The sequence below is a fragment of the Ochotona curzoniae genome, unplaced genomic scaffold (genome assembly GCF_017591425.1).
Source record: "Ochotona curzoniae isolate NIBS_2020 unplaced genomic scaffold, NIBS_Ocur_1.0 contig_4516, whole genome shotgun sequence".
Lineage (NCBI taxonomy): Eukaryota > Metazoa > Chordata > Mammalia > Lagomorpha > Ochotonidae > Ochotona > Ochotona curzoniae.
Window position 1 is genome coordinate 2784940 of NW_024466313.1, and position 51585 is coordinate 2836524.

A 51585-nucleotide genomic window follows, 5' to 3' on the forward strand; every position below is an offset into this window, starting at 1 on the left:
GGCCGCTGCCCCATCAGCCAATGTTCCGGCAGCTGGAAGCTCCCTCTTCCTCCCTCTATTTTTCAGAGTAACACTAACAAGTAAATAAGCTAACCTAAAAGCAGCTGGAACGGAGTGATTGGTGAAGGCCAGAGCAGGGAAATGATAAAGTGAGGTTCGTAAAGGCTGCTGGGTACCAGGTCGGAACAGGCAGCTGAGAGTGATGGCTTTGGACAAAGCCGCAGGCATGAGGACCTACCAATGCTCCCAGCGCAGGCTGGCCCCGTGCTGCGCCTGGCACACCGTAAGTGCAGGGGAACGTTGCAGCCACAGGTTACGGCCTTCAGTTGCCGACACGCTGGCTTCCTTGGATAGTCTAAAGATTCCGGCAACTGCAGGCAGCACCTCAGTGGGTTGTCCTCTTCCCCCTCCCCCCCCATTCTAGGACGGGATGACTCGAATGTTTCCGTGGAAATACAAGACCCAGAACAGCCCGCAAAAGCTCGGAGAAAAGCATTGTTGGAGAACTCACGCAGCGTATTTGGAGACTTAGCAGCCAGCTGTCATCAAGAGGGTGTGTTACCAGTCCAGGGAGAGGAACAAATTGTTCCGAAACACACCTGCCTGTTGTACACTCACTCGGCAACCACCCTGGTGACTCGGCGGGAGATGGACAGTGTTCTGTGTGAACTTGACCGCCACCACGGACGAGGCCCACAGCCTGTGGGGACCTGAATTCAAGGGGGGTCGTGAGCATCCACGGGAAACCAAAAGCAGTGTTTGTTCTTGAATAAAATGTGAAGACATTTTCCTATCCTTGTGGGTGGCAGATTTTTAAAGACAGCTATGCTAAAAAAAAAAAAAAAAAGAAAGAAAATGAAAATCAAAAAGCCTACGAAGCATCAGATAAATTACCGATTCACTTTAGATTTCATTCAAGCGAAGAGTTCCGTCAGCAGCCAAGAACAAACGTGATGGGAGGAGTCTGGTGTGAGCACGCGGAGCTGCGGGCGCTGTGCTCCTGTTCCTGACCCACAGCCCAGTATCTCCACTGCCAGACACCCAAGATGGAGCCAACCCACACATACAAGAACGCTCCGCAAATGTCCACTGCAGGAGGATGCGCCAAGGATGCCCGTGGCAACAGGTGTGGCTCTCAGCATCCCGGGGATGCTGCTGTGTGCCAGCCAGCCCAGGACCGCGAAGGAGCGGTGCTGGCCCGTGATGCTCGGGGCCAGGGCAGCACCTGCCTGCAGGGATGTGCAAGGGCAGGACAGGGAGCGAACAGTTCTCTCCCATGGTGCCCGTGGGCTGCAAGAGAGCCAGATGTGAGGACGTGGGTGCACGGATGTGCAGATAGGTGAGCTCTATATAGACACACCGATAAGGTTAGCTCTATCCAGATGTGCAGTTAGGTAAGTCTTCTCTCAGGAAGAAAAGCCCCCCACTGCCCCCAGCTTGTGGCAGGAAGCCTGCCTGTCCTGAAGCTGACATGGGACACCGGCTTGCTGTCTAACCTTGAGGCAGTTCTATGAGCTGTGAATGCCTCACTGGTACTGGGCGTGGCTACGTGTGCAGCTTTTGGAATTGTGGTGACGATACAGGAGGGCATGCAGCTGGCAGACTGAGTCCCCGCTGTCCTCACTGCCCCTGCCATCAGGTGCCCCATCTAGGTGTTCATGGAGCTCTCTTCAGGCCACAGAAGGGGCTCTAAGTTGCCTCAGGCATTCCCTCGTGCACCCTATGAACCACCTGCAAATGCTGCCTGAGTTCTGTCTGGACTGTCACCATCTCCAGGGACAGTGCAAGGCAGAAAGGCCTCCAGAGTCACGCAGGTGACCCCAGTGTGGTCCTGGGGTGGCATGGGCATGCTTTCAGCCTAGAGCCTTTACTGTGCTCATGGTCCAGGGCAAGTTGGCCCCACAAATCTGGGAAGGAAGCCGCCATGCCCTTTAGTAACCCTGCTGGGTTCCTGTTTGCGGCGCGCCGACTGTGTTAGGTAACAGCATTGCACACACGATTGCGTCATGCCCATTTTAGAACAATTTTCCTCATGCCATGAAACAGAAACTGAATCATCCATTGTGTGTGGTTGGGGTTGTTGGGAGGGTGCATGCCCTAAGCAACACGCTGGGACAAGTGTTTGCAGAGTGCGGGCACTGCGGCGGGCACTGCTGGGGGGCAGGTGCGTTGCGTGGGTGCTGTGTAAGGAGCATGAGCGCCTGGGGGGGGGGGTCATGGATCCAAGATTCTGTCCACCCTCCCCACAGTGATACCAAGAAAAGAGGATGGGCTGACTTTTCCCAAGAGACTCAGTGGAGAAGCCTGAGCCGTTGTGGGTGACCACAGCTCACCCCTTTCCAGTCCTCAGTAGCATCCCATGGCTTCCACGGGGGCCTTCCACCGTCAAGGGCGTCTGGATTGGGCCCGGTTGCTGGCTCTCACAGACAGGCCTGCCTGCCTTTGCCTCCGTGCGGTGCACGCTCTGTTCTGGTCGCATGCCCAGAACAGCCGTGGCGTGGGCTGTATGGCAGTGGTGTCTCCAGTCCCCCGGGCACCATCCTGTCCAGTGCCCTCACCTCCAAGGCTGGCCCTCCAGTGGCACCTTCAGGCTCTCTGCCAGGTGTGTGGTGTTAGCTCGCTGAGCTTCTCAGGCCCTTCGCCCGCACCCCGCAGGTCGGAGCCTCACACGGGTGTTTGCTGTCCCTTACCTTCCCAGGCCCTTCGCCCGCACCCCGCAGGTCGGAGCCTCACACGGGTGTTTGCTGTCCCTTACCTTCCCAGGCCCTTCGCCCGCACCCCGCAGGTCGGAGCCTCACACGGGTGTTTGCTGTCCCTTACCTTCTCAGGCCCTTCGCCCGCACCCCGCAGGTCGGAGCCTCACACGGGTGTTTGCTGTCCCTTACCTTCTCAGGCCCTTCGCCCGCACCCCGCAGGTCGGAGCCTCACACGGGTGTTTGCTGTCCCTTACCTTCTCAGGCCCTTCGCCCGCACCCCGCAGGTCGGAGCCTCACACGGGTGTTTGCTGTACCTTACCTTCTCAGGCCCTTCGCCCGCACCCCGCAGGTCGGAGCCTCACATGGGTGTTTGCTGTACCTTACCTTCTCAGGCACTGCTGTCTCTTGCCCATCTTCCAATGGGATGGTTTGACACTTTTAGTTAAAAAAAATAAAAGTTGACTTCTTCGAGTTTTTCATGCTAATAGAGCCCGATCTTTTGCTGGGAATGAGGCTTTGCAAATATTTCCACCCTATCTGTAAGTTGTGTTCTCAGCATCTTTTTAAAAAGATGTTTATTTATTTGAAAGGCAGAGTTAGAGAGCGCGAGATCTTCCATCTGTCAGTTCACTCCCCATATGGCTGCAACAGTTAAAGCTGAGCCAATCTGAAGCCAGGAGCTTATTCCGGATCTCGTACATGGGTAGAGAGTCCCAAGGCTTTGGGCCATCCTCAACTGCTTTCCCAAGCCACAGGCAGTGAGCTGGATGGGAAAGTGGAGCTGCTGGTACATGAACTAGTGCCCGCATGGGACGGTGGCGCTGCAGGCTACGGCTCTAGCAGCTGCGGCCCCGCACCAGCCCCTGTATTCTCATTCTCCTAACAGGTCTCTCTCAGACTCAGTTGTTTTAGTTGGTTTTTGTTTTTTTTTTTTTTTTTTTGCTTAAGCAGAGTCCAACTTATCAACTTCCGCTTTGATGGTGTGTGTGTTTGGTGTTCAGCGTGAGAACTCAACATCTGGCCACAGAGCCTAGAGATTTTTCTCCCAATGTTTGTCCTAAAGGATCATGGCTTGGCTTTCAAGTCTGTACGTCATTTTGAGTGTACCACTTGCAGCGTGAGGCCAAGTTCAGATTGTGCAGCCTGTTTTTTCTGTCTCTTTTGGCCCTCACTCCTCCGGTCACTGCGCTGTGCAGCAAGTGTGGAGAGCAGGTAGCGAGTGGAGTGAGTCCTTGGACAGCTGCAGGCCCTGGGAAACCATCCTGAACTCCGCAGGCGTGTGTCTGCCTAGGCATGTATGCATCTACTCTGCCAGCTGTGTGTCTACGTGGACAGGCCGTGTGCATCCTGCTAGCTATGCACACAGGAGAGTTGGAAGGCAGCCAGCACCATGGCTCAACAGGCTAATCTCCCTCCTTCAGTGCTGGCATCCCACACAGGGCTGGTTTGAACCCCAGATGCTCCACTTCTGATCCAGCTCCTTGCTTTTGGCCTGGGCAAGCAGCGGAGGACTGCCTAAGTCTCTGGAAGCCTCAATCCACGTGGGAGAACCAGAAGAAGCTCCTTGTTTCGGATTGACTCAGCACCGGCTATTGTGGCAATCTGGGGAGTGAACCAGCAGATGGAAGATATTCCTCTCTGTAAATCTGCCTTTTGAATAAGATAATAAACCTTTAAAAGAGAACTGCCGCAGCCCAGGTCCAGCCGAGTTCGGAGCTCAGGAAGGGTGCGTGAATCGCGGGAAAGAAGGCAAGAAGAGCCGTGGACCACTGCGGCATGATGCTCAGACTGGACAGCAAAGAAGAGCTGCCTTCTTCATTTATGCAGGAGCCTTCACAAGCTTCACCAACGGGTTCATTTTTACTTTGTGGTTAAAAGAATGATTACAAATGCAATTCTAAAAAACATTATTACCCTTTTACTTCAAAGAAAACATTTGCAGCAAGCCATACTCACTCAGACCTGCAGTCCCTGGCTGAAGCCGGGAGCTCCACGGGCGGCACATGCGGTTATGTAGTGACAGTCATAGCTAAAATCGATTTTCACTAAACCCAAACTAACATTACTTAAAATATCAAGAATTCAAAATTAAAAAGAAAGCTTACAAATGAAAGGGACTTATAAAGGTGTATATTATAGATTTTTAAATTAAATCTTACAGGCATACACTACCCTCCCCTTCACCTACCACTGATTGAATTACGTGTTTGCTTTCTTGTTAAAGAGCAGTGACAGGATCAGCGTAGCTCAGCCTTTGTATGAACAGAGGGCCTTCACAAGAAACTTCTTGTTATCTTTTTAAACTATTTTCTTTTCCTAAATATAAGTGCCAATATAAGGGAGAGCCTGGACCGGCTGACCAGCCACCTCGGCAGGGCTCACACTGACCGTGCGCTGACCATCCCCAGGGCTCCCTCACTGCACCAGCTGGACGGGACGGAGAGGGGGGCCTTCTGTGTACACACCGCACCATGTCCTGGGCGCCCCAAGCCCACCCCTCAGGCACTGAGCCGTGACTCTAGCTGGTGATGTGTGGGCTGTCACCCTGGCCTACACGTCAGGTCACGTGTGTGGTGTGCACCTCCTTGTCTGCTGCACCCATGCTCCGGAGACAGCACCTTTGCCATTCCCAGGTTTCCTGTGGGGTTAACCTTCTGGCCCCTCCTGGGCAGGCAGCCCACCCCTCACCTCACTGGGTCAACCTTAGTGGCTTACGGGAGCAGGCCCGGAGCCACCCAGAGCACACAGCCAGGAGTGCCACTCGGGCTGAGGGCACACATTAGGTCCCTGCGTCGCTGACCTGTCTGGTGACTGGCTTCCTGCCACTGACAGCCTGGAGTCCTGGTACACAAAGGAGCAGGGTGGACACTGGCTCTGGGTCCTGCAAGGTGGAAGGTGCCTGTCACCTAGCATCTCCCACAGGGGAGAGAATTATCCCCAGGACCTGAAGGGGGATGGACAGCTCTGGCAGGGGAATTGCCACCGCCAACTGCCCTGCATGTCTCTGGGCCAGCTTCCTGAAGCTGCCCGCAGCCCCATCACTCCTGGCAGCCCAGTGTCACCTTTGTTCTGCTACTCACCCACCTGTCCGCAGCTCTACCGACCTGCACTGGGGCTGCAAGTCGGCCACTTGCACGTCTACCCCAGGTGAAGAAAGTTCCGGGCATACTGTGGGAAGTGAGGGGGGTGGACACTGGGCAGAAGAGAGATGCCCGGGGCAGGCATAGTGTCACTACCCATGTCCCACGGGGAATGTTCACACACAGGAACCCCCATGGGGTCTGTCCACCATCCCCCTGGGTCCTCTGTGCCCCTCCATGGGGTCTGTCCACCATCTCCCGGGTCCCCTGTGTCCCTCCATGGGGCCTGTCCCACCTGCTCCATCCCCCTGGGTCCCCTGTGTCCCTCCATGGGGTCTGTCCGCCATCTCCCGGGTCCCCTGTGTCCCTCCATGGGGCCTGTCCCACCTGCTCCATCCCCCTGGGTCCCCTGTGTCCCTCCATGGGGCCTGTCCACCATCTCCCGGGTCCCCTGTGTCCCTCCATGGGGTCTGTCCACCATCTTCCGGGTCCCCTGTGTCCCTCCATGGGGTCCGTCCACCATCCCCCTGGGTCCCCTGTGTCCCTCCATGGGGTCTGTCCACCATCTCCCCGGGTCCCCTGTATCCCTCCATGGGGTCTGTCCACCATCCCCCTGGGTCCTCTGTGCCCCTCCATGGGGTCTGTCCACCATCTTCCCGGGTCCCCTGTGTCCCTCCATGGGGTCTGTCCACCATCTCCCGGGTCCCCTGTGTCCCTCCATGGGGTCTGTCCACCATCTTCCCGGGTCCCCTGGGTCCCTCCATGGGGACTGTTGCACTTGCTCCCTCCCTCCGTGAACCCCCCTCCCCATGTCTCCTCTGCTCTGATGCAGGAGGTAGGCCCCAGGCCGGATGCCACAGGCATTCAGCCTTCGGATGTGTTTTGGTGGATCCGAGTCCTCATCTCAAAGCTCTGGGTTTGGGGGCCTCCTGATCCACAAATGTCAGGGGAACCCAGTCTATTGTACCAGAGAGACTCTTAAACTTTGAGCACACCTGCTTTGCCTGTTGGGACGCGCTGTCATCCACCTGCGGGTGTGGAGCCCACCTGTCACTTCTTTCCTAGAGGCCCGGCTCCCCTGAGGCTGGTGGGCAGGTGGCCCAGGTGTACAGAGTTGAGAAGAAACACATTCCAGGTCTGAGTCCGGACATGCAAACTCCAGAACAGAAGGACCAGCCTGCGGGGCTGGGCCTGAGGAATGCCTGTTGCCATGGTTATCAGGAAGCGGCATTTACTGCAATACAGGCTGGGGCAGCGGCGCAGGGGGTCACCTGATGCTCAGGTCCGGGGCGGGCCGTGCGGGTGCCCCAGAGCAGCCGCACACAATTTGGAAGACACAGCCCTGCGCCAACCCTGGAGCCATCTGCGTGCGCCCAGTGCGGCCTGGATGTGTTAGGGACCTCGGCATCCTCACCTCGCGCCTCTGCTGCCTGCGCCCTGGAGGGCGCCCTGCAGATCACAACTTCCCATACGCCTGAATGCGCGCCTGCCACGGCATAGAAGGGTAGTCCCGCTCAGAACGGGGTGGGAGTGGGGGGCTGCATCCCTCTCTGATCCATCTCGGATCTGGAACAGCAGCTTCCAGGCTGGGAGGCAGCGGTGGTCCGAACTGGGGGATCTTCCCCCGCCCCGCGAGCTTGCTCAGGACCCGGGGGAAGACCCGGGGGCTTGGTGGAGCTCTGGTCAGCCTCGGTTGGCCACTCTGGGAAAGAAGCGCGCGTGCGGGGCCGACCGCCCCCAGCGCAGCAAAACAAGAGCACGCGCACCTGCCGCGGCCCGGCCCTCGGCGGCGGCCAATCGCGGGGCGGGGCGGGGCGCGGCCGGGAGGCGAGCGCGGCCGGAGCCGGGCGCCGCGGCACAGCCCGGAGCGAGCGAGAGCGCAGCGTCCCCGCCGCCGCCCCCGGGGCATGGCCTGTCTGATGGCCGCTTTCTCGGTCGGCACCGCCATGGTGAGTGTTCGCATCCTTCGCCGCGCACACAGAGACCCACGCGCTCTCCCGGACGCCCGCTGCTGCCCGGAGCGCGTCCTCAGCGCGCCGACCCGGGGCTGCCCTCCGAGAGGCGCCCGGCGCCAAGCGTCCCGGCCCGGCTACCTGGCGCGCCTGGGGATGCCCCTGGCGCGTGAGAGGTAGAGGGTCCGGGAGTTGGGGGGCGGTGAGCAGCACCACAAAGTGGACAGATGGCCTTGACCTCGTCCGCTTGCTGGGAGGGGCGCGCTGGGCAGGGGCTGCAGCCTGGGCCCCAGGAGGGTCGTGTCCCTCCTCGAGCGGGGACTTCTGCCGGGGGAATGAGGGACACACAGCAGGAGCTGCTCCCCGAAAGCCGGAGCCTGACCTCCCGGTGTGGGGGGACGGAATTGGGGGCAGCCTCGCCGGGCTTAGCCAGGGGCGGGTGGCCGAGCCCGCGGGGATGGACAGAAGCGAGGGGACACCTGCCGGCAGCCTTGGTGCGCGCGCCGCGTTGGGGCGACCCGGGAGGAGGGGGCGATCCCGCTTCTCCGGAGCGGGCTCGGTGAGCGCCCGGTGGTCCGGCCGGGGCGGACCCCCTCCGCCTTGCTGGAGGGGACCCCCGGTGGGAACAAACCAGCACCCCATCCCCATTCGTCGCCGACCCCTCGCCCCCGCCGGCCTTCGGCGTCTGCGCTTGGCTCGCGGAGCACGCAGCTCGGAGCTTGGGGCCGAGTTTTGGATTTCGGGGCACCCAGAGGAGCAGTCCCAAGTCCTGCGTATCCCCCCTCCCCCGCACCCGCTTGTTTGCCTCTGTCCCTGGCTGCCGGGTGCTTCCCGGAGGCTGGCCCCCGCCCCCACCTCGATTTCATTTTTAGCATCCTGGGTTTGAAGTCAGCAGGGCGCTGTGCGATTTGACCGACAGTTACCTCTTGCCTTGAGCTCAAGAAAAAAAAAAAAAAGGAAGCCGGGGTTTGCGCGCATGCTCCGTTCCGACAGCCGCATCCTATGATTCCAAACAGGTTACTGTAGAAGCGCGGAGCCTCGCCAGCTCATTACATAATGGTTTGGTGTAAAGCGATAGAATGGGGCCGCACGCGGGTCCAGGCGGTGGGAGGGGAGCAGGGAGGACTCCCTCCCGGCTTGTGAGCTGGCGGCCTGGAGGACGCAAGGAACCAAGCAAAAGCCGGACCCGCCAAGGGGAAGGCTGGCCTAGGTGGATGTTTGGGGGAGTGCCTGGCCCGGCCTCCTTCCGCGCTTACCTGCTGGCCCCCCGAGTGACACCAGAAGGCTGGGATGATTGATGATGGCGAGAAAGTTGTAGCCGCTTGTAACTTGTGCAGTTCTCACTGCAAAGGTGGCTGGGCCATGTGGGACCGGAATGAGTCAGACTGTTTTGAAGAGACAGTTTTTTTTTTTTAAATGCCAGGGTGTTTTTTTTTTTTTTTTTTTTCACATTACGGTTTTGTAGATTCCCACAGTTTAAATGTTTTCTTCCCACATGGAAATGCTGGAACCTTTTTTTTTTTTTCTCCAGGGAACATTGTTGGAAAATCACTTCTTCCCTGAAAACTTTATACTTTTTACATTTTTATTATTATTATTTGAAAGAGTTCAGAGAAAAGAGGGAGGGATCTTCCATCCGCTGGTTCACTCTCCAGACAGCCACAACGGCCGGAGCTGGTTCAAAGCCAGGGGCTTCTCTGGGTCTCCCACTGGCTGCACACGACTTGGGCCACTCTCCACTGTTTTCCTATGGCGAAAACAAGGAGCCGTGAGCCCTGAGACAGGAACAGGCATGCTTGTAGCATGCTGGTGCTGCAGGCGGAGGCTTAACCTACAGTGCCACAGCACCCATCCAAAAGCCTCATGGTTTCCTAAGGAAGCATGAACTGTTTACACACCAGCAGCTGCATCTCCCTGGGTGTGTTGCTGTTATCTGAAGGTGGACAAGCAGGCACAAGGGAGGCATCTGGAATTCCACCTGCTCTAAGCTTCAAGGAAAAATGTAAAGCATTACAAGAAACATCCAGGTCCTGAGGGAACCTTTGAGGTCCCCAGGACCTGGGCTGCGCCTTTCTGTTGCCTTGCTGCCCTGAGGTCCAGCAGGTACAGGCTTGGAGGAGGAGCAGAGTACCCAGGGCAGCCGCTGGGGCCCCAGCTAGGGCGGGCAGGGTGGAGGGCTGGACAGTGGTGGGGCCTCTGCGTTGCCCTTCTTGCTTGGTTGAGGGCGCAACAGTCCCATCATTTCCTTTTGGGCAGCCGCTGTGACAAGACTCAGAAAGTCCCTTGTCAGGCAGGCACAAGGCTGGCCACGGTGTCTCCCACCTGGCTCAGCATCCCACAGTGGCCTGGGGGCTCACTGTCGGAGGCTCCTGCACACACAGCAGACCTGAGCCCCGCCCAGGTGGGAGTCCTCAGCCATCAGCCCTGGCGTGGATGTGCTGTGTGCTGTGGTGTGTGTGTTTGAGTGAGTGAGTGAGAGAGAGAGAGAGGTACCTGACAGCCAGCATAGCAATGCCAGGGCAGGGAGGGAAGGGGCGCTGGTGGCATCCTCCAGGCTGGCCCCGCTCACCTGAGGGCTCTGTTTGGGAGTGGCAGGTGTGGCCACCCCTGGGGGCAGAGGGGGTTCTTGCCTGGGTGTTTCTGGGACTGCTTTGTCTGGGGTGGCTTTTGTTGTGAGTTTTCCCATCACAGATGGTCCAGAGGCCTGCGGTGTGAGAGACTTAGGGCTCAGGATTGGGGGCGGGGGGTCCCTGTGGCCTTTCACTCCCTCTCCGGGCCGGGCAGCATGGGTCTGTATGTCAGTGAGTCTCTTCCCTCCCCTTGCCCAACCGTTTGAACTTGTTGCTCAGGTGTGTTGTCGCTCCAGGCTGGAGTTTAATAAGCCCTGTGCTAATTGCCATTGTGTGGAGTCGCTCACCTGGATGGAGGAGGCCTTGGCATTGTGGGTTACCCCATGGCCCTCTCTGTTGTCACCAAGCAGGGTCCTGCTAGCATGTTCCCTCGTCTCCCTGGAGTCAGGTGCACCTGCCAGCCACCTGCCCTCCAATGCTGGTGCCCTGATCCTGCACTTCTGGTCCCAAACCTCTCCCCCTTTCCCCAAAGGACTGGATCTAGATGAACAGAGCCCTGCCAAGCGTTGGCGAACCCTGCCCCAGCCAGACCGTAATCTTGAATTTGAGCTTGCTGAAAGACCAGAGGTCGTGTCTGTCTGTCCTACTGTCTGCTGCTCAGTTTGTCCAATGAGGGAGTGTTGAGGGGCAACTAGGGGAGCATGGAGTCCCAAGAGGAAGCTGGACCCTCACTTGGCACAAGTGGGAGGCTGACATAGCTGCCCCAGTGTGTGGGTGCCTGTGGGGGTGGCGGGCCCCATGTCAGACAAGGACAGCAGTGTCCCCTGGCTGTGGGACTCACCATGGTTGGAAGGGTGGAGGTTGAGGGGGCGACTGGGTCACTCCCCACCGCTGCCCCAGCAGGACACCATGCCGCCACTGGGGCCTGCAGGTTGTGCCAGAGGCTGCAGGCTTGTGTGCAGGGGGTGGGTAAGTGTGGACTTGGCACGGGGTACCAGTGAGTCGCCTGGTCCCCAGGTCGCTCAGCATCACTCGCCCAAGGCGGAGTCTGGCGTTTCCCAGGCTACCTGGGGCCAGCAGGGTTCAAAGCTGTGACCGCAGGTGACGCCTGGCTGCTCCTGAACCCCCAAGCACGACTAGGTCCGTGTGGTCACAGCCACGGCCCCCCACTGTGCCCCTCCTCCCTGCCCTGGGAAGGCGGCCACTCTCAGCACAAAGGGAGTTCCTGTTGCTCCCCTGTGCTGTTGACCATGTCTCCAGAGCCGCTCGGCCCATTGCCCCTCACTAGTTACCCAAAGCAAAGCATTGCCGAGACTGCACCATCCCAGCGTGCTTCCCACGAGCCATGTGCCCATATGGACATGCGTCCCTCTGGTGCGAGGCACCCATGTGGGGTCAGGTGTGCCAGGTGACGTGCGTCCCTCTGGTACAGGTCTGCTCCTGCCCGCCCCTGGACAGCGTGTCACACATCTGGTCTCCCCATCTGTCTTTGCAGAACCCCAGCAGTTACTCGGCAGCCATGGTTGAGCCCAAGTCCGTGTGCGTCTCCGTGGACGACGTGTTCTCGGGCAGCATGGACTCGGCGGAGACGGAGCTCATGAACGGGCACCTGAAGAAAGTGGACAACAACCTCATGGAGGCCCAGCGCTTCTCCTCGCTGCCGCGCAGGGCGGCTGTGAACATCGAGTTCAAGGACCTGTCCTACTCGGTCCCTGAGGGACCCTGGTGGAGGAGGAAAGGTAGGAGAGCAGCTGGGACAGGGGAGGGGACGGCCCCAGAGGGTCTCCTTGGGGCTCCGTGGTTCCTGTGGCTCTGGAGGTCAGGAAGCTGAGGTCTTCTCCCGCTGTCGCTGCCGCAGCTCCGGCCATCTTGTGTGGCTTTTCCCGTCTGCGATTAGGTGACATTGGAGTTCATTGTGGCTCTGACATCTCGGGATGCTAGTGCAGGCCGACTCTCTGACGCCACCCAAAACCTTGCAACTACCTTGATGGATTTCAGCTGACTTTCTTCCTTCCTTCCTTCCTTCCTTCCTTCCTTCCTTCCTTCCCTCCTTCCTTCCTTTCTTTCTCTCAAGATGTATTGATTTTTATTGGAAGGGCAGATTTAGAGAGAGAAAGAGACAGAGATTTCCCATCCACTTCTCAAATGGCCACAATGGCTGGAACTGAGCTGATCTGAACCCAGGAGCCAAGAGTTTCTTCCGGGTCTCTCACTTGGTGTAAGGTCCCAAGCCCTTGGGCTGTCCTGATGCGTTCTGTAAGCAGGGAGCTGGATGGCAAGTGGAGCAGCCGGGACATGAACCGGTGCCTATCTGGGATGCTGGTGTTGCCAACCAAGGCTTTATTCGCTGCCCAAGTTTTTGCACTGGGGAATGTTGACATTGTGACCGAGTCCAGCCACGAATCCTTCTGGTGTGGACCCGTGGGTTTGCGGCCTGATGGTGATTTGATGTGCTTTTGGCACACCAGTGTTTTGGCTTTGGCTTCCCCTGATGTCACGTGTGACATCATGCTGGCATTCACAAAGTTTCCCATGTTGGAGAGTTTGGGATGAAGGATGTTGGACCCCTGTGAGGCATTCCAGGAAGGCTGCCTGGTGGTGGTGTGTGTGGAGGGCAGATGCAGGTCTTTTGAGATGGAACGAGGCCGGTTTTTCACCTGTGCAGAGCTGCATTCCCAGTGTGAGGCGCTCACAGGTGGCCGGGGACCTTGAGGGGCAGCTCCGAGAACCGTGCATGCTACTTACAGTGACCTGGGGGCCACACAGTGGACACGTCCAGAGGGCAGGGCGAGGCCTCGGAAAGGTGCAGGTGTGTGGGGAGGGCCTGCCCCACCTGTGGGTGCTCAGGGGCCTAACCACCACCGTGCTGTGTTCTGCCTGTCTTGCTCCAGCTTCTATGTGGACAGCTCCACTGCCCTGGGGGGTTTCTTGTTGGTTCACGTGCCTGTCCTTGGCTTTGACCACGTCCTCGTGGGGCAGAGGGGACATCACCAAGGCACCTGTTGCATCAGACGTGGCTTGAGGATCCGGGAGGAACCCGCTGCCGCCGGGGGTCTTCTCGTTCTGCAGGACCCCCCCCCCCCACACCGAGCCAGCCCTGGTGGAGATCAGCTGAGACTTGCTGGTCTCTCCTGTCTGTTCTGGCTCCTTCCATCTCTCTCTGCACGGGCTGCTGCGCTCTTGGAGCAGAGCCTGTTAGCTGGCTGGCTCACGTGGCATGCACGTGATGGCATGTACCATTGCAAGACCCCAAGAAGTTGGTGCTGGGAGCTGGGGGCCCTGTGGGTTGTGGGGTGGCTTCGTGTCTGAGCTCACATCCCCCGAGAATGGAGCTGCACATCCTCAAGTCCCAGCATGGGGCATGGCTACTGGAGCCACCCTCAGCACCTGGCAGCCTGTTTTGTGAACAGGAGACTTTGTGCCAAGCCCAGATTTGCGCCCATGCTTCAGCGCCTGGTGGCATTCCAACCTGGGGCTACAGCCTTCACCTACCCAACCCAAAGGAAGATTTCACTGCAAGGTGCCCCAGGGGAGCTTGGTGAAGTTTTGTCCTTGTTATTGATAAAGTGTGCCAGGATTGCTCTGGGACTACCTGCCTGTCGTTGGCACCCTCAGAGGTCTGGCAGGGTCAGGATGGGCTGTGACGTGGAGGTGCATGGCCATGAGAAGGCTGCGTCCATATCTCGGGCTGCACCCAGTGCAGAAGGCAGGCCTGCATGTTGGCACACAGGGCTTACCTCAACAGGCAGATGTCCCCTGCCTGTCCTCTCCAAGTGCCCAAACCGCTCGTCTGCACTTTCAAAATCGGCCAGCCCCACAGACGCTTGCCCCATAGTACCCTCTGTGGCTTCAGGCAGGGAGGAGCAGGCAGCGGCTTCGTCAGCCTGCCCATGAGTCGGAGCTGGTGGGGCAGAGGGCAAGGCGTACTTCCTGGTTGGCTGCCTGCTCCTCAGGATGAGAGCTGAGTGGGATGCACCTGCCTGGTTCTTCCCAGCCCTCCTCTTCCTTCTCCTCTCTGCAATTCCAAATCCAGTTGGCTCCTCCCTCCAGCGTGAAGCTTATGGGAGAGAAAGAAAAGGGATATTGTACTCCTGAGCTGGTGTTGGACAGGACTGGGGGCTCGCCGCTTGTGGCCGCTGCGGTGCCAACAGGGAAGCCATGTCCCAAAGGAGGATCATGTGCCCCCAGGGGACCTGCAGGTGCTGCCGTGGTTGCTCACTAGGCTGGAAGCACAGCCGGGGGCACCTGGCTGAAGGGCGTACCTGCAGGTGCACTCTGCACCGGCTGTCCTCACGGACTGCCTTCCGTGTGACTCTGAACTTGAGTCCAGTGTTTGTCCAGCTATAGCCACCCCAGGGACAGACGGCCATGTGCACCTCAAACGCTGCCAGGCTCCAGGCCCCCACTCGCTTGTCTGGGAGACTCCTGGCTTCTGAGGAACTCTCCCCTCTGCAGAGAGTGCCCGGTGAATCAACCGTGGCATCTGCAAGAAGGAAGTGCCGTCCTGCCATCCCCTAACCCTCCTGAGCTCGGACAGGGCGGACCGTGAACAAAACACCTTACATTTTCAATTGCAGTTACTCCTCAGCATATGACTAATGAGGCCTTGGGAGAGAAAACCAGACCTCGTAATAGATTCCGGGCAGAGAACCGTAATTGTGACAGCTTCAGCTCTTGGGAGAAAAACAGTGCACCCCAGGGGTGTGCCACCGGCTTCTGGCGCGGTAATGACCCTGTCCTAAGGGAGCCCAAGAGGAGGGGTCCCGGGCGCTGGTGCCGTCACACAGACTGTCGTGTCAGGGGACGGGCGTGCCCCGCCCACTGGCTCTGCTCCTCTCCCTGAGCGCGACTCTCTGGAAAGTGACCTTGGCCTCCTACAAGGTGGGCTCCACGTGGTCAGCGCCAGGACGCCTGTGAGGGACACACCCATGTCATGGACCTCTTCCAGGGCAGAGGACACAGCTCTGGCCCCTGGAGTTCATTTCCCAGTGGGCTTGTGCGGAAGGGCTGTTGATCTGAAGGCACCCCTTGGTCCTGGCTCTGCTTGGTGACCTGGCCAGCTCCACTCTTCCCACACTGGGTCCAGTCCTTGGTTCTCAGTGCTTGGTAGCTGCGGACACTGCTCAGGGCCTGGGGTGGGAGGTGGAAGTGGCGTATTCCGGCAGTGTCAAGGTCTTCTAGAACAATTCTGCTCTTCCACCTGCAAGGCCTCGGGAGAGGATTTGGAGCAATGTGGACAGGTTGACTGTCACCCCAGCCTTCCAGGAGATGAGCTTGTGAAACCAAGGGGGCTGCTCGTTGCGGGGTCCCCTGGCTGAACTTCCCCAGCCAGCACACTCTGTCCCCGGCAGTATGAGATGCCAAGGGACCAAGTACAGCTCCACAGCCCATGGACACGGCGTCATTGGCCCTGGACTTGGGCGCTCTCCTCTCGAGCTCCCCTCTGCCCGGCAGCTGATTCAGGCCTGCAAGTGCTTTGAGAATTCCCAAGCATGTTCTCTTCCTCAGCCATCGGCTGCTACTGCAGGGAGAAAAATTTGGCAAGACACAGTAGGTGCTGGGCTTTCCGGGGACACCATCATGGCAGGTGCCCACCTGCCTGGCAACTCCACATTCCCAACTCAGGGGGCCTCCCCTGAAACCAGAACCAAATTCAGTAAGTCCGGTAAAGAAGTGGAGGTGGAGCGTTGCTGAACACGACACCGGTCCTTTTGTTTGTATACCGGCAGCCAAAAAAAGAGTCTGCAGTCACCGAACACCTGCTGCTTTCAGAGGGCAGGGCGAGAATCAACAGGTGAGCTCCTCCAGGGGGCAAAGGCTGCCACGTGGGGCAGATGAATGTCTGGAATGACAACCCGGCACCCACATGGGGGCTTGCCGTCCAACGCCACGCACGAGGGAGGTTTGCCCTCATGGAGAGAGACTCTGGTGCTGTGGGTTTTGCTTGCATGGTGAGAAAAGCAATTGGGGCTTTCAGAGTCAAGGACGGTGAAGGAATCGCTGGGACTCGGTCTGGTCGGCTGCCAGGAGTCCACTTCCCACTTGGGCAGCTGTATGCTGTCAGCCACCTCTGTCGGCTCCACGGGTGAATGGCATTATGTGACATGCTAGGGTGGCTTTGAGGCTGTGACTGCATCCCAAAGCTGAATGGCTGCTGGCTGCACCATGGAGCCAGCCCTGACTGACCACGGGTGGGTCAGCCTGCCTGAGTACTTACAGCCGCCAGGATCCCACACACTACCCGCACTCCCACCCCAGGTCGGGGGAAGCCAGATCATGTTTGCACAGTTCTCATTGTTAGACGGTGCTTCGGTCTGGAGACCCGAGGTTGCAGTTCCAGGAATGTTCAATTCTTGACCAACTTCTGCTTTCTGCAGCCCTGCCGAGTAAGGCATCTGGGTTTAAAGATGAGCTCAGCCAGGCCTGGGGTGGGAGGGGCGGGAGCTGAACAAAGCTGGAGGCTGCCTGGGAAAGGGGAAGTGGCGGGGACAAAGCAGGAGACCAGGGGTCCTGCTGTGTGCGTGTGTAGCTGGGAGGTGGGGGCGTTCTGGGAGTGGACGGTGAGCAGGGGCACCGGGCTGTGCGGGAAGCCCAGCCTCTGTTTGTTAGCTGATAAGGGTGGCACAGGGTGGAGGATCAGGATGTGGGTCACATGCTCACGGTCACTGCCCTTTGCTCCAGAAAGTCCCTTGTTCTGACCCAGCCTTCCGCTTCCCACTCGCCTGTCCTAAAAACCAACATGCATTTGTTTTTTTTTTTTTTTTGGTGTGAAAATTTTTTTTTTAATTTCTCAGTTGCTTTTCTCCCCTCCCACTTTTTTGGGGGAATAAGTGTGTGTGTGTGTGTTTTCTACCCCACTTTCTTTTTTTAAAGAATTTATATAAAGTGAGTAGATTTCACATTTCACCATACAGATTTAGAAGCCCAGGGACTCCTCCCTCCCGCTCTCCCTGAAGTGTTTTATTTATTTTTTCCCCCTTAAACTCAGCGATGAGCTGTGTTCACGTTCTGTTGCCCAGAGCTATAAACCTCGGGCCTGGAGACAGGTGGGGTGCCCTGAAGAACTCCCCCCATCCGATTCAGAACAATTCCACCAGCCCAGGGTCTGTGCTGAGCGTTCCTGCCTGCTGCCCCTCGGCCACACACCCCAACTTTTATCCTAAAGGGACCAGTTCATTCTGGCCCACCATCACCTGTCACCTGCCCGCCCCCGGAAGGTGAGGCTCGGCCTGGCGCGGTGGCAGCCTTTGACTCTGCTCTCCTTTGCTCAGAGGTGGATTCTGCTGCAGGATTTCCGTGATTTGGGGGCTCTCTCAATTCCGAATGACTGGAGGTGGGGGGCATGCACGCAGGAGGCCCCGGCGCACGCGCGCAGGTGCGGGCGGGGCAGGTGCAGGTGCGGCGCGTGCGCAGTCCGCCTGTGCCGCCCGCGCCGGGGTTACTCGCGGTCAACGCTCCGGGGTAACCCTGGCGGGCGGCGCGGAGCGCGCGCCATTGGCTGGCTGCGCCGGGCGCTGTTGCTAAGCGCACGGAGCGCAGGGTTTGTGGCGGCTGCACGGAGGCAGCTTCCCCGGCCGGATGCTGTGGCCTCTGGGGTGCCGGTGGGGGTGGGGTGCACAAGGAGCGGGGGCGCGCTCTCGTGCCGACCCGTGGACGTCCGGAGTTGGTCAGCAGGAGACTGGGTGGATGGAGGCGCTCGGCAGCAGTCACAAGACCGTGTTGCTAATGAGGCTTAAACGGGAGGTTTCCCGGGAGGGGAAGTAGCCCAAGTCCTCCCAGCCCCCATGCAGGTGGGGACACGGCGGGTCTCCCGGGCCCCTTCAGGCCGCTTGTGACTCCGATGACACCTGGTGGTCCACGCAGCGGGGCAGGGGGCTGGCAGCCGCAGGCCCTCCGGTTGCCACCGGACTGGGACCGGTGGAATTTCCCCCGTTGGAGTCTGGAGCCGGACTTACCCTGGCATCCGGAGTGGGCCACCAGGTGACCCTGCCCTGCCGCCCGGACCTGAGTCACTTCCCCCGCCCAGGGATGGGTGGCAGACAGCCCAGCAGCTGGAACGAGGCTGGCTGTGAACCCAAAGGTGTGGCCTCAGGATGCTCTGTCCAGCTCCGTGTGAGCCTCCGGGAGACCCCAGCCCAGACCTCCCTGACCCCAGCGGCTTTGTTCCACCTCCTGGGGTCCTGCCTAGATGCGAGCTGGGCAAGGAGCTATGGCTTGGTACGCTTGCGTGGGTGGCTCTAGACGCCTGAGTGGACATCTGTAAGGCCTTCCTGGAGATGCTGCCTGGTCCACACTCACCGACCTGTCTGGGGTCAGCTGGGTGAGCGTCCAGGAAGACCAGGGAGGTCGGACCCTCTGGGTGGTCCTGAAGATGAGCAGAGGGAGGTGGGAGCACGTGGAGCTAGCAGGAAGGGTCTGTTAGCTCCTAGCACAGGCGCCTCATTGCTACGCGAGCCCGGGGTTTGACAGCAGCGGCTCTGGAGTGTGCCCACAGTGCTTGGGTTCCTACTAATTACAGCAGGCAGCCTGCCTTTCACCTGTGCGTAAAGGAGCCATGTGCCCTGGGCTGGCAAGCCTTGCCTTGTCTCCAATTTCCATCTGGTCCAGAGACGGGGAGGGTGCTTCTTATCACGCCACTCATGTGACCTTGGGGCTCTGGGGGGTGACAGCAGGGAGGGGGCTGCCTTGGAGGCCAGCACCAGTGTGGTACCTGGACCGGTCCTGAGCCTGGAGCTTCCTCCGGGTCTCCCGCAGGGGTGCAGGGTCCCAGTCACTTGGTCCACCCTCCGAGCAGCAGTTGGGACTAGAATTTGTATCTGTAAGGTTTGCTGGCAGCACAGGCAGGAGGTTTAGCCTCCTATGCCACAGTGCTGGACCCAGTAATTTAAAATGTCATGGACAGTAACCGCAGAGGCATTCTCTCAGGAGGGATGCAAGTGCCATGGCTGGGCTGGCAACAGGTCACCAGCTCACCCAGGCAGCACAAGCTCTGCACAGAACCTGGATTCCTCACCCTCGGGGCCAGAGCTCCCTGCTCTCAGCAGAAACCTTTTTTAAGATTTATTTATTTTTTATTGGAAAGGTAGATTTACAGAGAGAAGGAGACAGAGAAAGATTTTCCATCTGCTGGTTCATCCCCCAAGCAGCTGCAGTAGCCAGATGTGAGCTGATCTGAATCCAGGAGCTTCTTCCTGGTCTCCCACATGGATGCAGGGTCCCAAGGCTTTGGGCCGTCCTCCACTGCTTTCCCAGGCCACAAGCAGGGAGCTGGATGGAAAGTGGGGCAACCAGGACATAAGGCTGCACCCCTATGGGATCCTGGGTGCACAAGGCAATGATCCAGCCACTAGGCCATCGTGCCGGGCCCTAAGTGGAAACTTGTTTGCTGAGGCCTCCCCCGGTGTCTTCCTTCTGGCTCAGGTTAGCAGTGGGCCAGCCCTGCCGTTTCTGAGGTGCTAGTTAGCACGCTCACACGTGCAAAGCAGGTGCCACGCTCGCTCCTTGCTGGGTGCATCCCTGACACTCCACAGGTGAGTGACTGCGTGCAAGCTTCCAGAGCTCAGCCAGCAGCTTGATTAGAGCAGGCTGTTTCCAGAGCATGTCAGATCTTATTGGGCCTCCTGGCTAGATACTCATGATGGAAAGTTACAGATGCTGTGCCCACTGCTCTGCCGGGCAGCCCGTGGTGGGCACGGCTGCAGCTGTGTGTTCAGGGTGATGTTCTTGAAGGTTCATTCATTTGGTGTAAATCCTGCAACCTTCTTAACGGCCCTTCAGGGCTAGCCCTTCTTAACAGGACAGGAGGAGGAAGGACCCTGTGTTGGGTGGCAACGTGGGCTCCAGGTTAACGCTGATCTGGGCTCAAACCTGCCACTTACTAGCTGGGCAGTCGGGTGAGTTGCTTCACTTCCCTGTAAGAGGCAGGCGTCGGTGAGTCGGGGAGGGTAATCTCCTAAGCTGCTTGGGACTTAGGAAGCCCTGCGCCTGGGATGCCCTGCGCCTGGGATGCCCTGCGCCTGGGATGCCCTGCGCCTGGGATGCCCTGCGCCTGGGATGCCCTGCGCCTGGGATGCCCTGCGCCTGGGATGCCCTGTGGGCACAGCGCTGGCTGCTTTGGTCCTCAGGCACATTTGCGTTCGGTGCCAGCGGCTAGTGCTTGCACCAGTAACTTAGTTTCATAAGAGGATGTAGACCCTGTGGTTATCATCCCAAAGGCAAGTTTGTTGCAAAATCTTGGGCTTTTGCAATGCGGGGGAGAGTTCGAGGCATGCGCCCAGAGCTCTTCCCCAGAGTGGGAGGGGGGAGCTGGGAAGCAGGGACCAGGCTCTGCTTAAGGTCCAAGAGCTGTAAAGATGTGGAGCTCAGAGCAGGGAGGTGACCCAGCACCTGCCCACAGAACCCCCCAACTCCCCTTCCTTCCCCTGCCATCTGACTTTGTCTCCAGGGTTGTGGGCTCTGCCCTTGCTGCCCCACTGGCCACTGTGCAGCAGGCCACAGGCAGCAGTTCACCACAGTCAGGTGGCCAGCCTTCGGGATTCCTGTCTTTGGAATTCGGCTTGGGCTTTCATCTCTCAGGACTCCTGCATGTGGGACCCTGAGAGCTCACAGCAGCGCCATCTGCACAGCGCCGTCTGCAGGGATCAGGGCACCCTGCACATGCCAGTCCTGGGCTGCAGAGGCCCGGGGCAGGCGCTGCTTGCCAGCAGCTATGGCAGTCACGCTGCCACGGAAGGCTGCGGCTTGGAGAATTCAGAATCCTTGCTAGCGACAGGTGGATGCAGGGCCAAGCCTGGCCCCACACACCTCGCAGGTTCCTCCTGGTTGCTCTGAATTCAAGGTCGTATGAACCCTGCCAGGGTCAGGGCATCTGTTCTCGGTGTTCACCATGAACAGGGAGATGAACAAGGAAGCAGTGGGACAATGAGGGGTTACCCCGGGGGGAGTTGGGGGTGTCTCAGGGTCTAGCCTGGGTTTCTCCTCCTGGTGTCTACACCAGGAGTGACCAGCCGGCCATAGCCATAGCTGTGCAGGTCACATGCCCTCACACGGGGCGGGTGTGACTTCCGGTGCCCCCACCCCACACATATTCGAAAGAGTTACAGAGAGAGAGAAAGATCCTCTCTCTGCTGGTTCACTGCCCAGGTGGCTGTTAGGACTAGGGTGGGGCCAGTCTGAAGCCAGGAGCTGCCTCTGGGTCTCCTCTGTGGATGACCGAGGCTGTGGGCCATCTTCCCCTGCTTTCCCCTGCCAAAAGCAAGAGCTGGATGGGAAGTGGAGCAGCTGGGACTAGAACCCGTGCTCCTATGGGATGGCAGCACTGCCAGGGGAGGTTTAAGCTGTAACACCACAGGCTCCCCCAGTGCAGCCCAGGCTTCCCCTGGAGTCAGAGGAGCCAGCCTAGGGCTCCCCATGGGCTTGTGAACCCGCAGGCTGTGGCACACGGGCAGGCGGCTGCTCAGGATGGGCACTGAGTGTCTGGGGAGGCCCCGCCCCTCTTTCCCTCCTCAGGAAGCTGAGCGGACTCTCCTGGTTCCCAGGGGCATCCCCACAGGGTGGTGGTTGAGGGAACGGGTCCTTCTGGAGGGGGAGTCCTGCCGTCAGTGTCATGATGCGGGCGCGTGCAGATGGTGCTGCTGTTGACTCCAGTCCACACAGCTGTGGCTTAATAGCCCCATGTGGGTTTAAATCGCTGGCTGGCGCTATCATCTGGGCTGCTAATTGGTGTAACCTGTTCCAGCCCACAGGCATAGCTGCTTGGCCGCCACTGCCCTCTGTAGGCTGTGGAGAGAAATGCAACGTGGCGGCTGGAGCTCAGGGTTGGCCTGGAGTGGACAGGCAGGCTGGAGCTCGGGATTGGCCTGGGCTGGACAGGCAGTCGGCAGGGGCAGTCAGACCTCGACCTTCGTCTGTCCCAGGACCAGGCTCCAGCAAGAGCCCCAAGCCTCCTTGTTGAGACTTGAGCGTGGTGGTGCTGCGGGTTAAACCATCACCTGTGAACCACCATCCCATATGGACACTGGTTCGAGTCCTGGCTGCTCCACTTTCAATCCAGCTCTCTGCTCTCATGTGCAGAGGGGAGCAGCAGAGGATGGCCCAAGTGCTTGGACCCTGCACCCCACAACGGAGACCTGTCTGAGTTTTCAGGCTCTTGACACTTTCTTTTCCTCTGGGCTTGGCATTCCCACGATGCTGTTGTAACAGCACAGAGGTGGCTGCAGTCCCCGGGCTCATGGAGGAAGAGCTGAGTCCGCAGACCGTGGCTCGTGTCTCTGTGGGATGTTACAGAACCACAGAGGAAAGCGAGGCGCCTTGGGGGCGTTGGTGAGCATGCACTTGACGCTGGGCAGAACGCGGTAGGAAGGTCTTCCTTGGCTCCATGGGCTCCCCCTACGCAGCGACAGCATAGGACAGGTCTCCTGGCCTGGTTTGTGTTGCTGTGGTCCAGCATGGCGGCTGGGTCCTCCTCATGTCACAGCATGGTGTCCCAGTGTTGGTCCCCAAACTGTCTCAACATGATGGAGAGGCAGGGGGCGGGGCAGCCATGTATGAAACTGCCAAGCACATGGGGTGCCCTCGCGCTGCGCCGACGCACCCTTGGTGGGCGTGGGGTGCCCTCGCTCTGTGACGACGTACCCTCGGTGGGCGTGGGGTGCCCTCGCTCTGTGACGACGTACCCTCGGTGGGCGTGGGGTGCCCTCGCGCTGCGCCGACGCACCCTCGATGAGCGTGGGGTGCCCTCGCGCTGCGACGACGCACCCTCGGTGGGCGCGGGGAGCCCTCGCACTGCGACGACGCACCCTCGGTGGGCGTGGGGTGCCCTCGCGCTGCGACGACGAACCCTCGATGGGCGTGATCCATGCACGGTGCACGATGAGTGTGTGCAGTCTTGGCCCTAATGAGATACAGGTATAAAAATGTGCAGTGACACAGGAGTCGGCACATGGGCTCTTGTCCCTCGCTGCGATCCTAGGAAACCTCTGACAAAGCACTAGCCACAAGCTCAGCTCACTGTGAAGCCTCTCGGGTTCATGGCCTTATGCTGTCCTCACACACACCCCTGGGTTCATGCAGGACCCTGGAGCCCCGGGCCATCCCAGAGTGCCTGCAGTAGGGTCCAAGGTGTGGGCAGGCCGCACCTGCTGGGCCCAGCTGCTTGACACATCGTGTCCTTTCCAACACCATCCCGACTGGTGACAGGTGCCCCGTGGAAGGGGTGTGGCTAGCAACCTGTCACTCAGCACTGCCGGGGTCCTGCAGGAGCAGGGTGAGGCTATGTGTAGGCTAGAGAATGCCACTGGCTACACAGGAGACAGTGCATGTGGGTGGTGACTGGAATGTGGCTTGTCCTCCCCCGAATCACTAAGCCACCCCTCCAGCTGGCCCTCCTGTCCCCTTCCCCATCACAGGAGGGTGGCCCATGCCTGCTGTGACCTGGGCTGTCCCTGTGCTGCCCGCATCCCAGCACCTTCTGATGGTGCTCATGTTTGCTGACTCCGGCATTGATGCCCCCCTGCGGGATGGGAGGGTCTGCACGGTGCTTGACCTGAAAGTGAAGATGGTTGGGGTGGGGAGCAGTGCCAGGGGGGTGTGGTGCAGCCTGGCCTGGCAGAGCTGGTGAATGCCAGGCTCTCAGCTGTGTGAGCACCAGGACCCAGGTCAGTGTGGGAGAGGCAGACCCAGCTGGGTGCAGCTGCAGGTGTAGGGGGCCCCTCCCTGCAGCCTGGGTGCACCCACAGGTTTAAAGGGGGCCCTTGCTGCAGCATGGGTACACCTGCAGGCATATGGGAGCCTTCCCTGCAGTCTGGGTACATCCATGGGTGTAAGGGGCCCCTTTCTGTAGCCTGGGCGCACCCATAGGTGTAGGGCTCCGCCTCTGAAGCCTGGGCGTACCCATAGGTGTAGGGGTCCTGGGACAGGCTGTTGAGGCAGGCAGGGATTCCATCTTTGGCCTTGGGGCAGAAGCTTTCCTGGCATTCTGCAATGGAGGCAGGTGCCCAGGGTCTGTGCTGGACCGCTTGGGCCTCTTGGCGTAGTCTTCCCCCGCAGATCATCCGCTGCTCCCCAGGGAAGCTCAGACAGGCCCCTGTTAGCTCACAGCTGAGAAAGCCTCTGGCTCCCTTCTTCCAGAGTCTCCCGCGTGATGGACTTTCTAGCGGTGGTGATGGGGTGGGGCTCCTGGCGAAGCTCCCGGGACCAGAGCTGGCTCACAGGTGCTCATGCTGGTGAGGGGGGACTCTGTGCCATCCAGCTCATCTTCTGGGCATGCAGGAGTCCCTGGGTACAGCATGCTGGACGCGCTGTGCCACGGCCTCGAGGAGTGCTCTCATCGACTCCAGCATCTCACACTCCAGCATCTCACATTCCAGCTGAGGGCAGGAGTGTGTCCCCTGCAGAGGACCTGGGCGGAACATGGCTGACTTGGACATGGCGTGACTGTGGAGGCACTTGGGGACCCTGAGGGCATGCCAGAGCAGGTTGCCCTGCTGCCACGCGGCTGGGGTCCTGTGGCATCGGAAAATCACAGACACAGGGGAGGAGCCACTCAAGGGCACAGCCTGGAAGGGTGCAGCTGCAAGGCCAGGAGTGCCCTGGGTCTGCCGGAAGCCAGAAGGGGCAGGAGCAACCCTCCCAGAGCCTTTGGAGGGGAGGGTAGCCCCAGCTGACCTTGAACTGCAGGGGACTCTGTGGCTGCAGCTTCTATTGCGCCTGTGCATTCAGGAATTCAGGATGTGCTGGGTGTGGCTGTGGTCCCGGGAGGGGGAGTGCACGGAGATGGCCACTGGCCTGGCCTGGGCAGCTTCTTGGGTAAGCTGTCAGCTATCCTCCCTCCCCCTCAGGAGCAGGGTGTCGTCTTCCCATGTGGGCAGGTCAGGCCTGCGAACTTGTGCACCTGCTCCAGTGGATTTGCTGCACATGGAGTCAGCTGAGGGTGGGGGTTGGTGAGGCTGGCTTGTGGGAAGGAACCCCAGGGGCTCCAGATGCCGGTTCTGCTCCAGCTGTTTCCACTGCCAGTGGCTCTGCAGGTGGGCACACATGCGTGGCTGTGGAGACCGGCTGGCCTGAGTGGGTCTGAGCTACGAGTGGACATCTTCAGGGGGCAGAACAGGTGACACCTTGGCAAAGGCTTACTGTGGAAGTTGGGGGCCTCAGGGTCCTGGCAGCCTGAATCCCCCTCCTTGGGGCTGCATTTCTCTAATGCCAGAAACCTGGTGTCAGCTCAGCCACGCGTCACACTGTCCTGGGTGTGGGAAGGGGTCCTCCCTGACCCTGAGGCAGGGCTGGCTTCTCCTGGCCGACTGTGGGCACGTTGGTGTGGGTGGCCATCACGGTATAATTGCAATACCCTTTTTGCAGCCCTCTGCCATCCCCAGTCTGTCCACCGAGGGACACCTGTGTCCAATCCCTACCTTGCCTGGTGTCCCGCTGTGGCAGCTTGTAGCTGCCCACTGTGCCTGGCCCTTTGCTTGGCCCTGGCAGAGGCTGCCCATGCCTCTGTACTGGGTCAGAAGCCCCAGACTGCCAGCCTGTGGCTTTTGCTTCTTCCTGTGCCCTGCCACCTCAAGGTGGCTCCTGGTGCCAGGAAGGAGGATGGCAGGGGGCAAGCCCTCCTGTCCTTGTGTCATGAAGTCAAACCGCGTGGCATTGTCTGGGCTGGCAGTCTTCCCACCATGAGACTTGGCAGAAGTCCCAAAGCAGCTGCATGTGAGTGTGTGATGGTAAACTCTGTAAATTAACTTAGGAATTAATAATGTATCGATAGTTTAATCACAAAACTATTATTTATCAAAGAAATTGTATGCAAACACAGGTTGGTATAAATATAAGAAGTGTCAGTAAGTCATTTGTGAATGAGAAGACGGGGAGAGATTGAGTTTGCTCGGCATGAGTTGTGCTGGGTGCGGGAGGGAGTCTGGCAGGTGCAGCTCCGAGCTTGGGGCTGTCAGGTGGGGTACTGCTGTAAGATGGGTGGGGTGTGGGAAAGCAGAGTGCCTCACGCAGGCTGATAACCAAGGCCGTCGCTGCCGGCAATTGCAAGCCGGGGAAGCCAGCACAGTGTAAAGCAGGCATGAGGCTGTTTCTCACCTAGGTAGCAGCGTGTGTGTTTTGGTTCTTAAAATGTTTATTTTTATTCACTTGAAATCAGAGCAATAGAGAGAGAAGCTTGCACCCACTGGCTTATTCCCCATGTGGACGGCACAGCCCCCAGAGCGTGAGCCATCATGTGCTGCCCGCTGGGGAGCCGGGTCAGACGCAGAGCAGCCGGGCCTGGACTCGGTGCTTGATGGGGGATGCGCATATCGCCAATGCTGGCTCAACCGCCTGTGCCACCAAGCTGTCCCCGGCATGGGGCGTTGGAGAGCCTGGTAGGGGCTGCCACCGTCTGTGGACCACACCGGGCACAGGCAGTGCCAGTCAGAGACCATGTGCCCTGTGCTTGCTTTGCAGGCTACAAGACGCTTCTGAAGGGAATCTCAGGGAAGTTCAACAGTGGAGAGCTGGTGGCCATCATGGGGCCTTCGGGGGCCGGCAAGTCCACCCTCATGAACATCCTGGCTGGCTACAGGTGAGCACGCCCTAGCCGCCCTGTCCTCCACGAACGCCCTCACCTGTGCCTTCAGCCGCCGGGGCGCAGGCACCCGAGTCTCCCTGTGGATGGAGCAGGTCTCAGGACGGCAGCTGTGTGAAGTGAACCTCTCTGTGGTGTCACAGAAGTTCTCAAAGGCAGGGAACCGCTGCTGTCCCTAGGGGCCAGTGCTCTCTTGGGCCGTGTCCTTGCTGATAAGCGGGAACCATCATAACCATCATTTCCTGACCAGCCACGGGCACAACTTTGCCTGAAGCTTCTGAATGACTCTTCAATGTTTAGGATTTATTTTTAAAGATTTATTGATTTGAAAGAACTGGCGAGACAGAGTGGTGAGACAGAGAGATCTTCCATCCACTGGGTCACTCCCCGGATGGCTGCAGTGGCCGGGACTGGGCCAGGCTGAAGCCAGGAGCTCCCTCTGGGTCTCCCACATGGGTGCGGGGTTCTAAGCACTCGGGCCATCCTCCACTGCTCTCCTAGGTGCCTTAGCAGGGAGCTGGATCAGAAGTGGAGCAGCTGGCACTTGAATCGGTGCCCATATAGGCTGCTAGTATCACGGGCAGCAGCTTTACTCACTGTGCCACAGGGTCCCCCAGGAGCCCGACGGCCCTGCCAGTGTCCTCCCTCCCCTCGTCCCTGGTCCTGGCCTGGCGGGCAGTGGGGGAGGGAGTTGCTATTTACGGATTGTTCCAGAAGCTGGTCTTCCAGAGCCCTGCCCAGCCAGGCAGGCACAGTCCTCGCTACAGTGCATGCGTGTCCATCCTGGGGCTGTCGCTTTGGGTTGGTCTTGTCTGTGGCGCGTGGGTTGCGGGGGACCTTCGCCTGGCAGGCCTGGGGCTGATGGCCCACCCTCCCCCTCTCTGGGTCCCTGCAGGGAGACTGGCATGAAGGGGGCGGTGCTCATCAACGGCACGCCCCGGGACCTGCGCTGCTTCCGGAAGGTGTCCTGCTATATCATGCAGGACGACATGCTGCTGCCGCACCTCACGGTGCACGAGGCCATGATGGTGAGTGCCCTGCCCCGCCCCAGGCCTCCACCCAGGCCCCGCCCCAGGCCTCCACCCAGGCCCCGCCCCGCCTCCACCCAGGCCACGCCCCGCCTTCACCCAGGTCCCGCCCTGCCTCCACCCAGGCCCCGCCCCACCCCACCTTCACCCAGGCCCCGCCCCGCCTCCACCCAGGCCCCGCCCCACCTTCACCCAGGCCCCGCCCTGCCTCCACCCAGGCCCCGCCCCGCCTCCACCCAGGCCCCACCCCCGGACCTTCCTGCTGGGAAACCAACTCCAAGGCTCATCTGGCACAGTGGCTGCCAAGTCCCCCAAAAGTTTACTGACCCAGTCAATGCAGAGGGTCATGTCCATGGTGACAGTCCTGTTTTCCGACGGGCCTGGGGCTTCCCTATCAGCTGTCCTTGGTCCCTGAGCCACTCTGCGTCTTTTGCCCCGTCCCAGCTCATGATGGGGCGGGGGTGAATTTGTTGGAACTCCAAGGGCCTCCTTATCCTTCCTACCTGCCTGCCAGTTTTGGAGGTGGGCAGAGCCAGTGATGAGCCAGCACCTGCTAGGTCCCAGGCTATGTGCAGACATGGTTCTGTGCAGTCAGCAGGAGGGGAGATGTGGAACGGAGCCCCTGAAGGCTGAGCCATGAGCCAGGGTCCCACGGCTGCCCATGGCCTTGGGGAGACCTGGGGACACCTGTGGCTACCGGGCTCTGCCCTGCTGTGTGACTGCGTTACCTCCCCCAGCCTCTGCCACTCTGCACAGGGAGGTTTGTCCCCTGCACGGCTGCTGCTCCTACAGAGAAGGTGGGGGCCCCGGCTTACGTCGGTACTCAGTCTGTTTCCTCAGTCCCTGCTGGGGACAGGATTTCAGCCAGAAGCGGCATTGGGAGTGCCACATGAGCCCCAGCTGGACCCTCTCAGGCCACGGCCATGCGGGCAGTGGCTGCAGGACCCCTGGCTATGGCCTGCAGGGTCAGCTCTGATTCCTGGGGCCCCCCATTGCTCTGCTGCTGGGACCAGGAACAAATCCAGCTGAGATGGCAGGCAGACAGACAGACACACACACACATGCACACGTGCTCACTTAATGTGCTGCCACAACCCTGTCTCCATCGCACCCAGGGAGAGGCACTGAGACCCTATTGAGTGGCCATGCGAGGGCCCTGGGGTGGGTGGCAGCGGCGACAACCAGGCCTGCTTCACACTCTGCACCTTGTGCCCGCAGGTGTCGGCTCACCTGAAGCTGCAGGAGAAGGATGAAGGACGGAGGGAGATGGTGAGTGTGCTCGGGGCCGCGTGCAGGACAGACCGTGTGGGTGGGGAAGTGCGTGCTGGCACCTGGCAGTGCAGCTCCTGCTGGCTGCTGCTTGTTCTGTGTGGGCAGGGGGGACTGCCTCCAGTGCCCTGTGGGCCTGCAGCAGCCAGAGCCCAGGAGAGAGGCCGCTGGGGCCAGAGCAGCGAGTTCCCCCTCGGATGCAGGGAGCTGGCGGGCTCAGCTCAGAGGCGTCTGGAGGGTGGGGCCCTCATGGCGGGTGGTGCCCTGTGCCTGCTGAGTGTCTGATACACTTAAGTTACATTGTTTTCATTAACTGCCAGCAATGAAGATGGTTAGTCATTGTTTTAAAATAACCACCTGCCCACCCCCACACCCCCGCAGGCTCAAGAAGCGGTCTGGCCCCTTGGGTGTCAGCACTCAGCCTTTAAAAGAGCCTTGTCCCTGATTTGTTCAATTTTTCGCCTGTAAATTTATTTTTGAGAGAGGAGATCCCTTTTGATTTTTACAATTTTTATTTATTTTCACTTTGTTTGAAAGACAAAGAGAGGCACGCCTCCCATTGCTTGCTCACTGCCCCGACAAACCTGTGCCAGCAATGCCTGAGCCAGGCCCGAGCCAACGATGCCTGAGCCAGGTCCGAGCCAGGCCCGAGCCAGCGATGCCTGAGCCAGCAATGCCCGAGCCAGGCCCGAGCCAGCGATGCTCGAGCCAGCAATGCCTGAGCCAGGCCCGAGCCAGTGATGCCTGAGCCAGCGATGCCCGAGCCAGCGATGCCTGAGCCAGGCCCGAGCCAGTGATGCCTGAGCCAGCGATGCCCGAGCCAGCGATGCCCGAGCCAGCGATGCCTGAGCCAGGCCCGAGCCAGCGATGCCTGAGCCAGCAATGCCCTAGCCAGGCCCGAGCCAACGATGCCTGAGCCAGCAATGCCCGAGCCAGGCCCGAGCCAGCGATGCCTGAGCCAGCAATGCCCGAGCCAGGCCCGAGCCAACGATGCCCGAGCCAGCGATGCCCGAGCCAGGCCCGAGCCAGGGCAGGAGTTCACTCCAGGGCTCCTGCGTGCACGGTGCTGGGCTCTAAATACGCGACCATCCCCCACTGCCTCCTGGGACAGGCACTAGCAGGATGTTGACTGAGAAGTGGAGGAGCTGGGCCTTGAACAGACTCTGCATATGGGATATCCCAGGGCCAGAGGAGTCCCAGGGGGCACCTTGTCCCTTGCCACACGCCCACTTCCCACGAGCCTGGTTTCTAAGAGAAGCCGAATGCCGGCCTGTTGCTATGAAGAGGTTCCTGTGGAGCCCTTGCGTTCTGGGATTGAAAGGAAGAAGCCGAGTGAGTGGGGACCCAGAGCAGAGGGGAGCTGTGCGGGACTCCGCGCGGAGACCTGTTTCGTTCTGAGTGCAGTCAGCTTCCAGGGGTCTGGGAGTTGGGTGGCCACTGAACGGAGGCTCCTACCTGCTCTTCTCGGGGCCCACAGACTGTTACCCTGCCTGTGGCCCCCTCAGAGTCAGCAGTGATGGTGGGAGACTGCTCTGCTGCTGCGGAGGGTGGTCACTCCGTGCGCCTGCTGTGCACCTGAGGGCTGTACCTGTGATTCCCATCATGGAGCTGTGGTGGCAGCAATGGGTGTCACATGGTCACTGTGCTGAGGTCACGCCATGCACATTGCATCGTGGCCTCATGTAGTGACCGCAGTGGCTTCTGCTTTATGCTAGCCACCTGGTCACACACTGATCACCCATCCACATGTGTGCTCGTGAACACGTCCGCTCACCAGCTAGTGACTGGCCACAGTCTCTGTGAGGGACACAGGACAGCACGTGGGCCCCTGGCAGGAGCTCCTGCTCGCAGGTCTGACTGAGGCACTTCCTCCCAGGCCTGAGCTGGCGGCCTGTGGGGAGGGGTCCCTGTGCGGCAGGGCTGTCCACCCTGGCGGACATGCAGTTTCTGATGTGTTTGCTGCCACCCCCAGGTCAAGGAGATCCTGACAGCCCTGGGCCTGCTCTCCTGCGCCAACACCCGCACGGGGAGCCTGTCGGGCGGCCAGCGCAAGCGCCTGGCCATCGCCCTGGAGCTGGTCAACAACCCGCCCGTCATGTTCTTCGATGAGCCCACCAGGTACGCTGCGGGAGGCGGGTCTGACCAGGCGGCCAAGGAGAAGGCATCTTCTGAACTTGTGGACTTTCATGGTTGGCCCCAGGACCCTACCCAGCCACAGCAGGAGACAGGCTCTGCCACCCCCTTCCCCTCTCCTGGGCAAGGGCCAGTGTGACCCTAGTACCCACACTGCAGTCAGAGACCCCCAGCTGCTGGTTCATCGTGGGGGTGTGAGTTGGGGGTCCATCCATCACAGTGCCTTCCTGTCTTGTGACACCGACTCCCTTCCTTGCCACAAGGCATGGTCACTTGGGCCAGTGCTGTGTGTCCCCTGGAAACACCACGTGTATTCAAGCTCCAGGAGCAGCTGCCTTCAGGGCGGGCTGGCTCTCCAGCTGCACCCCGGGGCCATGATCATCTCCTGCATTCGGAATCCCCCATGGCCAACAGGAGGCCCAGCCCTGGTTGCTGTGCTAGCCTCAACGTTGGAGGCATCACTGCCCCCGTCCCTGCAGTGTGGCTGCACTGCCATGGGAGGCGTGGCTCCGGGTCTGTCCTCACACACCAGTCCCCTTGCCCCCATTGCAAAACCGGGCAGCTGAGGATGCGGCAGGAAGAGGCCACCCTGGCACCTATGGGGCATCCACAAGAGCCTGCAAGGAGCATGGGACGCTGTGTCCCTGTGAAAGGTCCCACACTTGTCCTGTGAAACACCTGCAAGTGTGGCTCTGGCCCCAGCTGGCCCCCATAGCCAGCCCAAGAGGGCCTGCAGGACAGGGCTGTGGTGCCAACCCTTGGCGCTTCCTGGGGAGGTGCTGCTGCCAAGCCCCATGGTGCTGAAGCCCCCACCCTCCCTGCCGTGTGTGTGCCTCCATTCAGAGCACAGCCCCCGCTGAGAGCCTCCCACAGAGCCTGCCTCCTGGGGCACAGCCTCCCCACATCTCCAGGCCCTGGGCTGTGCCTGGTCCAAAGCATCTCACGGTATCCACTTGCTTGCAGCGGCCTGGACAGCGCTTCCTGCTTCCAGGTGGTCTCCCTGATGAAAGGGCTGGCACAGGGGGGCCGCTCCATCATCTGCACCATCCACCAGCCCAGCGCCAAGCTCTTCGAGCTCTTCGACCAGGTACGTGGGCCCCAAGCTGCCCCGACACCCCCTGCCCCAAGCTGCCCCATGGGCCTACTGCAGGGAAGCCCACACCTGCCCGAAGCAAGCCCTGCAGTGACACATCAGGCTTGGCCGAGTCGCTGAGTTTTTTCCTGGAACTTCATCAGGGCCTGAGGTGATCATGTGGGGTGGTGCTGGGCAGGAGAGCGGCTGCAGTGGCAGGTGACGCCACCCGCAGGCAGGAGCTCATATCCGCTCTCCCTGCTTTCCCAGCTGTATGTGCTCAGCCAGGGCCAGTGCGTGTACCGGGGGAAGGTCTCCAACCTTGTGCCCTACCTGAGGGATTTGGGGCTGAACTGCCCCACCTACCACAACCCAGCCGACTTCGGTGAGTACAGCCTTGGCTGGCATGGAGGGAAAGACAGCCTGCTTCCCACTGGGCAGCTTCTGCTTCTGTCTGCGTGGAACTGGGAGCACCTGCCTGAACCATTGCGCGTGTGGCTCAGGCACCGTCCCTGGGCGGGACTTGCAGAGGTCACAGCACGGGCTGCAGGGGTGGGGGGCACGTTGCTCCGGGTGACCACACCTGCCCCCACTCTCCCGTGTCCTCCTCTCATGAGGACACTGGCCACCAGATTCAGGGTCCACCCTTATCCAGGGTGAGCCCATCTCAGGACAGGGCATGTGCATGAGGACCACTGCCCTCATTCCAGCCGCCAGTCTTTGTCCCTGCATCTTTTTAAGTAAAACACCTGCGCGTATGACTCCCGGGATCCCTGGCTTCCCAAGTGTTCTCGGGATGTTGTTCCTGGGAAGACGGGGCGTGATAGAGATGAGGGGGGAGGAGAGGGGCCAAGGGAGCCCTGGAGGAGCTAGTTCAGGATTGGGAGTTTGAGCATGAGAGAGAGAGAGACAGGGAGGGAGGTGGGCAGCTGGCAGGAGGGGCAGGAAGAAGAAGGCATGCCCAGGGTAGGGGGCCTGGCACAAGGGGAGGGCAGGAGGAAGGGGCGTGGCCCACCAGGTGGGGCTGTGAGCTAGCAGAGGGCCCAGGGCGCTGCCCAGCAGAGGCTGCAGGTCCAGCCTGGTTTAGAGCTCCAGCTGGGAGTGCTCAGAGAGGGCAGGTGGCTGGGAATGCCACGGCAGCCAAGTCCAGGAGGCCGGGGAGGGAGCAGAGGTCAGCGGAGCCTGAGGAGTGGCAGCTGTCCTGGGCTGGGAGGACCAGCCGGAGGAAGTAGAGCAGAGTGGGACCTGGAGGTGGGCAGGAGGTGACCACGGGGTCCAGGAGGGACGGGAGGGGAGCCAGGGGGGGATTCACTTTGTGACACCTGCAAGGGGGTGCAGGATAGAGGGTCCAAGCCCTCAAGGACCCTGGCTCTCGGCAGGCACTCAGGAGATGCTGGGGTTGGAGGCCAGGCAAGCCGATGGCCTCCCGGTCTGCCTCACAGGGCAATTCTCCTGTCATGACGAAAGGTCTGGCCTGCGCGGGGGGTGGAGCCAGACGCTGGTTGACGCAGGGTTTGGAGCCATCGCGAGGCAGCAGCTGTGCTGGGGTTTACAGTCATCCTGTTAGAGTGGCACCTGCGCTGTGCCAAGTGACAGCGCCCCAGCACTCGTGTCTGCACAGTTGCCACCACCCTCTGTTGCGACTGACGCTACCCCCCACTCATTCTTCCGCAATCCCGGGCAGTCATGGAGGTGGCATCCGGCGAGTACGGCGACCAGAATGGCCGGCTGGTGCGAGCGGTCCGGGAGGGCATGTGTGACTCTGAGTACAAGAGAGACCTTGGGGGCGAGGCAGAGGTCAACCCTTTCCTGTGGCACCGACCTTCAGAAGAGGTAAAGTGGGTGAGTGGCGAAGGGGCATGCGCATGCCACCAACTGGGCATAGCTGCCTCGGTGCACCTGCCAGCTCCAGCGCCCATCCCTGGTGCACCTGCCACCCCCAGCCCAGCACCCATCCCTGGTGCACCTGCCACCCCCAGCCCAGCACCCATCCCTGGTGCACCTGCCAGCTCCAGCCCAGCACCCATCCCTGGTGCACCTGCCACCCCCAGCCCAGCACCCATCCCTGATGCTCCTGCCACCCCCAGCCCAGCACCCATCCCTGGTGCACCTGCCACCCCCAGCCCAGCACCCATCCCTGGTGCACCTGCCACCCCCAGCCCAGCACCCATCCCTGATGCTCCTGCCACCCCCAGCCCAGCACCCATCCCTGGTGCACCTGCCACCCCCAGCCCAGCACCCATCCCTGGTGCACCTGCCACCTCCAGCCCAGTGCCCATCCCTGGTGCACCTGCCACCCTAGCCCAGTGCCCATCCCTGGTGCACCTGCCACCCCAGCCCAGCGTCCATCCCTGATGCTCCTGCCAGCCCAGCGCCCGCCCCTGGCGCCTCCCGCTCCATCTCCCGTGTGTCCGTCCGCAGGACTCGGCCTCGGTGGAGGGCTGCCACAGCTTTTCTGCCAGCTGCCTCACGCAGTTCTGCATCCTCTTCAGGAGGACCTTCCTCAGCATCGTGCGTGACTCGGTGAGTGGCTCTCTGAGCCAGCCTCGGGGCAGCTGTGGGGAGCAGGCTCTGCACGCACCCTCCAGTCACCTGTGCTGTCCATCTTGGTCGGCCCTCTAAGTTTCCCATGACGGTGGGCAAACCCCTCCCACACGTGTGTGTCGGCCTTGCACGTGCTTCATGTGGGAAGCTGTGGGTTGGGTGGGCCCCAGCAGTAAGTCCACCCTCGGGGCAAAGGGAAGGCGTGAGGAGCAGAGAGGGAGGTGGTCCTGCCAGCCTCTTTGGAGAGAGCAGGCACTCAGGCCCTGGTCCTTGCGTGAGTGGCCAAATCAACGCCGTGGCTAAGCTGACCATTGGAGGGCCTTGGGGGCTGGGCAGGGACTGCAGGGAAGGCGGTCTTGTATAAGTAGGAGATGTGACCACTTCCTAAGTGGACAATTGGCCACCTGCTGCGAGAGGGGTGTGCCCAGGGCTGCAGCAGGGCCTGCCCAGGGCTGCTGCGGGGCCTGCCCAGGGCTGCTGCGAGAGGGGCGTGCCCAGGGCTGCTGCGGGGCCTGCCCAGGGTTGCTGCGGGGTGTGCCCAGGGCTGCTGCGAGAGGGGCGTGCCCAGGGCTGCTGCGGGGCCTGCCCAGGGCTGCTGCGAGAGGGGCCTGCCCAGGGCTGCTGCGGGGCGTGCCCAGGGTTGCTGCGGGGTGTGCCCAGGGCTGCTGCGGGGCCTGCCCGTGAGAACCCTGCTGGACCAGCAGGCAGTGCCTCCCCCAGCCGCTCTGCATCACTCTCCCACACTTGCTCCTTTCCTCACTTCTGGGCGTGGGATTCCTTGCTATTGAGGATTTAGCACAGTATAGTAAAGCCTTGTGCTGTGTGCGCACACACTGTATGCGTATGTGTGGCCACACAAGGGCTGTGTGTGCACACGGGCCTGCATCTGTGTACCTGTGCCACACATATCCAGGTACAAGGGGTGCACAGGCAATGTGTGTCTGTGTGTGACTGTACGTACATACACGTGTGTATGTGGTGTGTGCACACGCCTCGTGTATGCACATGGTGTTGTGTCTGTGTGTGCCCTTGACACTGTGGGTGCGTGAGTCTGAGCAGGCTTGGGGCTCAGGCCTGTGTCCTGGAGGCGGGGGAGGACGGCGCCTGAGGGCGCCCTGGCGGGAGCCGAGGCCCTGACCACCGGCCCCTCGCCCCCGCGCCCAGGTCCTCACGCACCTGCGCATCACCTCGCACATCGGCATCGGCCTCCTCATCGGCCTGCTCTACCTGGGCATCGGCAACGAGGCCAAGAAGGTCCTGAGCAACTCCGGCTTCCTCTTCTTCTCCATGCTCTTCCTTATGTTTGCCGCCCTCATGCCCACGGTCCTCACGTGTGAGTGCTGGCGCCAGCTGCTGCCTCCCCGCTGCCCGGACCCCACGCTAGACGGGGAACTGACCAGCAGATGGGCTGATGGGGGCTGACCAGCAGACGGGCAGATGGGGGCCTGGCCAGCAGATGGGCTGACGGGGGCCTGACCAGCAGACGGGCAGATGGGGGCCTGGCCAGCAGATGGGCTATTGGAGGGCCTGACCAGCAGATGGGCTGACGCGGGCTGACCAGCAGACGGGCAGATGGGGGCTGACCAGCAGATGGGCTGACGGGGGCTGACCAGCAGACGGGCAGATGGGGGCTGACCAGCAGATGGGCTGACGGGGGCTGACCAGCAGACGGGCAGATGGGGGCTGACCAGCAGATGGGCTGATGGGGGCTGACCAGCAGATGGGCTGACGGGGCTGACCAGCAGATGGGCAGATGGGGGCTGACCAGCAGATGGGCTGATGGGAGCTGACCAGCAGATGGGCTATTGGAAGGCCTGATCAGCAGATGGGCTATTGGAAGGCCTGGCCAGCAGATGGGCTGACGGGGGCTGACCAGCAGATGGGTTTTCTGACAGCCAAGGTCGTTCTCTAGTTTCTGTGGGATATGAAGGTGCTGTGGGAGGCACAGAGTGAACCCACGGGTGGAGGATGCTCAGCTTGGGAGGCCCATCCATCCTCCAGATGACCCTGCTGTGCCCAGCGTGGGCAGTGGGCCACTCTCTTGGACAGAACTCTGCGCTGTCCCGGTTTGTCCACTAGGGGGAAGCCTCGGCCTCTCTGGGCAGGCAGCACTGGTCACTGTGGGCTCCCGCACCCGGACTCACTCCCAGGGTCCCCCTCAACCTGTCCAGTGCTGTCCTGACTTCCAGGAGCAGTGGGCAGCCTTGCAGTAGAGGTGGACACGAGGCATATCCAGGACGAGCAAAGAGGGAGGTGGGATGCACCTGTCACAGGTTACCTGTTCAGCAGGTGTTCCCATGGTGCTGCATGTGGGCAGTGCAGGGACTCTGTGCAGCCTGGCAGGAGGATGTGGCGTGCAGGGCACAGCCCACAGCTGGGTCAGGGCCGCTGGCCACAGGGTGGGTCGCCTCGTGGTTGCATGTTCTTGACCCTTCTTTTCCATCTGCTCCCAGTTCCCCTGGAGATGGGTGTGTTTCTTCGGGAACACCTGAACTACTGGTATAGCCTGAAGGCTTACTACCTCGCCAAGACCATGGCCGACGTGCCCTTCCAGGTGGGCTGGTGGGAGTGAGGCTAGAGCAGGGGTTCAAGTTCTTGGTCATGCTGCGAAGAACCACAGGGCTGGTCGTATAGATTTCCCTGAGAAGCAGGGCAGCGCTGGGGAGCGTGGGCGGCCAGCTGTCCAGGCCTGGCTCCCAGTGACCAGGTGGGCGGCATTGGGGAGCGTGGGCGGCCAGCTGCCTGACTCCCAGTGACCAGGTGGGCGGCGTTGGGGAGCGTGGGCGGCCAGCTGCCTGACTCCCAGTGACCAGGTGGGCGGCGTTGGGGAGCGTGGGCGGCCAGCTGCCTGACTCCCAGTGACCAGGTGGGCGGCATTGGGGAGCGTGGGCGGCCAGCTGTCCAGGCCCGGCTCCCAGTGACCAGGTGGGCCCCGTGTTGTCAGGTCCTGTTTCCTGTAGCCTACTGCAGCATCGTGTACTGGATGACGTCACAGCCGTCCGATGCCGTGCGCTTTGTCCTGTTTGCTGCACTGGGCACCATGACGTCCCTCGTGGCCCAGTCCCTGGGGCTGCTGATCGGAGCGGCCTCCACTTCCCTTCAGGTAGTTATTAAGGACCATGCTGTGGGTTGGGCATCCCATCAGCACCTCCCTCTGCTCCTCCCCCGACACTCCTGACTGCCGTGACCAGCTTTGACATCACGTCCGTGGGAAGGAAGCCCAGCGACCTGGGTAGCCGTGGTGGGCGGGTAGGAGCCATGGCACGTGCCTTCAGTCCCAAGCACGCCTACGGGTGAAGGTGCTGTGCTGTCCCCATTGCACAGAGAGGAACAATGAGGCAAGCTGATGGGTGGGGTCACTGGATACAGAACAGCTGGCCCCAGGGTACTGGGCGTAACCTTCCCTCCCTGGCCTGGGGGACCTTCGTCCTGATGGATAGCGCCCTGGTCCCTGCCGGAGTTGGGGGCTCCAGAGGGACACCTCCAGCCCCTCTCGTGCCTTGTGCCACCCCAGCCTTGCACAGCGTTGGCTGCTGCCCATGAACATGGTCTGTTATGTGGCTGCTCTCCCACGGGCCCTCCTTGCTCCCCACTGCCACCTCCAGGCTCCCCCATCCTGGCCCAGCTTGCCCAGCATGAATGCAGCCCTGAGGGCCCTGTGGCCCTGCCCCATCCCAGGGCCCTGCCCCCCATAGCCCTGCCCCCCATGGCCCTGCCCCCCATGGCCCTGCTCCACCCTGTGGCCCTGCTCCACCCCATAGCCCTGCCCCCCCCCCCCCCCCCCCCCGTGGTCCTGCTCCCTGTGACCCTGCTCCACCCCGTGGCCCTGCAGTGGCCCTGCCCCATCCATGCCCCTGCCCCACCCCATTGCCCTGCCCACACCACACACACACACACACTGACCACACCACACACACACAGCACACACAGCACGCATGTGAGCCAGGCGTCCTGATAGCTTAATTGCTATTAACATCTGCATGGCAGCCTGAACCCCTCTGTCATAGATGGGGTCCTGTTGGGGTTCACAGCACAGCCCCCTGCCCCTGCTGGTCTCCAAGGGGTCCAGTCAGCTGGCTCTGTGATAGCTGTAGTCACAGCTGGGCAGGTGTCCAACCTCTGCACCTTTGCTTCCACACGAGACCCCGCCCCCCCCATGCAGCGACACCCCTACCTGTCTGTTCCTGGGGGACTGCACCCCAGCTGGATGTCACCCTACCTGTCAGCTCCCGGGGGGACATCAGCCCAGCTGGATGACACTCTACCTGTCAGCTCCCGGGGGACATCAGCCCCAGCTGCAATGACACCCTACCTGTTAGCTCCTGGGGACTGCACCCCAGCTAGATGACACCCCACCTGTTAGCTCCCGGAGGACTGCACCCCAGCTGGATGTCACCCTACCTGTCAGCTCCCAGGGGGACTGCACCCCAGCTGGATGTCACCCCACCTGTCAGCTCCCTGGGGACTGCACCCCAGCTAGATGACACCCCACCTGACAGCTCCCTGGGGTGGCTGTACTCTTGTTCCCGTAGGTCCCCTCCCCCTCCCATTTTCACAACCTGGTGGCAGGAGCTTTGCCCCTTTTCTGACTTCTCTGCACTGGTGTCCGAGCCACTTCCCCTGTGAGGAATCTGGAAGTCGGGCAGCCTCCCAGCCCAGGGCTCTGCGGTCAGCTATCCTCATGTCCCCTGCCATAGGTGGCGACCTTCGTGGGCCCCGTCACGGCCATCCCAGTCCTGCTCTTCTCAGGGTTCTTCGTCAGTTTCGACACTATTCCCACCTACCTGCAGTGGATGTCCTACATCTCCTACGTCAGGTAGCACGCATCCCTGGTTACCAAGGTGACCGTGGGAGGGAGGGAGAGGCACCACCCAGCCTCGCTGCTGCAGGTGCACAGGCGACACAGTACACATGGGCGCCACCTGGTGGCTGGCAGTGGATGCTCTCCGTAGACACCTACTGAACCTTCCCTTGGGTGTCAGTTGAGAGGGCCCCGGGTGCCCAGGGAGAGGCGAGGGTGGCCGGCTGGGAGCCAGGGCTTGGGCAGCAGCTGAGGGGCCTCCTTCCCCACCCATACCAGGTACGGTTTTGAGGGCGTCATCTTGTCCATCTATGGGCTGGACCGGGAGGACCTACACTGCGACATCGACGAGACGTGCCACTTCCAGAAGTCGGAGGCCATCCTGCGCGAGCTGGACGTGGAGAACGCCAAGCTCTACCTGGACTTCATTGTTCTGGGCATCTTCTTCATCTCCTTGCGCCTCATTGCCTACTTCGTGCTGCGATACAAGATCCGGGCAGAGAGGTAGAAGGCCCGTGGGACCAGCAGACAGGAGACAGCCCACCGCTGCCACAGTGGCCACTGCTGCTGCTGGGACAGCACAGGACCAGCAGACGGGAGACAGCCCCCCGCTGCCGCAGTGACCGCTGCCGCTGCTGGACGGTGCCCATGCATCCTCCTTGGGGACGGCGGCCGGCCTGCAGAGGGAAGGGGCTGCTGGCCACCTTCTGGGCCTGGTGAGGTCGGATCCCTTCCCCTCTTCTCTTCTAGCTCTCACTAGGAAGTGTAGCCAGGGTTTGTTCGTATCAACGTGCAGAATTCCAACAACTGCCCCGGGGGCCATGGTGCAGGATGGGCGACTCTGCAGGAGACGCCCCGTCTGGCTGGGTGCAGTGGGACTTCCCCTCACCCCCGTGGGATGCTGTGCAGGAGGCCCTCCGATGGCCATGGGGGCACCCACAGCTGCCTCCTCCTAAGGCCTGTCTCTCTCAGCCGAGGCCAGCCGGGCCTGTCCATCCGCACAGGGCTCCTTTGCTGGGGAAGGCTGGGGGTGAAGAGCAGGACTTGCAGGGCCTGGCGCTGGTCATGGGGCGGACCTCACTGCTGGCAAGAATGTGTGACAGTCACGGGAGGGCTGTGGCTGGCCAGGTCTGATCCAGGCGGCGCACGATGGAGCTGGCGGTGCTCCTGAAGTCTGCCCATGTGTCCGCTTGTCGCTTTGGGTTTGCAGCACCACGTGTTTGTTACCGATGCTCCGCCCACCTCCTTTCCGCTTCCAATGTCCAGATTGGTTCTGATGAGGTTTTAATTTTTGCATAAAAACAATCTCTATCTTGTCACGTGTCATATCAACTACCTCCAGGGACAATAGCAAAAGTGTCAGGCGTGGCCCTGGAGGGTGGGGGCTGCAGAGCTGCCAGCAACTTCCGGCCGTGACTGCACTGGAGCCTGCTCGAGGCCGGCTGCCCGAGGTTCTGCCATTCCTTGGCTGGGTTCCTGAAGCTTTTCTTCCCTGTGATCAGAGAATTCTAGAAGTCCCTGTGCTGTGTGGATTTGGCCTGCAAGATGCTCAGAGATCCTTGCGCCTCCAGAGCCTTTTCAGTAAACACAGTGTGGTCCTGTTCTGGATCGCTCTTACCCAGCCCGTCCACAAAGTCTGTGTTTAACTTCAGGGAAGTCTGCCCATGGGCATCACACCGAACAGGGAGGGGGCTGCTGGGCCAGGCTGGGGCGGGTCTTACTCTGGCCTCAGTGGACGGGGTAGTGTCCCTGCCCCAGCCTGGCCTGACACCCCTTGCATACCACTCACCAGGCTGGACCAGGCTGCTGCGGGGAGGGGTGCAGAGATGGGCGCCTGTGTCTGCAGGCACACACCTCCTTGCACACGGGGGCCTGGGGTCCCAGAGTCCTTCTTGCTCTTGGCCTCATTTCAGCAGCAGACCCCACCCCAATCCCCCTTTCTGAGGGAAGACAGTCCCTCTGGCCTCATGCCTGTGAGCTTGCTGTGCGATCGGGAGCCGTCAAGGGCGCAACCCAAGGCCAGGGGATTTTGCTGTAACGTGAGTCAGCCACCTGCCAGTACAGCTGGGAGCCCACCGTGTCTGAGTCTGGAGTCCGGTGCTCTACGCAACGAAGCCCACTAATAAATATCCCTTAGAAAGCGTTGCCCTTTGGTGTCCATGGCTTTGAGTGACTTGTGCAAATGGGCCAGCCGGGCAGGTGATAGGGCACCTGGGCAGACCTGTGCAGCGGGTGCCAGCTCCACAGTCTCCCAGGCACCGGAAGCCCAACTGGAAGGAATGCCCATGCCGCTTCTTGAACGCTTGCCCGCTGTGTGGCTCCTCTCTACTTTCCCAGCCTTTACAACACGGCTCCCAAAGGGCCCAGGCGAGACTCCCAGGGTCTCCCCGGCCTGTCCACAGCCTGTCCAGTATTAGAGGGACATCCCGGAGCCAGGCGCCTGCTAATGAGCAACATGGCCGCTCACTGGGTCTGCGTCACCCAGAGGGCGAGATGGAGCAGGACATAGGATGCGTCCACTCAGCAGCACCCATCCCCCCAAGGAGCCAGCTCTCCCGCTGGGCTTGCACCTCTAGGGCCCAAGCAGGCAGCGGTGTGGGGAAGGCCCGAGCAGGGGCACACAGTCTCTTGTGGCAGGAGATGAAGGTGACTGGCGGGCACCAGGAGGGGATGCCCAGTATGTGTTGTGTTCATTGTGTGGCCACAGCGTCCCTGTCCACCAGCCAATAGGAAATTGTGCCCCCACGCTGGGATCTTTCCCATGTGCCCCGCGGGAGGGTTGTGTGTGCCTGTGAAAGCAGGGGCCTGGCCCGCACACTGGATGCCTTGCCGTTCTCAGAAACGCTCCCCGAGCCTGATGGCAGAAGCCAGCCACACGTGCCCACTGGCAAGACCAGGGCCACCAGCCGAGGGGCTGCTGTCAGCAAGCCTGCTCTCAGTGCCAGGTAGGGGCCACCTCGCGCCCCTGGCTTGTCTAGAAAACTGCACCAAACATGGATCAGCTGCCGGGGCCTTCCCTGGCACGTGGACTGGGGCGCAGCCTCAATGCCATGCTTGTGTTGACGCTTCTGACACCGGCAGCGAGTGAGGGCGGAGGCCCGCGTGACCGGGAGCAGCAGAGTGCCCGCTGTCAGTGCCCTGCCCCACCAGGAGCCCTCACTGCCCAAACGGGCCAGGGAGCTCCCCTTGCCATTGCTGCCTCCATGCAGTGCACGCCTTGAGGTCCAGGCGCCCAGAGAGCGAGCTTCGGCAAGCGAGGTTTGCCTGGTGGGAGGGTGCTGCAGCCGCAGGAATGGGGGTTCCATGGGCTCTGTCACGTCCATGACCTTGGGGACGACCTTGAGGGTGTGCTGAGCTTTATCGCCAGTGTCTCAAATTTAGTCCCAGGCCCAAGTAAAGACAGTTCCCTTGCATCTGCCACCAGAACAAGCCGGCACTCACCGATAGCTTGTGCACCTTTTCGTGGCCTGGGGCCCCACCTGGGAGGGGAGAGAGGAGTCTGTTCTCGGTGTACCACGTGTCTCGAGGGTGAGGGGTGTGCATGACAAGCCCCCCACAGCCCGCCCCCGCCGCGTCCTGTGTCACTTGTACCTGCTCGTGTTTTGTCCTTTGTAGACAGGCGTAGTGGGGCCCGAGCGAAGCCCACTCGAATCCCTGTGTCCCTGTGTTTGATGAGGGATTGTTAGCCTCTCAAAGCGAAAGTCAATGCAAGTAACTTTTGAATCAGCGTGCAGATGGGGCCACGGCCGTATCCCCACTGAGACAGCCAGCAGGACTGTTTTGGCTGTGGCTGCGCAGTTACCGCCACACTGGTGTAGCTGTGTGATGGCAGGATGTGCTGCTTGCACGCTGGAAGCAATTTGCACTGCTGTAAATAGACATATACAGATGTACATATCTATATTCAGAAATAACATCTGCTCCTGGGTGCCCGCCTGCTGGGCCGCATCCCTCCAGGGCAGTGCTGGACCTGGGCAGTGCCCCGGCCGGGAGCCTCCCACTGTCCGCTGCGGAGCCTGGGCCCGTGGTGCGTTATTCCTGCAAGTTAACTCCTTAGATTTGTACGTGCATCTTTTGCAGACTCGAACTTTGTTTTCTGAAATTAGATGCCATTTACGAAGATGTGACAGAAAGCCAATAAAAGCATCATTATTTTCAGATTCCCCCAAGTGTTCTTTGTGTCTTAAGGACCCCTGGCCCTGAGGCCCACTGAGGGGTCGCGGCTCTGCTCAAGCACCCGTGAGCTGCCTGGATGGATTGCAGTGCCCTGAGAAGAAAGGCAAGGAGGCTGTGGGTCCGGCATCTCCTGTGCACCTGCCGGTAGACAGCACAGTGGTTAGGGCCGTCCCACTTGGTCCCTCGCTTGGCCATTGCTGCGATTTGAGTGTGACTGCCTGCTTGCCCCCAGTCTCATGCCACAGTGCAGCCCGCCAGAGGCTGCTGGGCAGTGTCCAAAGGATGCGAAGTTTGCTGATAGCCCATGGTGGTTGGAGGAGGAACTGACGGAAGGGCTTGTGTGAGTCCCTAGGCACCTTGCTGCCAGTGGAGCCTGCACTACCAGAACGCCACCTTGGCAGTGCAAAGCTGATGAATCGCCCCCCTCGGAGCACAAGCCTTCATGCTTCACGGGGGAGGGGCCAACAGACCACCCAGGCGGAAGCGGCGCCTGGACCTGCGGGGTCCTGCTGCCTGCCCTGTCTCCTCCCTCCCTGCAGAAGGAGACATCTAAGGGCAAAGGACAGTATCCTTGCAGGTATGTGGGAAGGCGTGTGTGTGGAGGACAAGCCCAGCCACTGTACACATAGGTCTGCCCCAGCAAAACTGCTGTACCACCGACTGAAGGCAAGCAGCTGCCCCATGCCCCAGAACCAGCTGCACCTGTCTGCAGCGCAGCCAGGGAAGGGACAGCCAGGGAAGGGACAGCCAGGGAAGGGACAGCCCCGGACGCTGCAGCCGGGGCAGACTCCTCCAGGAGCCAGCAACCCCCTGCCCCTGCCCACCCCTTCTTGCCTCTCCTCACTTCCCACCAGCCCAGGCAGGCAGCAGCTGCCCTCTGCTTGGTGCTGCCAGCAGCCCCCTCACCCCAGGGACTCTGGGTGCTCAGGGACCCCCTCCCTTCTGCTCATTGATGCAGATATTCTTGCTGAACGTGAGAACTGCTGTCAGAAGGGAGCAGGCTCATCAACACCCAAGACAGACCATTGGTGAGGGCCTGGGTGCCCGTGATGTGCTGGCAATGAGTCAACGGGTCTAGGTGTTCAGTGGCACCCTCTGGGAGGTGTAGGCCAGCCCCTCCTGGAGGACAGGGCCTGGCCAAGGGGTTTGTGGGAGGGCAGAAGGGAGCTGCAGTGCCTTGTTGGCCAGGGTACTGAGCATTGAGCAGAGAGAAGCACGGGTAGCACCCGTGTCCCACACCCATCCGGAGAGGGTGGAGAAGCCCTGAGCCTGGGGTCACCTGGAAGGGGACAGGGCACCTCAGAAGGCAGCACACAGGACCCCGAGCTAGCCACCCCTCGAAACTCAGAGCACCCTTAAACGTGAGTCTGAATTGTCAGAGCGGAAAGTCAGACACAACACGGGTCAATTAAGAGGGGTTCCAGCAAACAGAGAAACGCAAAGAACACACACCCATGTAAGACACAAACACACACGGACATAGATACACAGACATGCACACACAAAGCAGGCATGCGCACACACACAGAAGCAAGCACAGTCACACACACACACTTTGGGCCTCTGGCCCCACAGGCTCCTCCCACCACAGCTGGAAGACAGCAGGAACCGTGAGCCCGAGCCCGTGCTAAGCAGGCACAGGTTTCCCTGTCCCATTAGCAACACAGTGGAACAGCTGTGCACACGGCAGTCACAGTGTGTCCAACATGTCACAGCTTTGGTTTCTTTCCATTTTATTTGAAAGGCAGAGAGGCAGGCGCTGCAGACTGGGACCTGGGCATTCGCAGCAGTGCCCAGGGGGCAGGCCTGTGCTGCACGTGAGCAGGACAGACTGTGGATGCATTACACCGTGTGGTGCAGAGGGGAGCGCTGTGTGCGTCCAGGTCCCGGCGTCCTGCTAACACACGCTCTGGGAGAGAGCCGTGAAGGTTCAATACTGGCGACCTGCATGGAACCCCAGGCTCCTGGCTTCAGCCTGGCCAGCTCCAGCTGCTGCAGGCATCTGGGGAGTGACCCAGCCGATAAAGATCTGTGTGTGTGTGTGTGTGTGTGTGTGTGTGTGTGTCTTTCCCTGTCTCTTTCAAACAAAACCAACACAGCAACATAAATGTGTAAGTATGTGGGAGAGACTTGAATGTTCTGGAAGCAACCATGAAGGTGCAGAGGAATGACTGTACATGTGTGTGCATTTATACATACAGGTGCGCTCGCACGTGTGTGGTTGAGGTCCCATCCCCACATTACAGAATCTACCACCGGGCTCTGCCCTGGGCCTGGCGGTGTAGGGGAGGGTCAGCAGGTGCTCTGTGGCCCTGAATCCAGCCCTCTTGTCCCCTGCCCCCAGACCCAGGCCTCGTTGGGGTGGGGGCGTCATCAGATACTTTACAGCCCTGGATCCAGCCCCTTGCACCCCCTAGGCCCCAGACGGGGGTGTCAGCACATGCTCCATAGCTCCAGATCCAGCCCCTCCTGCTGTCTCCCACCCAGCCCAGGCTCAGCGTGGCCAGCACAGATGGCTGGGCTGCGGGACCTCGGAGAGACCCTCGTGTGTGTCTGGCCTGGACTCCTTTAAGCCTGCATGTCTGGCCCGGCTGCAACAGCCTGTGCGAGGGGACACCTGTCCTGTCCACCACCGAGACTCACACCCTAAACTCAGGGTCCCAGCCAGGCTGAGGCGAGAGACGTGTTCGCCTTGGATGGAGACTTGGCCTATAAAGGAATCATTTATTTGAAAGAGTAATAGGAAAAGAGAGAGAGAGATCTTCCATCCGCTGGCTCACTCCAAATGACTGCAACAGCCAGGACTGGCCGGGATCCCGGACACCCATCCCAGTCTCTCCTGGGGGGGCAGGAGTCTGAGCATGGGGGCCACCTAATGATGCTGTCTTAGGTGCTCTAGCAGGGAGCTGGGTTAGAAGGGAAGCCACGGGGACTCAAACTGGCACTCCCAGTATTATTGTTATTTGCCAGAGCTTAGCCCTCTGTGCGAAGACACTAGCTGGGCATGCCAGCTTTCATGGCCTGGCGTCCGGTCAGCGCCCACCACCTTGGCCTTCCCCCTCTGCCTGCCCTGAGCAGGACAGTGCTGGGACAGGGGCTGCGGCCAAGGGCTCTGAAATACTCACGTTGCCAATCAGATGCACCCACATCCATAGTTCAGACCGTGTGTCAAGATGGCAGTTTGAGGGTGGGCATTGAGGCAATGCCCCCATAGTCTGCAGGTAGGGGTCCAAGGTCAGAGTGCAGCAGGTGCGCTGGCCAGGGAGGGCTGCTCGCTGACCCCAAAGTGGCATCTCTCACCGGGAAGGGAGAGGCTGTGTCCTTCTCCCATGGAGACTGGTACAAGCATGAGGGCTGAGCTTGCCCCTGCTGCAGCTGGTCTGCCCCACTCACAAGGACAGTGACTGGCTGCCCCGTGTCCCCCGCACCTCCTCTCCATCCCCATCTGAGACACTGAGCATTGGCATGAATCCCAGGGGCCCTGGCACTCCAGCACAGGCACAGGAGACAGGCTCAGAGCACCCGCACTGCCTCAGCCTTGCCTGTGGACAGCTGTGATCAGGGAGGGGGCTGGATGGGACCCCCGGCTGGGGACAAGCTTGCCTTTGGAAGCTGAAGTGGACCGGGGACACAGACTTTTCTAAGCTTTTTCGAAGAGAAAGCTTGAACTGCGAACAGCCACAGATGACACCGTGGTGTGAAGCAGCACGTGACAGCTACCCCCTCCGGCGTGCCTGGGCCACCAGTAAGCAGAGGAAGGCATTTGGGACACGGAATGGCCAGGGGTGGACAGCGGCCACCAGATGACCAGAGGGAGACAGGGAGCCACCCTGTGACCTGGTAGACAGTGGGGCATGAGTCATCCGAGTGGACGATGGGCCACTGATTTGGACAGACAGTGGTGACCGAGTGACACAGGGTGGCGGCTACTGGGAAACTCACCTGGGCCGTGCAGTGCCATGGAGAAGGGCTGCGGTGCGCCACAGGGCAACCCCATACCCTCCTTGCGCTGCAGGGCTGGGGTTGGGGAGGGGAGGAAGAGAGTGATGGGAGCAGCGGCAGCAGCTGAGGGCGAGCTCGTCCTAGGCAGCGCACGGGTCTTTATTCTCTAAAATATCTGGCCCCAGCTTTTACATTTGGAGGTGGTGTTGGGTAGGAGCAGGGTGAGAAGCGGGGTGGGGAATGGCACAGGGCAGGAGACGCGGTGCAGGGTCTCACACCGGGAGCCAGGGCCGCAACAGCAGGAGCACTTCAAAACGTGCATTCTGGAAAGAAAATAAGGGACAGTGGGGTGAACGGCCCGCCAGCTTCCCCACCACACACGGCCCCCTGCCCCCACCCACAGCAGCCTGGCTTCTCAAGGGGGTTGGGGGAGGCTTCAGAATCAGTGCCTGCTGCTGAGTCCCCCGCCCCCACGTCCCTGGGAAATGGCAGCTTTCATCACACGGGGGTCACTCAGTGAGGCCCCTGGACACTCACAGGTGGTCAGAGCAGGTGAGAGTGGGCAGGGCGCAGAGAGGCGCAGGAGGGACCTGAGGTCACAGGCGCCCCCTCTCCTGGTCCCCAGGGACTCACCTCTGCTCCCTGCTGTGCATGCAGAGGCAGGGCAGGGGCCCAGGACCCCTCAGTGTGTGGGTGCCATAAGGGCTGTGTCAGCTGTCCTGACACAAAGGACAAGAGCGCCCCCTGTCGGTGTGACCCCTGGAATGCCCCTCCCCTCCCGGTGGGAATGTCCTTCCTGGCAGGACTGGCCACCTGGCAGGGGCTTCAGCCACACCCAGGCTGGGCCGGGGGAGGGGGCGCTCACCTGCATTCTGCAGAGGCTTGAAGCACCAGGGCACGCCCCGGATGCTGGAGTCGAAGCAGCAGCCCCTGTTGTTGCACTCCTCCTCGGTGATCTGAGAGTAGCCGCAGTCCACCCTTTCCTCAGCGGAGACCTGGCACTGGCTGGGCGCTGTCCCGGAAAGACAGATTCACAGAGTGAAGGAGAGACAGACAGGAAGCTCTTCCATCTGCTGATTCACTCCTCCGAGGGCCACAGTTGGCAGAGCTGAGCTGATCTGAAGCCAGGAGCCAGGAGCTCCTTCCAGATCTCCCACGCGGGTGCAGGGGCCCAAGGACTTGGGCCGTCCTCCACTGCTTTCCCAGCCCACAGGCAGAGAGCTGGATGGGAAGTGGAGCAGCCGGGACAGAAGTCAATACCCATATGGGATGCTGGCACCATAGGCAAATAATTAGCTCTATTATGCCAACAAGCCAGCTCCTTGCTTTAAAAAGCAAGGTTTATTATTTGAAAAGCAGAGTTATAAAGAGAGCAGAGGCACTTGGGCCATCCTCTGCTGCTTTCCCAGAAGGGAGCTGGATGGGAAGTGGAGCAGCCGGGACTTGAGCCCACACCCGCATGGAATCCGGGCTAAGCCCCCAGCTGCTGCGAACCTGGCATCTTATAAGGACTGCGGTTCAAGTCCCAATGCAGACCCCTGCTCGTGGCCAGGGAAAACGGTGGGGGCCGGCCCAAGTGCTTGGACCCCTGTGCCCACATGGGAGACCCGGGTGGAGTTCCAGGTGCTTGGCTGGCCACTGCAGTCGCTAAGGAAGTGAACCTGTGGACAGAAAATCCCTCTCCCGTCCCCCTCCCTCCCTCTCTGTAACTCTGCCTTTGAAATCAATAAGTGAATGAATCTTTTTAAAAAGTGCCAGCATCCTCCTGTCAGGTGCTAAGCCCAGGTCCCCAGACATTTGTCCAGGGACTCCTCCCTTGGTCTCTTGGCTGGCTGCGTCAGGAAACCCAGTGTCGATGTGGATACCCTGGACTCCAAGACTTCTGGCCTCCAATACCAAGTGCCCTTCACTGCCTTGCCAGCAAAACCCGGTTGAGAGGTGCCAGGAGCAGGTGTGTCTGCCGAAGAGTTGCATGTGTGCTCACAGCTGACCACTGTCCACTCCCTGAGTGGCTCAGCTCTGCGTGTGGCCCTGTTTAAGCAAGCAGGTGTGTGTGTGCGTGCCTGTGTGTATGTAGTACTGTGCGTGTGTTATGTGTCCATATGTACACACATGCCTCTGTGTGTGTGTGTGTGTGTGTGTGTGTACTTGTGTGGATCGGGACTCCTGCCAGCTCTGCGGCTGATTGACCGGACCCAGGTGAGTGCAAGAGCCACGAGCCCGCCGGAGCTGTGTTACAGTGGCTCCATGGAAGTGGCATAGTGGGTAAAGCCACCACCACAATGCTGGCATCCCATACAGGTGCCAGTAGGTGGACAATCTGGTCTCTCCCCCTATCTTTGTAGCTCTCTGGAAAAAAAAACACGAATCTTAAAAAATAAATAAATAAAAAATAAAACTAATCTGGAATATTGGTTTCAAACCTGTCTTTCTTTTGCAAATGCAAAACACCATTCAGAAGTGCCCAGCGAGGAAGGCAGTGGGGCAGGAGGGGCTGGCGTGGCAGCCTGGGTTTGGCTCTGAGTTTGGACAAGTTGCCACCTTCTCCTGGGCATGAGTTCGCCAGATGCATAAAGAAAAGCACGTGTGTCTGTGACAAATGACAAGTATGACATTGACAAGGCCTCCAGCTCCACAGCCTATGAAGGTCCCATGGGAATCAGGCAGATCCACTACATGCACTACTCCGCCCCAGCCCAGGGGCCGCAGCACCCACACAGGCCCACGTCCTGCCCGCTCCAGCCAAGGGCCGCAGCACCCACACAGGCCCACGTCCTGCCCGCTCCAGCCCAGGGCCGCAGCACCCACACAGGCCCACGTCCTGCCCGCTCCAGCCCAGGGGCCGCAGCACCCACACAGGCCCACTCCTCCCTAAGCAGCCCAGGGGCCGCAGCACCCACACAGGCCCATGTCCTGCCCGCCCCAGCCCAGGGGCCTCAGCACTCACACAGGCCCACTCCTCCCTAAGCAGCCCAGGGGCCGCAGCACCCACACAGGCCCACGTCCTGCCCGCCCCAGCCTGGGAGCTACAGTACTTACACAGGCCCACAAACTCGTCGGCCGAGCCTGAGGACCACAGGGCCAGCAGGAGCAGCAGCCACAGGGCTCTAACCTCCATGGTAACCATTTGCCTGGGCACACACGGAAGACTCAGGGTGCCTCCTGCCTGCCCCCTTTTATACCCCTGTGTTTGCACAGCCACTGGGGCTCTGTTTGTTTGGGTGGGACTGGCTGATCGTTCGAGCTCCACCTGCTTCCCTCCCGCAGCTCAGGGAAGCCCCCAGGATCCTCGTGGCAAACGTCCTGGTGGGTGGGTTCCCTGGCCCGTGTGGGCCTGGCCAAGGCTCCACCCACGGGCTCCGGCAGGGACATTAACAGCGTGAGTCAGCCCCTTCCACTGCAGGAGCGAGGCAGAAGACTCCAGCCCCAGCCCATTGATTTGATGCATTTTAATAAAGATAGGCCACATTTTTACGATGTATTTTATTTATTTGAAGGGCAGAGTTAGTGAGAGAGAGAGAGAAGTCTTCCACCTACTGGTCCACCCACTCCCCCAAATGGCTACAACAGCCAAGGTTGGGCCAGGCTGAAGCCAGGCACCTGGAACTCCTTCTCGATCAGGGTGGCAGGGCCCAGGTGCTTCTGCAGGTGCCTGGCCAGGTGCCGTAGCAGGGAGTTGGCACGAGGCAGTCAGGCCCTGGATCATACTGTGATGTGGAATGTCCGTGCCACAACTGGCAGTTTAACCTGCTGTG

General features: G+C 60.5%; 2 protein-coding genes across 3 annotated transcripts; one reads left to right on the plus strand and one right to left on the minus strand.

Annotated features, from left to right (window-relative positions):
* Positions 1–7636: 7636 nt before the first annotated feature.
* ABCG1 (ATP binding cassette subfamily G member 1) lies at positions 7637–43873 on the plus strand. Of its 2 annotated transcripts, none has more exons than XM_040986654.1 (15): positions 7637–7725; positions 11794–12037; positions 26745–26862; positions 27761–27893; positions 29112–29162; positions 31135–31280; positions 32259–32382; positions 32638–32752; positions 34052–34209; positions 34789–34890; positions 36076–36244; positions 37365–37465; positions 37856–38014; positions 39609–39727; positions 39992–43873. In XM_040986654.1, the coding sequence occupies exons 1-15, from the start codon at positions 7684–7686 to the stop codon at positions 40218–40220; spliced, it is 2010 nt and encodes a 669-aa protein (XP_040842588.1). In that variant the 5' UTR covers positions 7637–7683; the 3' UTR covers positions 40221–43873. The 2 variants fall into 2 exon arrangements, with proteins under 2 accessions (XP_040842588.1, XP_040842589.1); XM_040986655.1 differs by having other exon boundaries at positions 34052–34200.
* A 3183-nt stretch (positions 43874–47056) lies between these two features.
* Positions 47057–50948, minus strand: TFF3 (trefoil factor 3). Its single transcript, XM_040986604.1, has 4 exons — positions 50870–50948; positions 48696–48842; positions 47831–47905; positions 47057–47103 (listed from the first exon to the last, which is right to left on the minus strand). Exons 1-4 carry the CDS (start codon positions 50946–50948, stop codon positions 47057–47059), a joined length of 348 nt encoding a protein of 115 aa, XP_040842538.1.
* Positions 50949–51585: the final 637 nt, after the last annotated feature.

Excerpts from the sequence above, each read along its gene's own strand:
- ABCG1 (XM_040986654.1), top strand. The coding sequence starts at position 7,684 with ATGGCCTGTCTGATGGCCGCTTTCTCGGTCGGCACCGCCATG. Across the intron at positions 29,163-31,134 it reads ATGAAGGACGGAGGGAGATG|GTCAAGGAGATCCTGACAGC; the intron begins GTGAGTGTGCTC and ends TGCCACCCCCAG. Across the intron at positions 32,753-34,051 it reads CCACAACCCAGCCGACTTCG|TCATGGAGGTGGCATCCGGC; the intron begins GTGAGTACAGCC and ends AATCCCGGGCAG.
- TFF3 (XM_040986604.1), bottom strand. The coding sequence starts at position 50,948 with ATGGAGGTTAGAGCCCTGTGGCTGCTGCTCCTGCTGGCCCTGTGGTCC. Across the intron at positions 48,843-50,869 it reads CGACGAGTTTGTGGGCCTGT|CGCCCAGCCAGTGCCAGGTC; the intron begins GTAAGTACTGTA and ends TTTCCGGGACAG. Across the intron at positions 47,104-47,830 it reads CATGGCACTGCACGGCCCAG|ACTATGGGGGCATTGCCTCA; the intron begins GTGAGTTTCCCA and ends CCCTACCTGCAG.